Genomic DNA, 51,413 nt, shown 5'->3' on the forward strand with positions numbered 1-51,413 from the left:
ATATTTAAGAAAATGATGGTTGTTTGATTATTGATGTATGTTTTTGAGTAAGATAGTATAACTCCAAACTTGGAGTTAGTGATTCAAACTAGAATAATAAGTTTTCAAAAACAAGTAGAAAATGCTATAAAAGACGAGTTTGAGTCACTATGATTAAATTAAGAATTCTGCAAATCTGTGTAGATTATGGAGACTTGTTGGACAAAAATTATAAATTAGAAAACCTGAAAACCTTGGTTCTTGGACGAGCCATTCCTGGTTGGCGAATTAGTCCCAGTGGTTTGGTCACTGAGTGAACAATGTTCTTGTTGATCAAAATTCAAGGAATTAAAAATTCGAGAGCATTAACCGTTAGACCAGTCATACTCACTGGACAAATTTAGTTCCAGCTTGAGGGTTGGTCGTTTGGTCACTGAGTGAACAATGTTCTTGTTGATCAAAATTCAAGGAATTAAAAATCCGAGAGCATTAACCGTTAGACCGGTCATACTCACTGGACAAATTTAGTTCCAGCTTGAGGGTTGGTCGTTTGGTGAAAATATTTGTCATGAATGTAATTATGTGATTTTTATATTTTCTAATTATTTTAAAATCGAGATTTTTATGTGATTGAATGATATAGTAATGTGTGATATGAACTATGAGTTATGTGGAAGTGTGATTAAGACAATACTTTTAAGAAAGAAAATAATGTTGTGTAGATTGTTTAAGATAAGCATTCAATTAGAGATTTATTTAGAAGGAGATATACTGACTTCTGGTATATTGAAATCATATAAATAAAAATTATCAAGTGGTGAGACTCAATGGAAGTTTATATGACCGAGTACACAATTTCAGAAACAATTGATATGACATATCATATAAGTTTATATTGTCATATGAAAGAACTTAGTTCTTGTGTTCATGTAGCTATGTGAAGAGAGAACACATATAAGATCATATGACATGTGCATATCTTTGAGTCAAATTCAGCACACATGTCTTCTAAAAGCATAATTAAGTGTTTCTGTATGTATATTGAATTTCTCGCATGAATAGTTATTTATAGACACTTAATTATTTAATACATTAAAAAAAATAATAAAATTTGAGATGTTTGTAACTTGTTTGAAATAAAATTAAAATTTATATGGAAATCTTTTAAAAATGTTAGCTTGATTGTTTAAATATATGATAATTATATGTTAGATGAGAACATAAAAAGAAAATGTTATAGATGATAGAATTTTTTACATTTTATTTTCACATATGTATAGATATATTTATTATGTAATTAAGAATGCTAAAGTATGTATTTATTATTTAATTACAATTAAATAAATATTCATTATCAATTTAATTTCATTTAAGACTTCTGTGTTTTGACAACTCAGAATAATAATATTTCAATTATATTTTTTTATTTATTATTTAAAAATATAATATATATATATATATATATATATATATTATTAAAATTTATTGTAAGGGGTGTATTTTTTTTGACAATTGTGAAATTTGACCGTGTTCAATGGCTTGTTTGTTTTCAACAACGAAAACGTGAAAAAAAAAACTGTACAATGCTTTCTTCAGTTTCCTCTATCACCCAAAGTCTTATCCTAATATGTATCCCACATAATTTTTCATGCATTTTTTTGCTCTCCTTTGAAAAAAATAATAATAAATACAGTGAATTAATTAAACAATTAATGAATTAATTCCACAATTAATGAATTAGTTATTTTAATATAAAAAATTAGAAGATAAAATAAAAAGAGTGTAAAAATGAAAAAAAGGGAAAAAAAGTGATGAGAGAGAATTTGTTTGGCCACAAGAGATCCTTTTGTTGTTCATCTTCTAGAGACTGAGCACTGGGCACTCACACACAGAGGTACCCCCACCCCCTCGTGCGCTCCTCCTCTCTTCTATTAATACCCTCTCACTCTCTCTCTTTCTCTCTCTCTCTAACAATTCAAAACGGTTTCGTTGGGTTTATATCCACAACACTTTTTTTCTTTTCTCTACTTGTTCTGTTACGACAATGGTTTCTCTGCCAACACTCCTCTTATTAATCGCCGCCTTCGCCGCCGCGATGTTCCTCCGCCGCGCGTTGAACCGTCGGAAGTTTCGGCTGCCGCCGGGGAGCTACGGCCTTCCGTTCATCGGCGAGACTTTGCAGCTGATATCCGCGTACAAGAGTTCCAATCCGGAGCCGTTCATGGACGAGCGCGTGAGGCGCTACGGGTCGATCTTCACGACGCACGTTTTCGGCGAGCCGACGGTGTTCTCGGCGGACCCGGAGCTGAACCGGTTCATTCTGCAGAACGAAGGGAAGCTGTTGGATTGCAGTTATCCCGGTTCCATATCGAACCTGCTTGGAAAACACTCTCTTCTGTTGATGAAAGGCGCTCTCCACAAGAGAATGCACTCGCTCACCATGAGCTTCGCCAACTCCTCCATCATCAAGGATCACCTTCTCCACCATATCGACCGCCTCATCGGCCTCAACCTCGATACCTGGTCCGATCGTGTTACTCTCATGGACCAGGCAAAAAAGGTTAAATACTTATAACGAAACATAAGAATATAAAATAATATTATAAGTTTTTTACATAAACCAACTTGCATATTTTAAGTTTTGTACAAGTTTTGTCACTTGGGTATTTGGGTGGACTTTTTTAAGTTGTTGATGCTGTTAGTAACCCATGCTGTTTTAGTGTTTTGTGGTTTCCTTGTGAGAATTGAAGTTTTATTCGACTTTTGAAATTAGTTTTTTCACATTTGAATTATCGAGGTTTTAAATTTCTGTCGTGATCACAGTTATGTGGCGTTTATTCTACAGTATGGATTAGTCCAAGGTTTTAAATATGGTTGTGGTCGCGGTTTCTTTGCATTTATTGATTTTGCAGAAAATATGCGATCACAATAGTTGTAGTCGTGGATATTTCAAGAATATTATGTTTGTGTAGCGCTTTTTATGACTTTGTGGATTACGAAGGTGAAATTTTGAATTCTGATTAGACAAAGTGTTATTAATAGTGTTTTAACTTTCCCAAATCATTACGGGCAATGGCATACGTATGTGTGTTGCTGAATCAACTCAGCATGTCTCGGGCGAGTTTGGCTAGTTGACTCATCATCATAATGTATCATAAGGGGGCTGTGAGTGAGAGAAAAGTGGTGGACCAGGACTGGGTTTCTGCACCTCAATTTCTCTGATTTTATTATCTAAATCTAGTTTTGTTTGTTTACTTTTAGTTGAAAGCTAATTAGCGACTTTTGTGTATGTGTCTAACCAGCACTGGAAAGTTTTAAAGCTTTCTCTCTCATGTCTCTGTTTGAGTATTTTTTTTCTTTTTTTTTTGTTTTGCTTTATTTAATTTTGGTTTAATTGGAGAAAGTTGTCTCTAATTAATTGAGTAATAGGGGCGTGTTAGCATGTGATAGCGATGTGCGTGATGGAAATGGGGACGGTGACTCAGATTCCATGGTTCGGTACAATGTGTCCAATTTCCTTGCACATGAGCCTTTGCATCACACGTTAATTTAAACGAAAAAGGTTTTCTTCGGCTACAAAGGATAATAATCACGACTGCATATTAAACGTTTGGTCATCATCATGTAGGGTGAGCATGCACATGTATGAAGATGTTTGTATGTATGATATAAGACATGTGGAAAAGGAGGGGTTGTTTGCCTTTTAGTAATTCCTTTTCAACTACTCATGTTTTTATTCCCCAAATTGCTAACAATGTTTGTGCAATGATGATGCGAGTGATTATGGATAATTGTTTTGACAACAGTACTTCTGCAGATTACGTTTGAGCTAACAGTGAAGCAGTTGATGAGCTTTGACCCTGATGAATGGACTGAGAGTTTGAGGAAAGAGTATGTTCTTGTCATTGAAGGTTTCTTCACTCTCCCTTTACCTCTCTTCTCCACCACATACCGCAGAGCCATCAAGGTGCATGCAACTAAATTTCCCTCTCCTTCAATACGTTTCATGGGTTAATAACATTATTTAGTTATAATTATATAAATTATGTGGGGTGTGAATAACGTGGCACGTGATTAGTGAATATGAATTGATTTTGCAGGCAAGAACAAAGGTGGCAGAGGCACTAACGTTGGTAGTGAGGCAGAGGAGAGAAGAGTATAATGAAGGGAAAGAGAAAAAGAGTGACATGCTAGGGGCACTATTGGCCTCTGGTGACCACTTTTCCGACGAGCAAATAGTGGATTTTTTGTTGGCTTTGCTCGTCGCCGGTTACGAGACCACCTCTACCATAATGACTCTTGCAGTCAAGTTCCTCACTGAGACTCCTCTGGCCCTGGCACAGCTCAAGGTACGTAGCAAACCTAAGCAAGCACTATAGTACTGTGCCTTATTTATTTATATGATCATGAGAATATTCTTTATATGTGACAAATTAAAGTTTGTTTACGTAGAACATGATTCCCAAAATTAGTGGTCTACCTCACAAAAACCTATCACCTAGCTATCTTATTTACTTTGCTTAATTTTTAAGAATTTGTGTCTTTATTATAATTCTGGAATTTTTATGATATGATTTCATTTGGGCATTCTGGACCGAATGGTTGTAGCTGCAAGCAACCCCACCACCCTGTCTATGTCCATGACCACCACCACTCCACCGCCACTCCACCGTGTGGTGTGCTTCCGTTGGAACCTCGTTTTCGTTATCTGATCCTTTATACTCATTGTCTCCACCTCGACCCGACTTAATTCTGAAAAGGAATTATTTTTATACGTTGAATTTTAAATATATATATATATATATATATATAGTATTATACTATTATGTGTCTTCTAATTTTAAATAACTTGAACGTACATTTATTAAAAAAACGTTATTAGATGGAAAGATGAAAGTAAAAATAAGAAACTATATACTCATTTTATTGAAAAACGTTATTTTTATTTTATTTTATTCTGCACTAATCTTAAAAATATAAAAGAAAAAGAATGAAGTAGTAAAAAAATTCGTTCATCATACTTCTGACTATTATGACAATCATTAGGAAACCAAATTTTGTTAAGTTGTTTATAAAAAATGGTTAATTCTAGTAATCTAAATTTGGACAAGTATGACTATGAAGTGGTAATTAATGTAGGATTCCTTTTTTTGTTTTCCCTAGGACACTGCCAGACACAGGAAAAGATTTTATGTCTGGTTTTGTTGTTTTGTGCACGTTAAATTAATACTCAATTCAACTGAATTCAAACCCTGTAGTTAAAGCCTGACTCCTTAAAATTATCACCGTAGTTAATATGGTTGAAAACTTGAGACCAATCACGCTTGTCATGTCTGAGAGCAGACACAAAAGAGGGGGGAGGAATATGGGCAGGTTTTAGTGGTCAGATTGAGATGGTGATCTATCTAGGGTCATTTCACCATTGACTCCATATATTCATTTCACCAATCAATGATTCTTGCTCACCGCCCGTGTCCAAGTCTTTTGTCATTTTATGACATGATCCATATCATACTAACTTCACATCGCAACAAAATCCCAACACAAGTGCTTTCAAATAATTGGATCTTCTAAATATATTAAAAAGATTTTGATTCTTATATACGTACAGAGATAATGTTTCATTAGAAAAGAAAAATATTAATAGCCAGGATTTGATTTAATAGGGGAAATAAATGATGGTGTGAAAACGTAATAGAAAAGTAGACAAGAAAAAAAAGTCATAGGAGACACTGGTGGAACCAAGAGGCAAAATTATTACATTCAAAGCTCACGCTTGGTGTTGGTCTTTTTGACCTGATCACGGCTGTGTGGTGTGGAAAGACGGAAAGGCCCTTGCCACCGTGCGTCTGCATCATCTGCTGCACTCTGCAGAAAGTACTTTTTGTGTTTGCAGAACTTGTTTTGCCGCGGACTTATCTCCTTGGACCTCTCGGTCCCATGGCCGTGCATGGGAAGTCGTGTGGCTCTAATTTCAATGACTATTTATGATCACACGATCGCAATTAAGTGAAAGGTGACAGTGTCATATTAGTCCCAAACCCCACGTGGTGGATGAGTATAACTTTGAATCCTTCAACTATTTGTAATGGCAGTAAATCTTTTTAGATTTAAACTGGTATCAGCATGTTAATCAGGATAAATTGTTCCTTAATCTCAAATTAGTGTATGTTCATACTGTAGACCCATCTATAAACGACTTATAACAGTGATTTTTAATGTTGGCGTTAATAAAACTCAATTAACATATAATATAACTGTGACTGTGAATGACACTTTTTAGACTTTGATTGTGTTATTTACAGGAAGAACATGACCAAATCAGAGCAAGGAGTGACCCAGGGGCACCACTGGAATGGACGGATTACAAGTCAATGGTTTTTACCCAATGTGTAAGTATACAGTATACATGTGTAACTCAATGCTCAATGTTTCATAACATTAACAGTGAGGATGTGGAGCAACAGCTACTATTGATTTTGTCGGTGCTTTTAATCATGCCCTTTCCTTGTTTTTTAATCATTTGTGCAATACAGGTTGTGAATGAGACCTTGAGGGTGGCTAACATAATTGGTGGGATATTTAGAAGAGCAACAACAGACATCAACATAAAAGGTAACCCACAACAAAAAGGTTGTAAAATTTAGACTTATGAGAAAGTGCACATTGCAATTTACTCACAACAAATTTTGAATGCTTCACTTGTAATAGGTTACACTATTCCTAAGGGATGGAAGGTCTTTGCATCATTTCGTGCTGTACATCTGAATCCTGAATATTACAAAGATGCACGCACCTTCAATCCCTGGAGATGGCAGGTACTTCAGTCCTTATTACTAAGTTCAGTCTCCAATAAATTTTTATTCTTGTCACTTACCAGTGAGTGCTCAAAATTTATCAGAGTAACTCATCAGAAGCAGCAAACCCGGGGAATGTTTATACACCTTTTGGGGGAGGGCCACGGTTGTGCCCTGGTTATGAGCTAGCCAGAGTTGTACTTTCTGTCTTCCTTCACCGCATTGTCACCCGCTTTAGGTACAAACATTTTGTATAGTTACTATGCATATGTTAATTATGGTGCATAATTTTAATCTGTCACTAATCTCGTGCTTTCAATTCATGGCAGTTGGGTTCCTGCCGAGGAAGATAAGTTGGTGTTTTTCCCAACAACTAGGACGCAGAAGAGGTATCCCATTATTGTGAAGCATAGAAGTGCAAACCATGTATAGCAACATCAAAACTAAGAGCATAACAGATAGAGAAGGCACAGAGCAAGCTCAGCGTAGATCAATTTAATAAGTTCATGTTCATCATATATGAATAAATAATTAAAATTATATTTCACTTTAGCAATTCATGTATGATTTTAGTTAGTTCTTCTCTCAGAAAACTTTGCAAGAAATTTAGCACTATTCAACTTTATTTAAAAGGTATTGTTGGATAAAATAAAGACACAAATAGTTCGATTCAACTTAATTTAATCATATCCTGCAGAGGTTTCATCGATACCAGAGGTATCAAAATAAAAAGAAAAGTATCATGAAGATCACTCATCAATACATGTAAGAGAACTAAAAAAAATGGAACTATATTTGATTTATAATATAATGACAGCAGTTTATGATTTCTATCCCATGTGTCGAGCAATAATAAATGACATTTTTTGTAAAATTTTTACTACAATAATCTTACCCTTTTAATAAATATATTATTTTTTAAAACAATTTGAAAGATTATTTTGAGAATAAAATTGAAATACAAATGTTTATTGAAATTTATTCAAATGATAACAAAATTATATTTGAAATTTACACAGTTTTCATTCTTTCAATTGCTTTCTAACACGATAATACAACATTGCAAGAGCGCTCTTATACTGGGCCAAACAAAAAAGGCCTTAGCGTGCTAATTTATAGACAGGGACAAAACAGACAAAAGCGATTTATTCTTGTACCCTGTGATTTCTTTCTGCACAAAAGTATAATAAGAATCTATTTCGGATTATATAATTTTAGAATACAAATTTTTAAATTTATGATCAAGAATATACAATTGGAAATATAAAATTTTTATTTTCAGAAAAAAAAACACAAATTTTAAATCTTAATCCTAAAAATCTCCACATTCCAATTTTATTTTTTTAAAAAGTTTAATAAAAAATATTAAAGGTTAGTTTAAATATTTTTAAAATATGAGGGTGCAGCAAGGAATGCACGAGATGCAAGAAGAATTTCCACAAACAAATCTGTGAATTAAATAAATAAAACTTTGTGAATGGCCTGCTATGTTTTATGAATTGCAACGTTAATGGAAAGGTATTGGACCTGTACGTCTTTGAAGACTAATCCACTGAAAATAAACAGAAGGGCATCTTTATATAAATTTATCCATAAATACTTTTCTCAGAAAAAAAAACAAAATATTTTTTAAAGTTAAATCTAATTAATAACAATTAGTTTATGCACCAATTATTTAGTTTTAAGAAAATCCATTTAAACTTTTTTGGAAAGGATTAATTTATTCAGAAAGGTATAAAGGCAATGTTTCCAATTTTGGCATTATTTAGGAATCATTACATCCGTTGTTCTGACCAATCTGTTAGTCTGACATAATTTAAAAATCGAGATTAAAAATAATTTATATTTTTTTCCATAATTTTGTGAAACTTTATTTTAAAATCAAAGCACTTCAAATCTAGTAAGTTATCCTAACAAGTCTGTCTTGTAGACTTGATATTGAAGCAGTTATAATTTATTCTATACTGAACATTGAAAACTACTCTGCCTTATTTATTGAAAAGGACTCTTTTGCACTTAGAATTAGAATTGCCAGTGTGTTTTACTATTCGAGTTTGTGTCATCATTTTTCAAGAACTTATGAAAAGTTTGGAAGTTTTTTATTCAGAAATTTCTTATTACTTAATTTCTAAAAACAGAACGGGTGTATTCATCAGCAATTTCAGTTACAGCTAGACTGTAAAATAATAGAACTAAACAAAGACTGTCTAGAAGAATAAAACTAAACCAAACCAAAACAAAACTAAAGTGCATTAAAAAATTGAACTGGTTTAAAATATCCAAACCAAACTACTCCAGTCCAGATTTTAAAATTGAATTTTCATTAAATTAAACTGTTCAAACTTAATTGTACTTTGTGTAATTAAAAAATATATAAAAAAAAAACTGTTCTAAGATAAGATATATGTTTAAAATAGTTCGCCAATTTAGATTGTTCAACCAATTTTAATAATCCAGTTAAATTCAATTGGTCCGAATTACTTAATTCAGTTAGTTCTGTTTAATTCATCCATTTTACTCACTCCTTCCTAATGACAATGATGTTGATTATGCATGATATTTAACTTTTTTTTCTCTTGGTTTTACACTAATATATATAGCCAGGGATTTTCACCAAGGTATGTTATGGACCCCTTTGCAGCTCATACAGTAAACAAATTCAAGTACATGATTTTTTGGACAACTCTAATTTCAATGAAGGCAACTGAAAAGCCGGTCTCTTGCATGTTCCATTCAACTAAGAATGGAAATACCATGGTTTCTTGGCATTTCTTCTCTGACAATGACATGTTGATAAGGGGGGTTCGGTGAAGTGTACAACAAAGTTGGCTACCTTCTTTTTCCTATTGGTGTTGACATGAATGTATTTTCCAATGTAAATATGTTAACTTCACTCCCAAATTTTGGCGAGACAATTGGAGGTGACTATACTAGTGGAGTGCACACAACAGGATCATAATTCAAACCTCACAAGTCCGGATAAGAAAGCAAATACCATAGGAAGGTTTTAGACCAAAGGCAGACTTGATTCTCTGCCGCTGCTTCTTTCTTTGTTTCTCAATGTAGACTCCACGAGTTTAACTTTCTTTGAATTCTCAGTATTTACAAGTGAGAGTTTTTCAAGAGATGATTTGAGCATGGATATCTGATTGTCTCCAGCATGAGTTTTCTTCCCAGCTGTTTTCTGTTGCTGATTAGCTTTCGAAGCTTGCAAGTGCCTTCTCAGCCTTGCACTTAGTGCATCAACAGAAGAATGCAAAGCATCCAACTCAACTTCCTTAAAGCGGTCTGGAAAAAAAGGAGTGATTTAGTGCTTTTGAAAAAAATTCTCAGTAGATAGAAATGACCAAAGATGATGATGCAGAATGGGGAATGGTGTATCAGGAAAAGAAAAGAGACAGCTAGAGAATAAATATGTCTAGATTCAGGCAGAGCTCTTCTTAAAAGCATACTATTATTGCTTTTATATGTATACACTTCTATAACAACTTGTAAAAAATGAAAACAAGAAAGTAAAATGAATAGAACATCTATAAACTAAAATCAACTTGTGCAATTAACTTGTATCTAAACTGTTTTAGAACTTACAATACATAAGCTGATTTTAGTCTATGAGAAAAACTTCATTCATTTTATCTTTTTTTTTCTTCTAGAAGTATTAATAAAAATGTTTATTTGATCCGGATTTAAATATGAATCTTTGAGAAAAGGTATTCAAAAATTTCATTAACAGACAAATAGTATAAGTAAGGGATCGAACATCCATTACCAAGCTCTGATTTAAACTGCCGCTCTGCTCTGGACAGTGGTTTTTTGTGAGCACAAGGCATGTTCCTTAATTGTTGCAAGCGCTCTTCCAAAGAATTGTGCATTTGAATAGCACGATCTAACCTTTTCTTTAATATAGCCTCTTTCTCCTCACCGTTCAAAAGTTTCTGTTGTGCATCGCCTAAACGAGAATGTTGGTCATTAATGATTTTCTTCAACTGAGGTGCGTGATGCTTGAGCTCCAAGTACACCTATTATGACAAAATGCAATGGAAGAGATCCAACAGTTATTATAAAAATCATAGCTGATTTTAGAAACCCATTCATTTAGCGTACATAGCACATAGAATAAAGAACTAATGAATCAAATTTTAATGAACTGCGTCAATTCACAGAATAACATACAATGTCTAATTTTTTCTAAAGCGATCTTATCATGCAAATATATTGCACAAGTAGTCATAAAAAACTTTCATCTGATAACATTTATTAATGACTCTTGGCCTAAAATTATTACTTCAGTTTTGGCCAAAATTTGAGAATACTACTGAATGAGCAAATATGATTAATAAACAAGATCAGAATAAGGACTCGGATAAATCAGAATCAAGCATAAAAGGCTGGGACACTATGGTAGTCATACCTTATGTCCATACTCCACATAAGTTTCATGAAACAGCTTGAAATACTGATGTAATGTTGATCGACCTTCAATTGAATCAGCTGCAACAGAACGCAAACTTGGAGAGGCATGGGGAACAAGTACCTCCTTGGGTCCACTAAGTAGTTCTTTGCTAATTATTGTTGGTATATCTCTCTCCTTTGATTCCCCCTCTGATGAAATGGGTTTCTTCTCCAAATCAATGCTTACTGGAAGCAAGAGGTTCCAACTTTTCATCTCAAGCACAACACACTCAAGAGAAAGTGTAATAGCTACAATCCATGAATATCCAAATGAATCTGATAAAGACGCAAAGCCACAAATTGAGGGCTCTGAGGTGTATCGACTCTGGCAAGTATTTAACACAGGGTGCACAGACGGTGTTTTCATTGTATCATCCTTGCCATTTGACTGACTAGTAAATGGAAGAAAATGTAAAACTATTGAGTCAATCCCTCCATCATGAAGGGAATATATTCTTTCTGGCATAAGCATATCAATGAACAAAGAAATATTATAACCACTTTCTGCTCTTCGTGGCAGAGCCAAATCAACAATAGCCAGTCTCAGTAAAGGGGGTGGATTACCCAACCAGGCATTATGATCAACCTTCCCCAGACTACTGCAGGTAATTGACTCACAAATCATAGCAAGGCCAAGAATTTGGTCATGGGAATCAACACGAAGACGAGGCGGACTACCAACACACCAGACAGGTTGGATCTCATCGGCTAGAGCATCTATCTGCAATTGCCCACCACTCCAGGCAGTCACCAAAATAGAGTCTTTACTGACTAAATTGTACAGAAAACTAACTGCACGACCTTCACATTCTGCACTACAACCAAATGAATCTTCATTTCCATCCTGACCTACTCTTCGCAGAGGTCCCTACAAATTCAAAACATAACATAAAATCATATTGCATAACACTGCAACTGATGGAATGGAACAATCTGACAGGCACTTTTCCATCAATTGATAACACAGCCGACAAAAGTCTAGTTTAGACTATATGTATACCTGCAAGACAAGAGATGCATCAAATAAAGAATAAGCATGAGCTCTTAGCAAGGACAGACTGTCTCCTTCAGTGTCTTGGTTCTGTAACTCAGGAAATGTTGCTTCTAACCAGGAGATTGCCAACTTTGAATTACTTGCAGCAACAGAGTTGGCTGATATTATTCCAAATGTGTGAGCATCATTATATATTTCTACCAAGGACTCACATTTGAAGAGACTGTGGAGAAGCAGAGAAAAAATAAAAAAATATGAGTAGGGTACAAACATTATATATAAATAACTCTATCTAGATGATATCAAGATTTATTATGGGTAAACAGCTTATCAATAGTTGAAGAGGAAATAAGGTTAATTTTTTTCATATTATTTATACAAGTGCTTATGTCGTTATAAATGCCTTTTCCAAACATAACCATAATCCAGGAAGTACTGGTGACATTTCTGCAGTAAGAGAGACAGATGAAATAAGAGCAATAAAATACCTTCCAAATGGAACAATGGGGCAGAGTACATAGATAGCCCCATTACTGAACAAAATAAAAACCTGTTAAGTAGCACAATAAATAAAATGTTTAAAACTAATTAAAGAAATGCAGTAGTAGATAATGTAAAATGGGCAAAAAAGAATATTTAGAAACCGTTAAATAAAAATAACACCAGAACTTACACTAAACCTGTCCCATAAGTGGTCACCCCCAAAAGAAAAATCAACTGGGCACACTGATGAGGCATTTCTAGATCTACCCGGCTCAACAGGCTGTAAATAATATTCTTGCTCTGGTTGCAAAGGATCCACAGCCAGGTTGAAAAGTCTACAAAGATGAGTTTGCAATTAGAGGGAAACATGACAACATAACTCACAGTTAAATAATGTCTTATCCAACCAAGAAAGAACAGATATACACAAAATAAATAAATAAATAAATGGCATCAGTACGACATGTTGGTGTTAAAACAAGTACATGACTATTATATGACTACGGGACATATTATGCACACGAAAATAATTCAATCAAAATCCAAGAGAATGAAATTTCAAACGTAATTATAAAATTTAACTATTAGATATAAGGGTGAACAAAATTAGGACCCAGACTTAAAAACAAATGGCTCGATGGAATTTTTTATTTTCTGGTGAAAATGGGATGGGAGCCCATATCAGCAAGGCTTGTTAAGTTGTTATTCTCATACTAATGTAGATAATAACATTAGAAAGACTACAGGATTTGCCATAAAAAAAAATTAACCTATTACAATATCAAACTGATATATTTATTCCCTTGTAGAATTGTAGCCTTTCATTTTCTAAATCTCAGCATTGCATTTGAAGCCATTCCAAAAGCAATATCTTTTCAGTTCAGTCTAGCATAAACCAAGATGACCCATTGAATAACCAAAATCCATGTTTTATAAGTCACACCACACCACTGCAAATAATATTGATTATCCTACATCATTATAAAAAAAGCTTACCTGAAAACTGAGTCAGAAGAAAGAATTCCCAAATGAGTATCACTGTAAGGGTGCCATAATACTTGTAACACCCGAATATCATTGCCACCAGTGGAATGTGCATGAGAACCAACAGTAATAGTCCTGCAACAAGATGTCAAGAAAAAAAAAGGGTTAAAAATTCTATGATGGTAAGGAAAAGCTCATAACTCCAGCAACATAAAAAAAAAATGCACACACCCATTACAGAGTATTGATACGCTGAGAAACCTGAATAGTGTATATACCTAATAGACGCTCTTCCCTTCTCTCTATCTCCCTTTTCATCATATCATACCTACATTTCTTTCCCTTCTATCTCTATCCCTCTCTTGGTATCTAGCTCAAGCAGCACATACATGTCCCTCAATCATTTTTCCTATAATTTATAACCATAACCTTCTTCCTATGCAATGCAACTCGGGAATAAACTTGAAAATCCTATAAACATAACTCGAAAACAATTTATTTCAATAAAAAAACAATAAATATTTAAGAAACAACTGAGATTATCCAGTAGCAGAGAAAAAGCATATTATAGTAGTAAGTTCAACTTGCAATTGTACCTGCAAATCAAGTTCACATCCTTCTTAGATGCGCGTCCGTAGAGATACATGACAGAGAGCGTTTCGGAACCGAAAAGGAGTATTGCTGTTCCTTTCCTGTTGATGGAGATTTTGTGGACGTCGAAATCGAGCACCGCGTCCGCTTGCAACACCTGTTTCAAATTCAATAACGAATTAGCATATCATTGCATTCCGTTTGTACGAAAATCTAAATGCGAGAGAGAGAGAGAGACCTTCGAGGGCGAAGAGGCGAGGACGGAAGAGGGATCGGGGTCGCCAAGTCGGAGAGAGAGGCGGTGGAGGAAGCGGTTGTTGGCGTCCCAGAAGTAGAGGCGCGAGGCTCCGTCCCAGGCCAGGAGATTCCGGTAAGCGGCAATGTTGGCGCCGCCGTGTGCGGTGAAGAGAGGATGCTTGGGAAGCGGGACCCACTCGACTTCGTCTTTGGGAGTTTGGGAGTGGCTTGGGCTCGGCTCCGAGCTCGGCTCCAACGTGATTCTCATGGTTGTTGCTGCTTTGTGCTTTGTGCTTCGTTCTTTCTTCCTTCGAGTTTCACTTTCGCAGTTCGAACCCTTGCTGTTTTTCTTTCCGGCGGGGTGCTTCCTCGATGCGTAAGAACGACGTCGTACTCGCTCTTTGTTTTTTAAAATTTTGAACACTTTTTTTTTGTTTGCCCTCTTTTCTTACTGGACTGAAGAGGCCCAAAAGGCCGCATGAGCTTTGGATGATTTTCATGGTACTTCTTTTTGCAGTCCTACATTTTTTAAAATATCAAAATTAGTCTTATCATTTTTATTTGAAAAGACATCGTTGTGAGGTTTAGAAAAAATTGGGTTTTGTGGCATTTATGGATTGATAGATTTGAAATTCATTTGTTTTTATTTATGGATTAGTGAATCCAAAATACATTTTTCTTGACTTATGAATTGGTGAATTTATAATACATTTTTAAATTTTGATGTTTGATTTTGGTTTTTAATAATATGTTGGAATTTTATGTAGGAAATTACAATCAAACATGATCGTCATCACAATAGGAGCTTGCTTGCCTGGTAAATTATTTTCATTATTGTGTTATCATTGTTTTTTATTTAAAATATTCAAGTTCTTAACTTAATTTCAATGAATATATATTTAGGATGAAACTCATAATAATATATTGCAGTTAGCTTGTGACATCATGGATAAGAAGTCATTTCACATGCTCTAAGACATATGCGAAAGAGACATAATTATAGTTCTTAGACAATTTTCAATGTAGTTAGGTTTTGTAAAATTAGGTTTTGTATTTTTAAATTTGACTATGATTTTATACATAATTTTTTATCATTAATATATTATATATTATCAATATTTATTGTGTTTGTTTTAAGTGAGTATTGTTCTTATTAAAAAAAATATTTGCATTAAATAAATTATTTATATTTAAAATAAAAAATGACTCTTTAAAACAAATTAATTGCATTCATAATTAATTCAAAAATAATAAAAAATCCAAAAATGATATATTCGATAAGGTAACGAAACATATATTGTTATTTCGTATATTAAACTTTTTCAGATTGTATAATTTAAAAATATTTTAAAATTATGTAATTCATGAATATTTCGGATAATTTGATTTAGGATATAGTTTTATTTTTTAGTTGTTATAACAAACACACTTTGATATTATTATTTTTTTATGGTGTAGGAGTGGTAGATGAAAGTTGGGTGCAATGTATTAAAAATAATAATGGTGTTTGAGATTCAGATTCTAAAACATCTAATTTTGAGTTCAATTTAAAAATCATATACAAAAAAATAAAACGAGAGAGTTGTAACTTTAACGTATGACAATATTCCAATAAATAAGTTTCTCACTTACCGAATAATATACAATACATTGCTGAAATTCCTCTTTCATATTTATATGTACGAAAAATATTCCAATGTGTGAAGAGAACCTTTCAGACAAACTTTATTCCTCTCTAAAAACAAAAAATATTGAAAAGATTAACCCAGAGCAATATATTTAAACTCAAGTGACACAAGTATTATAAATAAATGTTTACTAAATGAGCTGAAAAGCCATTTTCACATTCCCTTAAAGTTATGTAGTAAAATACTAACAAGAACACTAATACAACACAAAACGAATATAGTATAATCTCTAAAATGCAGGATATGGAAACATTAAATTTATATAAATTGACAATAAAAAATTATGTGTATAAATATGTTTCAATTTTTTTTTAGCAGAAAGATATTTCTTATTGCTGGTTAAAAAAGATTTGTTCCTTATTTTTATAAAATAAGCTTTAGGTTTTAGAAAATTAATGTATTTCTCTTTTTTAAAATTGTATTAAAATTGTCAGAAATCCAACAATTTTTTTTAATTTAAACACTTTATCGATACATGTCTTACAACTGTCCGTGTCCGATATATGTTACACAAGTATCAGTTTTCAATACATGTGTGCATGAGCAGATTTTAAACTATATAAAGTTTATTCACCTCATTTTTCTTCGAATAAAAACTGTTATGATCATTTTAACATAAATTTTTATTAAAAAGTGTTTATATATATTCACAATAAGATATACAGGAAATAATTCCAAAGGAAGAATATAAATAAGAAAAGAAAATAGATACATATAAATGGCTAAAGATGAAGCTCTATTACATATACCGATTATAATTATACCTAAACACCATTCAACAACTTTATGTATCCTGGTAGCAGTAAACTGACAGTATCCGAGGTTAGAAAGTTAGGTGCCAAAGTTGCTAGCATCCTTTGGATAAACCTGACATAACAGAAAAAAAAAAAAAACATTTAGGATTTTTTTAATTTCGCTAATCACTGTTTAATTTTACCAAAAAAAGTAATTAAAAATAATTACCGTAGCAACTCTTGACCCTCGCAAAACATATATGATATTTACTTAGATCTTCGAGCGGCACAGTAGTTCATTTGATTCGTTCTTCCTGAAGAATCTTGAGATACCTGGGATACCCATTTTTGCAAGCTGAAATCTGTAGATATCAAAAGTGGAACACGATTAAATGTCTTCATCGTTTTGTTTCTGTTTCTTCAGATAAACATGTAAAAATATGAGAATAATTGTTTTTTTTTTTATTATTATTATTACATATGGTATGAGGTAAGCACGTGGGAATAACTTGTTTATGTCGTGTGACTAGGTGAGAGAAAGCTGTCTATCAGCAACAGTTGTTAGTAGTGGGGAACCCTCAACTTGCAGGGTGCCAACAGTGAAGGCCATGATCTTAGGTAAGAAAATAAATAATACTAATATTTTTTAACGATTAAACATATCTCTGCATACGCACATGATCAAATACATATCTAGATATTTCTAAACTATATTATATTATATTATCGACTTTGGTTATTTTAAGGCTCAAGGAGATTTCAAAAGAGGATTCATATCTGTGAGACCAAGTCTTATTTGAATCAAGTATAAGAAACAAAAAGTTTTTTGGTAAATTTTTGTTAGGATTCAAGCATTTGGAAGAATAATTTGCATAGACGATATATGAGGAGTCCAACATCCCCATATGACCCACTTTCTGCCCAATTTTTCCAACCAGCTCAATTTGGCTGTTTGGAGAAGTCAATGAACTATGTTGCCAAAGCTGAAAATAAAATAAAATGCATGACTTAATTTGAATTTTGCTTTTCTGCATTCAATAGGAGTTGTCAACAAACCAAACCATTGACCTTCCAGAGAGGCAGGGAAAATCAAAACCAACCCTTATATACTTTTCTGTGTAGGAAAAGTTTTAGAGCAGAAGATAATTCTAAACCATCAATTAATACACTAATAACATACCATAATTGTTCTTCTACTGTACTAAGGTCAATAATAAATAATGCACTCACTGAAGTTTCCTTGATCATAAAAAACGGTACTTAGTGGGTCCTTCCCACCACACAAAAATTCTCTCCGTGTAAACCCCGCGTCACCAAAAACGATTAAGAAAGAGGAATTAGCTTGAATTTTCACTAGCAAAAGGATACGAATTTCCAAAAGCACAGCGTTTTGCAAAACTATCTTGTTCCACTAACACACGCAATAATTTTAATTTTAAAGTTGAATTTAGCTTTGGTGGAAAGGAAAATAGCGTGTGCAAGGGGAGGAGACACTTACAGCTTCAATGTCAATTTTGTAGACCAAAAGCTTTCTTCTTTCCCTGCAACTTGTTCTGTAGGCCACGACAACATGCCCCACGGCCAACGCACAAGAGCACACGAACAGAGCTATTTCGGTTCCTCCAACATGCCCACTTCGATCTAACCCCCAAACACTGAAGATGTAAACAGCCTTCAACGACACAAACATCAGAGACAAAACAGAACACATGGTCGTAATCCCCAAATAAGGTCCGTGCGAAAGCCTTGGTCCATCACACAAACTATAAACACCTGAAAGAAAAGTTAACAACCCATTAAACAACCTTCAAAAGGGTCATCGAAAATCACTACAAAACTTCACCTTGATTAAAAAAAATTGGTCACTATGATCACTGGTAATGATATTTTTTTTCAAGAAAAAAATACATATAAAATGTTTGGTGGGTAATTATAGTTCTTGTAGTGTGTGTACTTACAGAAGATGATGAAGGATCGTATTATGGAGATAAGGGGAATATCAATGAGGGAGGATCGGAAATCGTAGTGGTGGAAATGGGAAGCGAGATTTTCCAAGGAGAAAGAGGAGGGGGAAATGGTTGAGAGAAGAGCCGAAGGGAGGAGTGCATCGGCAATAACAAGGAGAACCGGGGCAGAGAACAGAAGAAGCGATATAACCATAGTGATCAAGAAGAACAGAGTCTTGAAGCCCCTCATTATTCTCTTGGATTTGTCTTCTTTTGAGGAGAAACCCATGGTGGATCCTGTGATTTGGTAGTGTTTCCCACTCATGGTGGCTGAGAGCTTGTAATATGTGGTTTTGTTGCAGAAAGGAAGAGTCTGTGATGTGTGTTGTTGTTGTGTTGTGATGACAAGGGGAACGAGGGAGAAGGGTTTAATTAAGAGGGTGAAACGAAGGAAGGTGCAGGCCAAGGTTACAAAGTTGACCGGACTTGTCCACTATTTGAGTGATGACAAATGCTAGGTTGGGACTTTACACGAACATGTAGAGGGACCCTGATCATACTCTTTCTCTCTCCAAACCAACGGCAATACCTAAAACCTTAACGCACAATTAACTTTATATCTATGTTTTCATGTTTTGTTTTTTTATTTTATTTTATTTGGTGAGGCTTATTCCCTGTGTATGCACCACCTACGAAATTCACTTCTACTTCTTCGACACGTGTCCCGTGATTGTTGCTGGTGCTTGTTGATGGGTGATGTACCACGTCATCCCATATGTAATATGTTTGTGCTGGGATTTGGGATAAAACATGAATCTTGAATCTTTATCATGTGAATTTTCTAAAAAAAGTTTTTTCTGCTATTTTCCGTATTAAAAACTTATCATCAAAGGCTTCCATAATGAGAGAGTGAAGGGTAAAGTATACACCCCCATTCTATTCTTTTTCATAAAAGTTATTATATTAGATATTATTATAAATTTAATATTTCAATTAAATAACAACAATTATTTATTATCACATTAAAAATATATTATTAAAAGAAAAAAAAATACAAGAATACATCCCATTTCATTTTATACAAGATTTAAATGATAAGAAAAAAAGCCCAATAAAATAAAATTTGTACATCCGATAAAAAAAATATAGACAGAAAATGTACATGTTTTTCGAATAAAGATAAATATTTATGAAAAATTATATGATATAAATGTATAATTAAGAGAAAAATATATAAAAATACATCCCATTTCATTTTAAACGAGATTTAAATGACAAGAAAAAAATACAATAAAATAAAATTTGTACATCCGATAAAAAAAATATACAACCCAAAATGTACATGTTTTTCGAAATAAAATAGATATTTATGAAAATTATATGATATAAATGTATTATTAAAAGAAAAAAAAAATACAAGAATACATCCCGTTTCATTTTACACGAGATTTAAATGATAAGAAAAGAAACACGATAAAATAAAATTTTTACATCCCATAAAAAAAATAAAAATAAAAATATATACCGAGTTTGGAAGGATAGAAATAGAAAGAAAAAATATAAAATGTTTTTAAAATAGAAAGAAAGAAATATATATAAAACTATTTTGATATAATTAGAAATAATGTTTTAATGTAGTATTTTTGGTTACCAAAAATGACTGATTATTTAAAATAATATTAGAATGATTTGTAATGATTGAACAGAAAGAAGAAAAAACACTTTCTTTTGAAACAAATAAGAAGCATTTTTAATATTTAAGTCATGTGTATCCTTTCTTAATATTTGACTATTTTGTTATACTCTGAAAGAAAGAGGTTGAAGATGGGAGTCAGAAAGTTTGTGATTACAATATATTTCTGGTAATTGCGGGTATGGTGGAACCGAAAGATTGTAGGCATGTGATCACATGCTGCTGCATTTGTCTTTTCGAGTCATAAACCTTTTTGTTTTAAAAAACATGCATTATACAATGAATTTTGTTTTGTTCTGTATTCATCTAACATATTCAAAGTAGAAAACCTAAACAATTACGAACTCTGAGACGATGCTGAGATGGTGTTGTTCAAGCAGCCTTATTGCAGCTGTTGGAGCCATCACTCAATCATTTTACCATGTTCTTCGTTGCCATTGGATTCTCTTTATACACTTTTTTAAATGTTTTCTTTTTGTTGCAGTTATAGATTTAGATTCTGAATCCATTATTATGGCAACAGACACTAATATATATAGTCACCGAGAAAACACAGATTTATTAATGTGTATATTATAATTTGGATTTTTTATAATACATCTCAATTCTATTCTATAAAACATTCCTTCTAAATAGATAATAAGTAAATGATGAGAAATCTTATATACACATCTTTCTATTTTAATAGGTTTTATTTAGTAATACATTATATTTTTTTATTTTCTTATGTCCCCTGGACCAAATGAAAAGAGTTAGGTTTCAAAGAGTCAAGGCACTCTCAATCATCAATTCATTGTTTGAATTTATCTTGGAGTCAGATACCACTAATTATAATAATAATAAAAAATATTTTTAACATATTTTTTATTAAATGATTGTAATTACATAAAAAATTGTAGTTTTGATTTTTAATTGAATATATTGATTTGAATTGATTTTTTTTTTAATTAAGGGACATGGCTATTGAAGATTTCTTTTCGAACGGATAGTTACGATTTATGAGAATCGCAAATTTTAAATATAGTGTGATTTTGAGTTTTATTTATAGTTATATATATAAAAAAAATAGTATGCATAAATTTTTTCTGATTTTATTTTTATTTAATATATTTAATTATCTTAATTCTTTATTTTAAGGCAACAAAAAAATAAGTACTCTCACCCTCTAGACCAAATTTCACATATCAACGAAAATAACTTTCATTCCTAATCAGTGTCTCCACTCCACTCTATTTCAAAGCAACTTTATTCTTTGGTAAAACTATTATTCTTTTGTATTTACCATCAAGTCAATGCTAACTTTAACATGATCATCATACTCTTCGATTCCAAAACTATCACCAATAGAAGAAAAAAAACTTGAAGAAGAAGAAGAGAAACTCAAATCAGAAAAAAAAAAAAAAAAATTGATTAATCAATTCATCGGTTTTTTTACATGTTTTTTACTTTTCAATTTTGACTCAACTAAAACTATTTATATAGGTATGTTAAATTTGTATCATCGTGAAAGTTGAGTAAAATAAAAAAATACTGCATCTATTTTTGTACTAGTTATAAATAAATAAAAAACTTGTTGTTAATGAATTAAATTTATTATTTTGATTTACTTTATATTTAAATATTTAAAAAAAATGGAAAAAATTATTTTAAAAAACAAGATTCACTCTATTGTATAATATTCAGTCTAATTTTGACAATAAAGTAAATTGCTTACATGTGAAAGGTATATAACTAACAGAGATAGACAAAGCAATTTCGCCTAGACCCGTTGACCAGTTCTTTCCCAAATTAAATTTACACTGACGTTTTATATCTTTGAATAATTGAAGTTAAGAATAATTTATAAGAATTTCTATCATGACAAAATCGTGAAAGAATCCTTAAATACTAAAACAAACAATGTTTAAATATAATTAATTAATAAAATTAAGGATTTGAGGATATCAATCTATTAAAAATAAGAAATAAGTCAGATTGATCACTTAATTTTAACGTGTGTACAAAATAATGATATTTTTTTGTAATTGAAAAAAAAAAGTGATTTTTCATAAAAGATAATGAAGAGAGCAGTTAAGTCAAGCGCGCCAAATATGAAGTGTGAGGAACTCTAGCCGTCACAGCAGGACCATTAGCAGCAGCCTACGAGAGCGATTGTGTTTACACATGCTTCTAGATACATTGTTACACTGTCATTAATCATACAAAATCTGTTGAATAGAAACCTAATTTCAACTTTATTTTAAAAAAAATATATAAATTTTTGTTTTTTTATACTATCCCTACAAGAAAATTATGAGATTTGTAGAAACTAAAATAATTAGTTGCAATAGTAATTAAATTAGAGACCATTTTATAAACTAAAAAGAAATTTGATTTCTAAATTAGTTTCAATTATTTTATATTATTGTTAAATAGTTTCTAAATTGGTATCTAATTAGCAACCAAGGTTTTTGCTACCAAATTTAGAAACTAAATAATTGGTAGTTAAAACTTTAGTTGTTAATTAGATACCAATTTAGAAACTATTTAACAATAATAGAAAATAATAAAAACTAATTTAGAAACCAATTTTTTTTAGTTTCTAAAATGGTCTCTATTTTAGTTTCTATTGTAACTAATTATTTTGTTTTATAAAAAATGGTTTCTATTTCATGATTTTCTTGGAGTGTATACTTGCAATTCATTTGTTTAAGTTTTTTTTATTGAAAAAAAAAATAAGAATCATTTTAGGGATAGTGGGTGGTCTAACTCTTATACATCTTGAACATCTATATTTCAATTCAACAAAACAAAAACGACATATGCTCACAAACAGCAAAATACTCATGTATCACTTATTTTTAATTGAAAGCATACAAATTAGGGATCAAAATACCAATCTGAAAAGGAAAAACAAGTTGAAGAAAAACATTGAAAGTTACTCAAGACCAAACTTTCAATTGAAAAAAATTTCAAAATAATTAATCGTTTATCCTTTAAAAATATTCCGATATCCTCAAATCTCACTTACTATTTCTAAATTAACAGATGTAGAAATATCAAACAAATTAAACTAAAAAAACATGAAACAACAATAATTTAATCAATAAAATTCAATAGCAAAAATTTAAAAGAAACAAAGATTAATTTGTTTACGTAATATAAGTTATTTATAAGGAATGGCATCACTTTCTTTAGTGTTAGATTAATGTGAACAAATATTTAAAAATATATTATTTAACAAAAGTATGTATTTAATTTTCTAAATTGGCGGTATAATTTTTGTATTTTAATTTTTTAAAGTTAGTTGTCTCATTTTGAAAAGGGTTATTTATAGTTTATAAAATTATACAATATTAATAACATTAAAATATGATTAAAAAAATAGATTCGACATTTTTCATGTATATTTGACATATTTTATACAAAAATTATAAAAATTGAAATGTATTTTTAGTCTACCAATTTGAGAATAATGTTACGTTTAGTCACCCAATTAAAAAAAAACCCTTAATTTTTCTAAATGTTATTTTTAGTTTTTAGATCTAGACAACAATAGTAACTTTTTCGTAAATGTTAAAATCATGTGAAAAATTATTTAAAAATATATTATGTAATAAAACTATACTTTTAGTTTTTTAAAAATAGGTACATTTCATGTTTTTGTGTTCAAACTAACAAATTTTGATCCTTTAATTTGGCAAAATGTCATTTTCAATCTAAATTAGACACGTTAGTAACATTTAGTAATGTGGTAAATGATGTTCTACTTGTCATTTCAAAATCTTTCTGTCAATCAAAATATTTATATTAGATCAAATAAAAAATCTTATAACAAATATTGATTAATCATTCATTATCACATCAACAACAGCACTAACACCTTCTAACCCCAATAATTAAAAATAACATTACATCGTAATTAAAATTTGAATAAACTCTTAAAAATTCATAACACTCAAATAAATTTGAGTAACTCATTGCTTTTCACATCAAAACGTCACTATATCTTCTAACTGAAAATAAATTTTTAAAAAATCATTTGACTAAAAACAACTAATTAAAAAATAAAAGAAAATAATGTTTCTAATATAAAGGATTAAAATTATATCTAAACCTAAAATTTGAACAGGACAGATTATTTTACTCTTAGGTATATATAACTCGTGTCATTTACGTCAGCCATGAGACTTTAACCATTGCATAAAAGTAAAAGTAGTTTTTATTCTCATTGATTGTAATTTTTTAAGGAAAAACATTTTTATATTTATTTTAAATAACTTAAAATCACTTTTGAGAATAAATTATATTTAATGATTATAATTAAATATACGGAAACTTTTACCGACACGAAAGAATTTTATAAAATATTTTTTACGCAATCTTAATTTTTTGTAAATGTTATTATTTATATTTTAAAAATTTATTAATATCAGAACTTTCAAAATCTTAAGCAAACATTTGTATAGTGCATTATTTTAAATAGTTTGTGACCCAAAAGTTTGAATTAAAAGCTTGGATTAGGTGATACACGCAAGCGTCGTCACAAATAAAATACTTGTTGAAGTCATTGAGTTTCTCTTTAAAAAAAAATTAGCTTTTGGACTATACATAATTAAGATAATTCTGCAATGAAAAATTATATTATACAATTTTTGCAAAAGAAATTAACACAACAGAGAGATGAAACAAAACAATGAATTTGTGTGGTAAAAAGATACATAAAATAGTTTTATAAAAATATATTACGTAAATAATACAACGTTTATATAATTTAATTGTCAATATCATTCTTACTATGACTTCATTTTTTTTGACATGAATATTCAACTAGAAGGTTGATTTAATATGTTTGACTTTCACTCAAACTGAGAAAACACAGTTTAAATTCAAATTGACGACAACATATTAATAGTGAAATGTCAAATGTAAGAATTTCTAGAACAAATTCTTGTTTTTGAGGACGAAAAATTGGAAAATTTTGCGTGGAAAGTTTTGAATGACCGTGATCTATCTATTAGCGTCATGTTTAACTTTATACTTTTCGGAGTTTTTCTTAAAGAGATTTTTCTTGTTCTATACATCATCATATTGAGAAAATCTAATAAAAACGTGACAACTCAATGAAAGGAAAAAAAAAATCCTTTGAAACACCTTTTGGCTTGCTCAAACCTAACTTCTTCTTGTTCTTATTTTTTATATAAAAAAGTTATTGAATCCATGGTTGACCAAACAGATTGTTCCTCCTCTGATCCTTATCCAAAATCTATGTGTTACCAACTTAATTTGGTGCTTTCTACTTTCTTGCAACTCCCATGACCAAACGCACGTAATATATTGTGAAACATTAGCTTAAAGAGATGATAAACTTCAATCCCTCATTGTCTCTGTGATGGCCTTCTTTATAGCATATTTGCATTCCATGAAAATCCCTTTCTGAAAGTGATTACAAAAAGACGTTTTCATTAGTGTGTGAGAACTAAGAACAATAAATTGCAATCTCCAAACTTGTTTCCAATCACATAGTTTATGGGATACTCATGTTTTTGTACAGAAATTGAATATGAATTTTGTATTGTATTATATTTTTTTTTCAATGAATAATAAATAAAATAAAATGAGATAATTAAGAGATATTTCAACTCTTATGTAAATATTTTAAGAATGGATGTAGGTCTAAAAAAAAGGTGTATAAAATTAAAAATAAACATTAAAAATATTTTAAGATAAATAAATATAAAATATATTTCCAAACTAAACCTCTAAAGAAATGCATGATGTCAAAAAACAATCCTTTTATAAATAAATAAAAATTATATTATCCAGGACCTTAATATAATACAAATAGACGAGTTATATATATATATATACATATATATATACATACATATATATATATATATATATACATATATATATATAAATTAAAACCTTGCATTATTTATTGCTTAACTAATTTAAGAAAGAATTAGATTAACACTGTTTCATAGCATCGATAACTTTTATATATTACAAATGGAAATATTTTAAATATAAAAAAGTATGAAGTTGTTAATTCTGTTATCTGTACTATTTGTGTGGGCTAGTTTTTTTAATAAAGGTCAGGAATATATATATATATATAAATTTATAAAATTTCATTTTTTAGAAATTTGACATGTATGGTTCAAAATACTTTTAAACAACTTTTTATTGATGTATTGTTGTTAATATGAACATTCATTATTTAATGAAGTGTTAAACATAATGGTGAGAGGTCCAAAACAACACAAAATATAATAATAAAGAATGGCTTAAACCTTTCATATCTAACAATTACATACAATTAGTATATATTAAAAGCATCAAAACATCAATTTAAACATGTAAAAATAAACTAATTATGTAATATTAAAATTTAGCTTAAATATTGTTGTATCCAGTGATTCTATTTGGAATTTTTTATAGAGTAAAAGTAGACTATCATATAAGTTTGTTCTTGCTGAACTAAGAAAATTTAAAATCACTGCTTGAGTATCACTCTTTCCTTGAATAACTTGCAAGCACAATATTATCTCTTATTATTCGTAAATTCTGTCATCTAATATTCATAAAAGCATACATCTCTTTACAAACATCATATTATTTTTCATTCTTACTCAGATAAATGGTTTTGTTTCTAATAAAGACTCACAAGTGACCTAAGTAACACATTATTTATTTTAGCACATATATGTGAGTAACTTGTTTATTCTGATCATATTATTGCTAAATAAGTGTTTTTAATGGAATAACAATTACAATTTTCTCATTTCCGTTACTTTTTTTACTTTACTAAACATAGAGTTAACCACGAAGACATAAGCTTAAGTTGCAAAAACACCTTTTTGATACAAATTGAAACATGAAATTTACAAGAGTAAGCTGGAGTAGAAATATCAAGGAAATCAGATGAAAGGATTTTTTAATTGTTAATAAGTCTTATTTAAACAAGTGTTTTTTAATTAAGATAAATAATTGTTTAATCTTATAACCTTTTTTTATTTTTATTAAGGAAAAAAAACATAATATCTTTATATCATATTAATAATAAGTTTTATAAAAGAAGTTCTAATGATCGGGACCAAACGAGTTTCAAACGTCTTGGTATATCGACCAACCAATATGTTTAAAATTATATTAAGATCAAGAGATAATTAACAACATTAAGTTGTATGGAGAGCTAATTAATACGCTCCCAATCACTTTTCATATGCTAATATTGGCCCAGTAACATGATCCATCAGAACCAAGTAACATGATCCATCAGAACCAAGTAACATGATCCATCAGAACCATATAAATAAGCACAAATTTATATGTTTATTACACTGAATACTTATTTGAGTGTCAGAAATTTATACATTTATTACACTGAATACTTACTTGAGCGTCATAACACCTTTTGTAAGTGTTTTTCCAACCCAATCGATAACAAACGAAGGAAGCAAAGTCCGTCGAACCTAAGAAGTTAGAAGAAAAAAAGCGTAGAAAGTCAGTATCAATCGAATCGAAACGAAAAAGTTAATTGTTCAGTTGGTCGAGTTTTCTGAATCTCCTTTGTACATGAATAAAAACAATACATGATGACAATTACTTTTAATATTCGAATAATTTTTTAATTTTAAAATGTAATTAAAAATAAATTAAAAGTATTAAACGTTTACACTAAAAGAATTCCTTGATATATTTATAATAGATTAAGATAAATTATATAAAGGCGTCATTTCTCAATCTTTTTCAAGCATGGCCCAATGCTACATGTTGTTCTGCTAGGCAAGCCAACAAAGAAGAAAAATGGAGAAAGACCAGCAAAAAAACCAAACCAAATAACAGTGTTGTCACAAATCCAAATGAAGAAGGATCATAAAAAAACACAAAGTATACACATGGTTCCTGAAAATTGAAACTTGTGTACGTGGTCCCTTTAATATCGAATTTGCAAGGGATAACATGCACGTAATAGCGTGACTTACACACGTATTTAACACGGAGAAGTTAGGGATCTGATTAATTAGTATATTTATTTATTTATTTTATTAAGATAAAAATAAACAAGTTTCTTTTCAAGAAAGGGACGTGTTGGATACGACACAAGACTTAGTCGTTTTGAATTTCAGATGATTTTCCACAATAAAATATCTCCTTTGTGTTGTGATGCTTTTTACATGCTCACTATTTAAAAAAAAACTTCCAATAATACAAGTGTTGTGTGTGTTAAGCATTCAAAATTAAATTCAACAATGTACTCAAATACGCAATGTTCCATCATCGTTTCATCTCTTAAATTACAAAAAAACAATAAAATTTTTCTCTCAAACGTTTTGTACTATTTAGAAAATATCTGCTAAGAAAATGAGTAATAGTCTATTATATTTCTGGTATAATCAATTATTATATAAATAATAATAAAATATTTACAACATAATCGGTTATATTCAAATTATAATCGATTATGTTTTTAAATGTTGTACTAGTTTTACGTTTAACAACATTATAAATATAACGGATAGTTTTTTAATAATCATACTATTAATATTTTTTTAATACTTTAATAAAATAAATAATTAAATTATGAATACAAAAAATATTTTAATTTATTAACTTAATATTTATTAACATATGATTTTATATAAAAACAAATAAAATAACAAATAAATGAAAAAATTATGATTTTTTATTTGATCACATCAATAAAATCATTTACAAACTTCAATGCCATTTTTCTACTTGAATCTATTCATTTTCTCTACATCTAATCAACCCCACCTTCTCCTTCTTTTTCAACCTCACTCTCTTTCGAACAAAACCTTAAAATATAAATAAAAAAGATAAAAAAAACTCTATTAAAATTTTAAAACAAGTTAATGTTAATTGTCTCTAAATAACATATGTCGCGAATATCAAACATCAAATATGTGATTAATTACAAAATAATCAAAGCAATTGACTTAAAATTAATGGAAAAATATTTTTTTATTAAAATTAATTTTCTTTCATTATTACTAAAAAAATGAAATATATCAAAAAAATTTATACTGATTATTTATTTTGTAATTGTAATTGCATTATTTTATTTTATTTTGAATAAGTGGCTGCTTAACATTTAATTGAAATTTTTAGTATTTTTTCACTTTATCTTTTACAGTTTTTGTTAGTTATAGAAAAACTGGTTGAAGGATTAAAGATAGAAAAAAAAAATGAAGTCACCTATCATGTGAATAATGTTTTTGTTCGTCAAATTATTCTTCATTGATGAGTAAGTTAATTTAAATTATTCATCTATTAATATCATGCAAAGACACACTCAAATGAAAAGTCTATTTGTATTAATATAAGTATTGTATAAATCCAATCATTATATATCCATCTACTATAAAACTACTTATTATAATTTGAATATAATTTTAAAATTATTTATTTTACATCTCAAATGTTACTTGTAAATAAAGTTCTAAGTTTTCAACAAGGATATTTCAAAATACTAAAATAATTTTCTTCATTTTTTTTAATTTTTGGAAATAAAAAACCACTAGGTTATTTTTTAAAAAAAGAAAAAAATGTTTTTTCAAAGAGAATAAAACGTTATACAGGGCCCTTATTTATTTATTGAAAAGGATCGAACAAGACTAAGTGTGTACAGAGTGTTGACTTTTTAATTTACAAAAAAAATATAATTAATTAATTCAAATAAATAAATAAATAGAAAAGTATAAGCAGCATACTTTTAAAAAATAAAAATAAATCGAGAGTATACTTACCAAGATGGTTGAGTTTTATGATGAGATTAAAATAATTAATTTGAGAAAACAATTTGACAGAGAGATTCGAAAATAATAATAATCTAAGTATTTGAAAATAACTAATGAATTCATACTAAATCTATTTAGTACAATACTACACAAAAAAATAAAGAAAACGAACATAACCACCGCAAGTAAATTAATAGCTTGTAGACGAAATGTTGCTTAATTTTAAAGTTAATTCCATTCATTTTTTTTAATTATTTATTTAATAATTTAATGGTGATATAAAATGGACTTATATTGTTATCTAATCATTCGTATGATTTGTAAGATAATTATTCATAATATATAATGAGATTTTCAATTTTCTTGTATACAAAATATTTTTTAGTTTTTATTATATATATATATATATTAAAATAGCAACAATTTGACTCGGTAATATCTCTTTATTAAATATTTCACTATCTCTACTCTACTGTGCAAAATAAGAAAGTTACTCTAGAAATACTCTTATATATCAACATATAAAACCTACAAAATAATTTTTTTTAATGTAAAAAAAAATGAAAAACGAAAAGAAGCTAACATGGTATCTGAAAAGTAATGAAGATAAATTTTCATGTTTACCAAATTACACATTATATGTATATATGTTTTATTTAAAAATTTAAAAATTAAAATTAATGTAAACATTAAACTTTCACTTATTAAAATAAAATATCTTTATGCTATTTATTATAAAATCAGTAAACGTATGACGTGTTTGTGATAGAAGAATAATATAAAATATATTTTACTCTTTTACTACACTATTCGTTTTATTTATTTTCTTTATTTCTTGATCTTTTTGACAATATCTCAATTGTGCAAAAAATACATGTTTATTTATTTTCTATATAAAAATAAGATCATGAATAACTTGTAGGAAACAACATCCATATTAAAAAAGAATTAAGATATTAGTCACATCATAATATAACACATATGTCATTCGAGAAGGGACCACACTGTTTTCAAACTTACAAACCACTTTACACATTAGATCCAATTGTCTATAACCTAATACAACTGCCAAAAGAACATTCACGACTCCAACACAAACATTGGCCTTCACTACGATGGGACTGGTTCAATTTTAAATTAATGGTTCAATTTTTTTTTCTGTTTTTCTTCTTGTTTTTTTTTTTCAATTTTACACCCACCATTTTCTTGTTATGGTTGTTTACAGACTACACTGTTCTTTTACCTTTCATCTTCTTCCTAACACTGTTAACCCTCATATTCTTAAGTGAAGTCATCAAATTCAGAATACCTATCACACATAAGCAACACATCATGTAAGCAAGAACAAAAAATTCTTAAACATATTTCATATTAAACCAACCCTACACACACTCTTTGAAAGTATTTGAGTTTTATATAGACATTTGGATATGAAAGTCAGAAACAGTTTTATATATCATCAGACAAAAAATCACTCTACCTTACCTCTTATGTCGAATTCCTATTTATACAATTTCTCAAATGTGCTTTTCACTTTACCTTTTGGATTTTATTTCTACACCATTTTATTATTTTCACACCCCTTTCACAGGTTTCTTATGTAAATTCCGACCTTGCTATATATATATATATATATATATATATTGTGACAACCGAGAGGTCATTTTGCCATTAGCTTTCGGCCTGACCTCTCGGTTTTGACCTATCAGTACAATAACATATTTTTTTTATCAAGCTCAACATGTTCCACTTTTCTTAGATTCACATGACCATGACCCTAGTAATGAGTCATGTGCTTGTGACTTTACCATAAATGGTTGTTTAATTGATATGACGTTAATTATGTCTTTAAGTGAAAATGGTTTAACGAATGAGGTTTAACAAGTATTCTTAAAAGGAAAATGTGCTATGATCCTCTTATATGTTAGTTGAAGGTGATGAAAACAAAGTATCAGGTGAAGAATTACACTAAAGTGGTGTTAATTTCTTCCAAAAAAAAAAAAAAACATTTGAAGGATTTATACTTAATGAGTCATAAACAAATCTATATAAGAGTTTAATAATCACCTTCAATTTAAAAATTTGAAATTTCAATGTTTGTGGATTTTTTTTCTATTTATATATTATTCATATTATTAATCAATAATCTCTCTACTCGAAACTTCAAACTTATATTAAACTTACGTGAATTCCTAACAAGTTTATGAGTTGCTTACGGATAATTGGATAGTTGAAAAACAATTAAAAAAAAATTAGATCGTAAATATCTACCAAATATTACAAGTAAAATATTATAAGTGAAAAATAAAAAATATATATTTTTATAAAGAATAAACAATTTAAAGTTTCTTAATAACATGTGTTGTGTGGTCATGTAGTTTATAATTTTCTTTTATTGTGAAATTATGGTCACCTTATTGTTATTTTAACATGTTTAAAGAAAATGTTATTTTTAATTTTAAATATTCTATTAAATAACATCTACTTCAATTAAGAACACTGGCTAAATATAACAAACATCTCATTGATTCCATTCAACATTACATTACAAGAAACATCTCATTGAATCTAGTTTAGTTATCAACTCATTTAAAAAAAAGTTTTTGTGTATAAGAATAAAATATACGTATGTACTTCGACCTTTTTTTATCAAATATAAACTTCAAATAATTAATTAACTTTTTATGTAATTAAAAATTTATCTGAACTAGATTTTAGATTATCTTTATTTACGCAAAGAACAATTAATTTGTTAGAATATTTCAGACTACTAGTATTATGAAGTGCATGTTTATGAATTTGGACCATGACTTTAGTTATTTTGACTTCGGCTTTTCTAGATTTGGAACGAACAATCTTTACTAAAAAAAAGAAGCTTCATTTCTAAAGTTCAAATTATGTTTATAATAGTCTCGGTTGCTTCAAATTTTATTTATTTAAAAATTTGTAATATATGCGATATCTATATCAGGTTATCTGAAAATAATAATTATTCTATTATTTTATAAATTGGAAATTTAAAGAAAAATAAAATAATAATAAGTATCTTTAAGTTGATGTTTAATTCCAAAATATTTTTTTGAAAAAAATTATAATTAATATACATATTTATCATAACCTTTATTATATTTCTTTATTATTTTTATTTTAAGATATGTATTGAGATTATAATTAATTTTAATTTTTTTATTATTTTTAATTTCATTAAAATTTGGACAATTGATTTTGTATTAAAAAATCATGATATTTTATATTCTTTATAACACATATTTTCGTTTTCAAAGAATTAAATCCTAAGACCATTAAAAAATATACAGTTGCAAAGGATATTAAATAAATTTTAAAATGATTAGAATTATAGAACATTGTAATTTTATTTTATTTCACAAATATCAAATTGAGCAAATTTTTTAAAATATATTGAAACTAAACAAAGTAGAACACATAGATTAAATCGTATTTTGACTTATTACGGTAATACCCATGCGTATTCTCGTTACACTTTGATACATTAGGGATGGCATTGGCATGTAAATCCATCGAATACTCTTTGTCACTCCCAATCACATGGCCTGGTTATGGCGCGCAGGTGCCAAATTTTCTCTTGTTGCCTCCGCCGTTGGCGGCGGCGTCACTACGGCGCTCATTGCTACTTCCGACGACCCCGAGACGGCTCTCAAGCTTTGCACCACCGTCCCCCATCGCCTCTTCAGCGACGCGGTCACGGCTGCTAGCATTGCTTTCGGTACTTTCGATCTGCTTTAACCTCCTTTGTTCTCGAACTTTCTATGAACGCTCATTCAATATTCCGCGTGTTCTTTTGTTGCTTTTTCAATTCTATTTACCGCCTCATGGAATCGATTACTGAAGCGTGATTACTGATCAGTTGTTAAGACAATTGAACTTGTTGGAAATGTATGTACGTTTACACTTTAGGCTAAATGGTTCAATAGTTAAATTTATGTACGATTATTTTCTGAATTATGGATTGTTGAGTAAACTACCCTTCTAGCTTCTCAAATTTTACCGCGCTTTCAAAGCAGTCCCCAAAACTAACGAAATTAAAATCCTACAATCACATTGATCCAAAATTAAAAAAAGGTATCCCTTAAGAGATGATGTTATTATATATGTTTAGAGGCTAAGTAATAATAAGCGGTTAAATTTAGGGACTTAGATGAAACAATTGATCAATTTTTGCACTAGTTTGATTTTTCTTAAATTTTGTAAATTAATGTAACAGTGCGTTACACTTTCAAGGACCAAGTGGTGATTTACTCAATTATGATTTGTGTGATTGTGTCTGTAGGGTAGAAAACATATTTTTAACTTGTTAGTTATGTGAAAATGAAGCTTGTATTAGTAAAGCTGGTTATGATTTTGTGTTATTTGTAGATTATGAATATTCACTGTGGGGACTTCCGGATGGGAGTATTGATAGGGAGAGAATCAAGCATGAAGTTCACCTCCGGTCAGCACAAAAACTTCAACACCTTTGTTTTAAGAATGGAGGGGTTTATATAAAGCTTGGACAACATCTTGGGCAATTGGTATGCTTTAATTTCCCCTCCTATTGATTTTAAAGGGAAAAATAGATACGGAGACCACCAACTTCATTACTTGCTGGTGTTGTCCATCTCTTGCAAAATAGGCAATGATGAGTTGTTTGATTATTCAATTATTTACAGGAATATTTAGTTCCTGAGGAATATGTTCAGACAATGAGGGAATCTATGCTAAATAAGTGTCCAGTTTCTTCGTATGAGCAAGTATGCAACGTATTCAAGAGAGAGCTTGGTGATACTCCAGATAAAGTATATACTATGTGTTTCATTCCTAATAGACAAAGATATTGTTTTTGTGTAATTAGTTCCGTTGGTCATTGATTTTGTCTATAGCGGTGAATGAGTTTTTCCTTTTAATGTAGATATTTTCTGAGTTTGATCCAGTTCCAATAGCAAGTGCTTCCCTTGCACAAGTTCATGTAGCTCGCATGCATGATGGCCAAAAAGTTGCTGTCAAGGTTCTGCTTGTTGCTAATATTTTGTTATATATGTGCAAATTTGGATCAGTTTGATTCTATGTCAGTATTAATGCTTTATTATTAATATTTGTTTCATATTTGTATCTGTCAATGTTTGTTCAGGTTCAGCATACTCACATGACGGATACTGCAGCTGCTGATCATGCCACTGTGGAATTGGTTGTAAACACATTGCACAGATTTTTTCCCAGTTTTGATTATAGGTACAGCTTTGATGCCATCGGCAGTGAAATTTACCATCATCATTATTGTGGGAAGTTTTAAAAGCCATTTGATGGATGTGTGCATTTAATTATTGGAAAAAAATAATGGTCTAAGTTGTCTCTATAGCTATAGTTTTAATGTCCTCAGTTTCCATCGGTTGCTATGCACTGATCGTTTATTGATGTTCTGTTTACTTCTGTCTACAGGTGGTTGATTGATGAGATTAGTGAAAGTTTGCCCAAGGCAAGTTGCTATTTAACTTTGAAGAAATATCTATGCCTAAAAATATATGCATGCTTATTAGTGGATTATGTTTAGTGGACTGGTTTAACTTTCAAGATTGATTTCATTGTATATTATGACTATGTACATCTTTAATTTTGGAATAAAGTTGGTGTATAGTTAAAACCATTTCATCAAAATTTGATGGGAACCTTAAATACATGTTAAATTCAGTTATATCATGATCATATAAATAAAAAAAGCCATCATTTTCCTCTTTACAAGCCAATGTGTAAATTGTTTAACCAATAAATCATATGGGTCAAAGAAAATTCTAATTTTTTATGCTTACCCCCCTCCCCTAAGAAAAGAAGTCATGTAGGGTAAAATATTACTTCTTTAGTTGGTTTGGAAAATGTTTAAAATTTGTGGATTTAAGTTTGATAATATACCTAATATGAGTTCACTTTTTGTTATAGTCAGGTTTCGTGTTAGGATGGTATTTTATCTTCAGTGTCTGTTTGTTTCTATTGACTTTCTATATTGTCTTTTGAGGCTGGAGGTGGGATCTGCATTAAAGCCTTGATCTGTTTTTCTATAGATGTTATCTAAAATTTATTTACTTTTCTTGCTAACCTTATTATTTTTCATTCATTCATGACATGACATTTACGATATTTTACTTGCGTAAGAATTTTTTGAGAAACATGTATAACCATGCCCTAATTGTTTTGGCTACGAGATATGATGTGCTAGCATGATTAATATTTTTTACTCGTAAAAATTGCTTGAGATGTATTGGATTTTGGAATTTTATGTTTTTCATTCATCATTATTAAATTCTGTTTTATTTTCTGCTTCATGTTTTCCCTGTTTGCTATTTAGTTTCTTAATATTATTATTGCAGGAATTAGATTTTTTAACTGAGGCAAAGAACAGTGAGAGGTGTTTGGATAACTTCCACAAGTTGTCTCCTCATATTGCGAATTATGTATATGCACCAAAAGTTTATTGGAATCTGAGTACCTCGAAGCTGCTGACAATGGAATTCATGGATGGTGCTTATGTAAATGATGTAAAAACCATTCAGAAACTTGGGATCGACTTGCATGAACTTTCAACACTGGTAAGTTCATGTTTATGGGTTTCACTATGGACACTTGTACAGTGGTCAACAATAGGTTTTGATAGTGTGTTGGTTTTTCGTGACATTATTGTCTGCGTTCAGATATCTTTGATACGGCTACATGTGTCCATGAAGTTAGGAGAGTTAATGATGAGCATTTTGATTGCCTCATGCAATTAGTTCCATTCCATATATGATTTATAAGCAAAATAAAGGGCACCATGGTACCATAAACTCATAAAGCTCCTACACACAGAATTGTGCGATCTCTGTGTGGGTTTAAACTGTATATGTGGCCGCCTTTTCTTTGTATCTTCAAGATTCTCGAGTCAAATCTGTGATTTCTTGGTCATATGGTGATAACTTCAACTTTTACGCCAAGGTTCCCTTTCATTTATTAATTTAGTATGTGATCAACATTTTTGCAGGTTAGTCAAACTTTTGCTGAAATGATGTTCAAGCATGGTTTTGTACATTGTGATCCGCATTCTGCTAACTTGTTGGTTCGCCCATTGCCTTCCAGTAAAACTAGCATTTGGGGTAATTATTCCTTCCCTTCGTGCCTCCCTTGCCGAACTATAACTATTTTCTATCAGTCATTATGGCCCTGAAATAGATTAGTTGTTTCTTTTCGACTCATTTAGACTATTGTTTTGTTTTGTTAATTTATCTACCACAAGAAAGAAAAAAATAATCTATAAATTCCTCCCCTTACGTATGAGATGGTGTCACCTTTAACATTTGGATACTAATGGCCAAATCTTGGACCAGATAAATTTGGCTTTTCTAAGAGAAAGTTTCAAGCCCTAATTTAATATGGGATGAGCAATTCATATCTGTTTTCTAGAATTATGGTGGCATTGGCAAAAATCCAAGGAAAAATTAATAGCTATGGTTGGCATTAACAAATGTCATATGAAGACTAATAAACTATTCTATTGAAGACTAGACTCTAGACTAATAAAATTTTATCATCACTGATGCACCAAAATGGGGGAGCTTGATAAGGGGGTGCAATAAATGGCCCACAACAGGCTGCACCAATGGTTCTCCACTGTTATTTGCAGAGACATTTGGGAAGATAAGATGACTGCAGAAGGATGAAGACCATCCCATGCTGTCTGTTTAGATTAAAATTGAAAATTGAGATGCATGTATAAATATGTGATTATGAATTTGAAAATATTATACAGCAAAATGGTTGTTTATTTCAACTGTTAACGAAAATATTTAAGTACCATTTCTGATTTCGAAATTAATAAAATTGCAATTTCAATTTGAATATACCATAATGTTTTGCACGCTTTACATTATCAACCATCCAAATGCAGATATTTACTCTCTCCATAAATATCCATGCTCTTGTTCTATTAAAGGTTTTGGTTTGTTTGTTCACCTCTGTCTCCAACTTTTTGTTTGATTTTTTACAATAACTGCATTGTTGGTTACTAGGATGTCAGTGCTTTTTTTTTAATTCGGCCATTTATTTCTCATATAGGCAGGAAAAAACCACAGTTGATTCTTTTAGACCACGGACTCTATAAAGAGCTTGACTTCCAAACAAGAACTAATTATGCTTCATTATGGAAGGGGTTGGTATTTGCTGATGCTAATGCAATCAAAGAATACAGTGCAAAGTTGGGAGCTGGGGAGGATTTATATGCACTCTTTGCTGGAGTTCTAACTATGAGGCCATGGAATAGGGTTGTTGACCCATCTATGGATCATTTGGTTATACAGGGAGATGAGAATGAACGATTAGAACTGCAGGTAATATATAGCTTAAGGGAAAAATTTCGTAAGAGTTGTATTTCAGTCCCAGGTTCATGTTTTTTTGGATTACAATGCTTGCACTTTACATTTCCTAATACCACTGTAAGTAATACTCATGTTCCTGCTGGTTTTGTTACAGAAATAGGTAAAATTCTTGATTCTTCTCTTTTTTGTCTCCTGAATCCTGTGATCTGCAGTTTAACCACTTGTTTTAAGAAATTGGTCGACTACAGCTTGGTTCACTTTTTACTGAATATTTAAATAAAAAGTCAGTCTGTTTTTACGGTTTAGGGTTTTGCATGGTCAAACTTCCTTGCTTAGCATGCCCTTGAAGGAAAAGAAGCTCTAAAATGACTCTCCTAATTGTTTTGCAGATGTACGCATCTCAATATTTCCATCAGATCTCAGAGCTTTTAAGGAGATTACCACGCGTGATTCTTCTAATGCTGAAGACAAATGATTGTTTACGAGCGGTCAATAATTCTCTGGTAAATACAACTATGTTTTCCGTTTGCTACATTGCATGGCATGTGATTTGATTGATGAATACTCTTCAAACCAATGTATCTTGTGTTTAATTGTAAAATATCCAGTCCGGCGAATAGAAGTAAAAATAGCAATGGAAACTTGAGATTGTCCTACTTGCTGTGTCTGTTTATAATAGATTTCCTTTTCTTTTTGGGTATCATGATCAGTCACAGGGATCATCTTTGGAGACCTTTTTTATCATTGGAAAAGTTTCCTCGGAGGCTGTCATTGAAGCAAAGATGTTGCAAAGCAAATCACTTTTAACATGGTTAAACGTTAAATTGGATAAGATTTTGCTAGAAGTACGACTCTGGGGAATGCAGATGGCCTTGTGGGTTTTGCAACTAAGAAAGGCTTTGTCTTGGTCTAACCAACCATTATAGAAGAATTGATCTGCCTCATTATTTGCTACATTTTATTCTTTTGGGAAATAAACTCTTGTATTTTTTGTGTCCGTGGTCACAAATATGTAACTTTTGTTTGAGCTTGTGGAATCTCTAAAACATAGAACATGCACTTTGAAGGTTGAAGAGGGTGAAAGTAAAGGAGCAAGTCATACTTGTGTTAGCATGTAGGTTTTACTGTATTTGGTGACGCAGAATATTGTTGTAAACTCCCATTAATTTATGGGGAAACTGTGAAATATAGAGATTACTTTTTGACAATAGTTTCAATGGTTGTCTTCGAGTCCATTCAAATGGCTATTTTACATGCTTTCGTTCCTTGTGTATGTATTTGTGACAAAGAAATTCAGTTCTCTACTAGATATTTGAAGTTAATAATTTATTATTATGACTAATATTTTTGTAATACTTTTTTAAAGCATTAATTATAGCTAATAAATATTTTTTATGATAAAATATAGTAATTATAATAATAAAATTAATATTAAAAATATACTTATATTATAAAAATATTATAATTAATAATATCGATTATTATTATATAATAATAATTAAAACTAATATTATTATAGTGAATCTAAAATAATATAAAGAATTATGATTTCAATAATATTGTTATTATTATAAAAAATAATAATATCATTGATCATATTTTATTATTAAAATAACATGTTAATACTATTTTATTATTATAATTACTATTACTATTAAGATCTGAATTTTTTTTAAGAATAAAATTGATACAAGTGAAAATGGAGCATGGATATTTTGTTATAGCTAATATATAACTAATTTTCTTAAATAGTGTATTTAAAATATTTTAATGTTTTGACTTACAAAAAATCTAAGAAATAAAAAATAAAGCTAAAATAAACAAAAATAGAAGAATATATTTTTTTTCCTCAATGAATATCATCATAAAATTAAGTATTAATAGTAGTCTCAAAAGAATATTTTCCTGTCCTAAGCAACAATCATTATTCTAAACGTATCGGCCTAATAGAAAGAATACTTTTGCAACCCTAAAACAAATACACTACTTATTACTTAACATCCAACTTTAATAATATATTAAGATTTTAAATTAAAAAGTAAAATAAAAATATATTAAAATAATATTATTTTAAGTTATCAAGGGAATATAGTAGAAACTATCTTCTTTAGTTGAACTACTTAGTGAGATGGTAAACTTTTAACCTTTTAAAACTTTATTTAACATGATTATTTATATTAATTTTATTAATGAGTAGAATTTTGATACATTAACTATTTTTTTCACTTACTTTTCATCCAATAGAGAACATCAAAGTAAATTAAAAGTGGTTTTTATGTTTTTCTTCCAGAGAAAATTTCTATGCATTTTCTATCCCCAATAATCCTTTTATATATATATATATATTCTTTTTTCTTCACATTTTCTTAACTATTCAAATATATTATCTCTTAAATAATATTATAAACTACACTTATCTTATGATTGGAATATAAAGTTAAATTTCAAAATAATTATACTTATATTTTTTTAGGAAAATATTACTTTAACAATTGCACAACGAAAGACATCCTATTTATAATTTTGTTTTATCTCTTATTTATTTGTTCAGTTGTAATCTAATTCGAGTTGTCAATATATTATCATTCTTCTTTTAATCCTAACAAAACCATATATATTATATCATTCTTCTTTTAATCCTAACAAAACCATATATATTATATAGAGTGTTGATATGTTGAATTGCTCTAAATTAAAAAAAGAAATAATCTTTTTAGTAAAATGTAGGTGATGAAATTTTGAAAGATTAAAATGGTCTAGTTAACTAAGTTGCCAAAATAATATTTTTCTACTATAAGTTATTATATGAATAAAAATATTTGTATATTACTAGAACCGTTACCCTTATCTCTTATATCTTGTCGGAGAAAAAAGGTTGACAAGTAGAAAGAATGATCTGAAGGTAACATCTCTTGAAAATTAAATTTACGTTCCTTATCAACAATCCTCTAATTCTTCACCTACTCAAACAAACAATTACAAAATAGTTGTTTATCGCCTAAGCCATAACCAAGCAAAAGTCAAGTCCCAAGAAACAACCATCACTGATGCTATTCTATAGCTCCCCAAAAACTGTCCCAGAATCATGTTCCTTAGGATGGTGTGTGATATTAGTGTTCTCAAACGCCATTCCCCCAAACCCATATTGCTGTATAATAAGCAGAGAAGAGCTTGAACCAAAACTATTGGATGCCAAAATGTCCCCTACCACACCAAGTTCAGGACAATCAGTCCATTTCATCAACTCTGACAATATCAAACAGTTTCTACCTGCTCCTTCACCTACAATATACAAATCATAACCAATTTGGTCAATCTGATTAAGCACTTCAGGAATATCTTCACGACACCGAACTTCTTTCTCTGAATACTTTATAGAATCCTCATTGCTCACTGCTTTCAGTCTGAATGCACTCACGTACTCATCATCCAACTCCTTCTGCTTCTCACTGTCTACCACCACAGATAACAGTCTATGAGACTCAACCTGCGACATAACATCAACCTCTGCAGCCTCACCAAACATGAGAATCCTCACCACAGACAGTTGCACCCCTTGATGCTTTGACATCCTCCATGCAACAGCCAAGGCTTCACGGTCATCAGGGCCTCCGATGAAAACCATAACCACTCGCAAGTTCACCTTGAACAACGATGCAAGTCCACGGTCAACAAAGATTCCAACGGTGCATGGTGCATCTCTCATCACATTGCGGTTTATTTCTTGGAAAACAGTGTTGGCTGTCTCTAGAATGCCCTCTATGTTTGATTGCTTGTGGAAAGGAAGGAAAATCAGGTTTGCTTGTTTCTCCTGTGAGACGTTGTATATGTCCTCGTGAATGGTTGAATAGGAGGATACTGCTGCAATGATCTCCACGTTGCTGTGCTCATTTATGGCTGCGAATGTTTTGAAAATGTTGGTGATGCTCTCCAAGTCTTCCTGTGGTTTGGTGAGGGCTTGTCCACCACTCTGCTGTTGGTTGTACTTGTTGATGTGGGAAGCCAAAAGGGATGCGGTGTGTCCACTTAGTTCAACAAGCTGAAGTGCAAACACACGCAGAGAGGAGAGCTTTGTGGTGTGATATGCTTCAAGCATGTTGATCATTCCTGTGGCTTGTCGAGGGTTGTGGACACATGCTAAAATTCGCAGCTCTACTTCGGCCTTTAAGTTTTGTATGGTCTTGAGTTTGTTTTGTTTGTATAGCTTTCTTGGTTTGTATATAGCGTTTATGATAAGAGGCGCCATCATGGTCATTATCAGAACAGCTATTGTCAAAATTGAGAAGGACTCCACACTCAAAATCTGAGACCAAACAAAAATAATGGTCATTTAGCAACTGTAATTGAGTAAGAAAGGAACTATGACTGAGTAAAAACGGAGTATGATACAAAAATTTAAAAAGTAAGGGTGTAGTTGGGGGTATAAGTGGTGTAAGTTCCTAAGATTCGGCATGTATGGTTTTTTGTTGTTGCATATCTCTTATGTTTTCAGGCTGAATGCTAATAACGTTGGCCTTTAGCCAACAAAGAGATTTGGTGTTTGTTGCAGGTTCTTGAGATGGTTATCCGGGTAATGAAGAAGGAATGAAGTTTATTGTTTTCTTTCCTTTGCATTGTTTTTACATTGGCCCATTTGGGTGGAAGGATTTTATGTTTTCTATTAGGTGTGTCTGCGGTTCTGTTGGAATGCTCAGTTTGGTGTTTTGAGACTTGTATTTTCTGACCATTGTGTAGTTTTTGTGCGATGTTAGGATTGGAGATTGAAAAGTATTGCGTTGCAGTATTCGTCCATTGCTTTTAAATTGGTCGAGTTAGTAACATTGATTAATGAGTGTTTTTGTCAATCTTATAACCTCGTTGCTAATATACATTTATCTACTTCAATATTTGTTTTGAATCTTCATTAGGCTTACTCTATGTTCATTCATGAAAGCAAAAACAATTTATGTAATGAAATTACTGGATACCTGTTTGTCCCAGGCACTGTTGAGCATTAATATTGGTAGGATGCCCTTGGTGTTCATGAGCAGTCCAATAGACAAACCATCAAGAACAGACATGCCATAAAACTGAGTGGCTATTACTGTGCTTAAAATCTTTGGGAGGAATGAGAGGAGCAAAATGAAGAGCACCAGGCCCAAACCTTGAGTTTTTATGACATATATTGCTCTCAGCCTTATGCCACAACTACCAAAGAACAATGGAGCCAGATAAACAACCCCAAAATCCTCTGACCTCTCTATGAGCAAGTGAGTAAATTTGCCACGAGGTATCATTATTCCATAAACCAGAGCCCCAACAACAGGGTGTGTCCCTAGCAGATCCGTGACTGCTGCAGAAGCATATGCTCCCATCACCACAATGAACAACCCGTTATTGTCCCACTCATTTTGATTGGTTTTTCGCACTATTATATCCACCAAATAAGGACGTATCAGAACGAAGCAGAAAAGCACATAAATTATAGTGCTCAGCACCGAGTAGATGGCACTTCCACCGTTTATGGCAAACGGAACCAACATTGCAAACATGACCCAATTATAAAAGTCACTGATCATGGCTGTTGTTAAGGTCACTCTGCCAAGTCCTGTGTAGAGGAGCTTCAGATCTGCAAGAATGTGACTAACCATAGGAAAACCTGTGACACTCAAAATTAAGGTCCAAAACATATAAGCCTTTGGGGTGTCGAAATTTGCCCAATACTCTGAGGGTCCCTTGTACATTTTTAGAGCCAGAGCATATATGAAACCCCCACAAAACATTGGAATCACAACGCCAGCAATGGCAATGCTTGTGGCCTTCTTTCTTCCTCGTAGGAATATTGTGTCGAAATTCATGTCCAGACCAGCCAGGAAGACCATGTAAATGAGTCCCACGTATGATATGGTTTCAGTTGTTAGGATTGACTTCAAAGGGGTCAGAACCTCAGATAAAGCTGATGATCCAAATAGTTCTGGACTTATCATAATACCCATCTGCAACAATAATTACCCACAAATTAATCACAATGCACAACCTCAATTTCTGTAAAGTTTCATCGTGATAATTATAACATAATCCGTTAATCCAAACTTTTACATGATTATCAAAACAAAACTATAATTCTGATTGAAAAAATATTGTTAGATACGATATTTTATTCTTTATAAATGGGTGCAAAACTCATATTATAAGTCAGTTTTATGAGATTCACTTAGGTTTAAAGTTCCTTCTTTCTTTAACCTGTTATCAGAGTCATTTAAAGTCTATCTTATCAAAGATTTGTTGAATCTATCGTACCACAGGATGCTGTCGGGCCATTATCGAGTAAATGAATGATAAAAGCATCTAAATAATCATCTAAATTTGGTTTTGCATGTAATTATGTATATATATAGTATGGATGCATGGTTCATATGCAAGTTGGGAGCATTGAAAGAAGCAAAGAGAGGGATAGAAGATGATGCACTTGCCAAAATCTCAGAAACAAGACGTGGTTGGTTTAAGGGTCTGAGGAGATAGTACAAAATACGAGTGGATAACAACATGAAAGCAACTTGGGCTGCCAAGGTAGGAAGGTAAAAGAATAAAACGGTTTCACTTTTCCATATTTCATTCGCATTTGACACATCCACGTCGTAACATCCTGTAGTTACGCGTCGTTTCAAGTATTGATCTTCCGTTCCTTTATCAGCCATAGCTGCTTTCTTTGAGTTTTCCTTTCAAGTCTCAACACTGGTTTTGTTTGCAGAGAAAGTTAGACACCTTTGATCAATCACCGAATGATAAGGGGATGAGTTGAAACAGAAACAACAATGCCATGTTTCATGTTAGGGTTTACGTTGTGTTGGGAAATCGATGTCTTACAAAATCTTAACTGTTTCCCTATTTCTGTCACATTTCCTATGAAGAAAGTAAACGACCTTCAACGATTGTTTTAGCTGTTATACCTATGGATTTTCTAATCCCTACCTTTCAAAAAGCTTTATAAAAAACCTAAATTTAACTGCCAACTAAGAACAACTATACTTATATAGAAAATAATCCATAATTACATCACTTCGGTTTAAATTAGCAAGTGTTTACTAATTAATATGACTAATTTCAGAGAGATAATAATAATCATTATCAATAATAATAATAGTAATAACAATAATAATAATAATAACTTTTCTTCGTATCACTAATTGAATATTGAAACAGATTATCATTATTGTGTAATAGAATATAAAATGAGAATTTTCAGCAAAACAATCCAAAAGTTAAGTCTATTTTCAAACATTCCAAATCATAATCCAATCCTCGGATTAAAATATCTTTTTTAATCTTTTTTAATTAATTAAAAGTGTATAATTGAATATGAAAATACTCGATTACTGGAATTTTTTATATTTAATTAAAACGTACTAATAATATAACTTTATATGAAAAAATAGACAACGCATTGACAATATATGTTGTTTTAAAATAAATTATGATAACTTTGTTTATTTTGTAATAATTATTCTAAAAATTAAGTTAAATTGCTTATTAAGTCCCTATATATATATACTTAATTTAATTTAGTTTATATATTACTTAGAGTTTTAATTAAGTATCTTAATTTTAAAATTATCATCAATTTAGTTTTTCAATTATGTTATTAAACAATATGACAAAAGTATCAAATTAGATTTTTTAATAATTTAGGAATCAAATTAAATATATATATATATATAAATTCAATTTGAATAAATTATATAAATAAATGGATAGGAACTTAATAATTATATAATTAATGGTTTATTAAAATGTCTTCATTACATTTATATGATGGAGATAATATTTCCAGGATCTAAATTAATCCTTAAAAAAATTAGAACGAAACAAGTTAGATTTAAAGTCTTATTAATGGAAATATTAACCATACACCTAACTTTTTGTTTTTTTAATCACAAAAAAAAATGAGTTTTACTTCATCTTCAAATTTTTATTTTTATTTCTCTTCAAAATTTAATTTTTATTTCTCTTCAAAACAATTCAGTTGACTGCAGCTTCCAATATCTTCAAAGTCAAGTTTATTTTAGACCACTTCAACATTTCTCAAATCCAAATATATAATATATAACGTATGTTTTAATGTAACTTACTACATAATTCTCCCTATAATTTGGATCTATTCAAATAACTAACTAAATTAATTTCTCTTATTAATGGTTTTTATTACTTTTGTTTACCTTCCTAATAATATTCCGATATATAATTTTTACTAAAATTGTATTAATTTATTTATTTTGAATGGAATGAGTAATATTTACAAAAATCCGACTCTAACAAAATTCTTGAAATGTTCCAAAATAAGTTATTGTTTATTAAAATCACAAAAATATTTACACAATCAACTAATACTAAACTATTTTTTTACATTTTAGAATAATTAAAAAAAATGGTTAGAGTTTTTAATAGTTTTATTATATGTAATATATTTTAATTTTTAATACTTATTTTCAAAAAATAAATTTTAATTTATTTAGGATACTTGTTAAAAGACCTTATTGGTGGTTTAGGCATCCCCTGTTGATTGAAGACGTGACAGAGATAATTATGTTGTTCCATAAATACCTCACCAACCTTTTCGGTAATAATTCAATTTCCACCCTATTTATATTTAAATTAAATTTAAAATATATAATGTTTATAAATAATTGTGGGACACAAGAGTAATTTTATAATAAGCAATATGAAAATATATAATGATGAAAAATAACAAATTATTTGAAATAATTAATTCCAATGAAAAATAATAGTTTAAGCCACATTCATTATCTAAAAATACTTTTTTTATTTCTAAAATAAAATTATAATTTGTATGAATTATCATATAAACACGTTTATTTATGTCTATGTGTAATAAATTAATTTAACACTAGTTTTTTGAATACTTAAAATTTAACAGGTTAGGTGATAAACTTTCTTGTTTTCATCAATAACTTTCAATTATTAATTAGTTTTCTATCTTTAACTTGTAGTTATCTTAATACTTTTTTGGTATATACATCATGTAGCTTTATAATATACCATCTATATTTATAATTAATTTCCAGTTATTGAAAATAGAACTTACAGAAAGTGACAAGAAAAGCACAAGAGAGTTAACAAAGCACTATATTTTATAAGGATTGGTGTGAATAGCAATTGGTGACAGATATTCAGTTTTTCTAAGAATATAAAAATATAATGAGAAATGAGTAGGTAGGTGGGAAGGTGGAAATGAATGAATGTCAGTGCTATAAAAGACATGAAAGTGATGGAAGTAGGTTATCCTCTCATTAAAAAAAATTGTGTACATCACACTTAAATAATCAATAAAAAAGAATGTTATGAAAAAATGTTACCCTCTAATATTTTAATGTTCTTAATTAGGATTTTTTTAATTAAAATAGAATAATTTTGTAACTTTTTTTTATCGATAATAAAAAATAAATAAATAGGAACCACTTCAGGATAGTTCAGCCCTTATCATAAAGAGCAAAACACCTTATCATACTCCTACCACAAAACACTTATCTGATTATCTAAGGAACAACCAAACTAACCACAGAAAAATATTAAACAACAATCCTCATACAATCCACTAGGTTCAAAACCCAATTATAGTACCAAAGGAAGCACAATGAAATTTTGTGTTAAAATAGATTATTAAAAATTCAATTTTGTATCCGAAGGAAGGACAACCCAATTTTGTAGGTTGATTATTAAAATAAATAAAATTTTAAAAAATTATTAAAATAGGTAAGTAGTATCAGATAGCGTATTATTAAATTTCAGCTTTACTTTAATATTAAATATTAAGGTGATATGATTTTAGTGTATGAGTAATAAATAATTTTTAAGATGATTATGATTATGATTAAATTAAAAAATTATCATATACAATTATAATTAAATGAAAATATAAAATTATTTTAAGTTGTTACATATAATTTATTATTATAAGATCATGTGGAGTTGTTTGTCTAATAGCCTACAAAATTCTAAGAATAATAAATGTAGTATTTTGGGTTTGATTTATAATATCTAGCGACACGTTCTTTAGCCTCCTTAATTACTAAGTTTTTTTTTATAATTGTATATTCACAACCCATCAAAGATATAGACCTATAGTCCCTTAACATTTTTGGGTTTCTTATTGAAAAAATTTCACCAATAAACAACTCATTTGGGAAGGTCACAATTCCACCTTCTAAAATAGGCCAAAACTCTTTCATAAGTTAAGTATTACACTAAAAAGCATATTTGGTGTTTTCCTTTTTTTTGGAAACTATTAAAAAGTACTATGAGAAGTCTTATCAAAATTTAAAAGTAATTACATGAAAGGAAAATTTGGTGCTTTTGGACTTGAGAAAAAAGTATGTAATTTTTTATGCATAACTATTGAATTACTATGTTTCTTACCCTTTCAAGTACCTAGTCATACCTATAGAGCAAACCCTAAAGGGTTGTTATTTACTCATTGGTGACATCTATTTTTCTTTATATTACATGTATTTTTTTAGAATATTAAAGTAAGTGTCAAGGAAGCTAACACATGCAAAAACAACTTTATTTGGGAAGGAAAAAGAATGATCCTTTGGGAAAAAAATAAATATGTTGGTCAATGGAACATGTATGAAGGTGAAAAATATATGAAAGAATAGAAAAATAAAGATATAAAACATTTTTTTATCAGTAAAAAATAATAAATAAATATGGATCACTTAAGGGATGACCTAACCCTTATACAAGAATTAAGAAGAGAGATAAGATAGTACCTCTCATCCCAACCTATTCTAAACTCCCAACAAAAAACTACGAACTATTCCTTACCAAAAACCAACCAAAGAAGTTCATCCTGACCCGTCAGGAAAAACCAACATATCAAACATCGAAACACATATAGACATAAACAAACCACCAAACACTATCCTTCAATATTATTATTTTTTTTTAGAAGAATTTTATAAGATTGGAGGTTTCATAATGACATATTGAAATTTTGGATTCACATGTCATAAGCATTACCAACAAAATATCAAACAAACATTAGCAGATTGTTTGCTATTTTCAAACAAAAATAAAATGAATTTAACATGATGGAGATATGGATAGGTGAAAGGCTCAAATGGAGTTTTAGATGAAGGAGAAATTGGGAGAAAGAATTACTATGAGATCTTATGTCAAATTTGGATATAGAGAAGGTGCAGAGAGGACACATGGATTCATAGATTTGGAAGGAGAAAAATAATGGTGCATATTCTCTGCTAAATTCATATATAATTGTATCAAAAAGTTAAAAATATAGATCAAACCAACCACTAAGCTATATGTTGTTAGAGTTTTAAAACAAATATACACCTAAATAAAATAGTGTATATTATATTCTCTTGTATGAAAAGTACACCAACTACACTTTTACAGGGAGTTTTACGATAAAAAAAAAAAAAAATTAGTTCTAAAACATTCTAAATTAATTTAAAAGTTCTTCCAGTTTACAACAACCAATGTTTCTTTCAAAATTACAAACTTATCAATCTTCAAATTCTTAGTTAATATATTAGCTATTTATAAATCAATCTTATAGAAAACAACTTCAATTTTTTCCATCATTTTCTTCTCTTTAAGAAAGTGAATTTTTATCTTAATATGTTTCATTCTTTCATGAAAAATGAGTTCTTATATAGATTAACTGCATCTTTTTTTATTCACAAGTAACTACAAGTTTTTTCACTTAAGTTAATCCACATTTTGGGTAAGCAACAAACTACAAGTTTTTTCACTTAAGTTAATCCACATTGTTTGGGTAAGCAACAAAGCATATATATATATATATATATATATATATATATATATATATATATATATATATATATATATATATATATATATATATATATATATATATAAAACTGTTGTTATGCAAAAGAAATATTTTCCAATCAAACTATGGATGTTCAAACCACAACAAACATTAGCTTTGACAAAATGGGTTTAACTTTCCATTGTCATAAAGAGGCTGAAAAGAAAAGATGAACAATGGAAGAAGATACGAAAGAGAGAAAAAAATGATAACTGAAAGAAAACCCTAACAAAGCTTCAAAGGTCTTTAAAATTGTGGTTTTTTTTTTCTCTAGAAAACCAACAACCCTTCTTCCTCTTGAAGAAACAAAGAGAAGGTCCAAGTTTGATTCAAGTAAAATCCAACGCATGTAATCTTGTGAAAATTTCAAATTTATCATTTTATTTACACTTTCCTTGATTCCAATCTTGCTTCACTTGATCCAAGTGTCTCTAGTTCAATTGTTATAAAAAAATAATGGGAATTAGTAGTATATTTAGATGACAATAATCAATATCCAAATACTTATAATAAGGGATTAAAAAAGGAACTAAGTAAGTTAAAAGTTAAAGAATTGATGATTTGTTAATATAAGATGACTAAATATAATGGTAAAAATTAACATTCACCTTTGGGTTCTTTTTGAGTCTTCTGCACCAACATTGCTTTGTGTCTTATTATTGATCACAGTTATTCACTTTTAGTTTGAAAACTCATATGACATTGTGAGGCAATAAATTTGTCAACTCCGAAGCATGTTTCTTCTCAATTCTTCAAGCATGACCTTCTTCCATTCATCTTTATACAAAGTTTATTCGTAATTAATTAGTTTCACATCATTTATTAAGGTAAAATAGATATATCTCATATTCAGATTACAAATGCTTGTAATGAAATCG

The 51,413-nt window shown here is 30.0% G+C and overlaps 5 protein-coding genes across 7 annotated transcripts; 2 read left to right on the top strand and 3 right to left on the bottom strand.

Annotated features, from left to right (window-relative positions):
- Positions 1 to 1,718: 1,718 nt before the first annotated feature.
- Positions 1,719 to 7,369, top strand: LOC137815043 (3beta,22alpha-dihydroxysteroid 3-dehydrogenase). Of its 3 annotated transcripts, none has more exons than XM_068618064.2 (8): positions 1,719 to 2,539; positions 3,797 to 3,946; positions 4,080 to 4,328; positions 6,285 to 6,371; positions 6,516 to 6,594; positions 6,691 to 6,797; positions 6,881 to 7,014; positions 7,106 to 7,369. In XM_068618064.2, the coding sequence occupies exons 1-8, from the start codon at positions 2,024 to 2,026 to the stop codon at positions 7,206 to 7,208; spliced, it is 1,425 nt and encodes a 474-aa protein (XP_068474165.1). In that variant the 5' UTR covers positions 1,719 to 2,023; the 3' UTR covers positions 7,209 to 7,369. The 3 variants fall into 3 exon arrangements, with proteins under 3 accessions (XP_068474165.1, XP_090150563.1, XP_090150565.1); XM_090294437.1 differs by having other exon boundaries at positions 1,857 to 2,539; positions 3,786 to 3,946; XM_090294439.1 differs by lacking the exon at positions 1,719 to 2,539 and adding an exon at positions 3,266 to 3,608.
- Positions 7,370 to 9,305: 1,936 nt separating this feature from the next.
- On the bottom strand, positions 9,306 to 14,934 carry MOS7 (nuclear pore complex protein-like protein). Its single transcript, XM_068618065.2, has 9 exons — positions 14,519 to 14,934; positions 14,286 to 14,437; positions 13,702 to 13,824; positions 12,896 to 13,040; positions 12,711 to 12,772; positions 12,229 to 12,445; positions 11,188 to 12,096; positions 10,546 to 10,795; positions 9,306 to 10,064 (listed from the first exon to the last, which is right to left on the bottom strand). The coding sequence occupies exons 1-9, from the start codon at positions 14,783 to 14,785 to the stop codon at positions 9,784 to 9,786; spliced, it is 2,406 nt and encodes an 801-aa protein (XP_068474166.2). The 5' UTR covers positions 14,786 to 14,934; the 3' UTR covers positions 9,306 to 9,783.
- A 1,873-nt stretch (positions 14,935 to 16,807) lies between these two features.
- Positions 16,808 to 19,507, bottom strand: LOC137815045 (uncharacterized). Its single transcript, XM_068618066.2, has 4 exons — positions 18,898 to 19,507; positions 18,438 to 18,712; positions 17,169 to 17,301; positions 16,808 to 17,072 (listed from the first exon to the last, which is right to left on the bottom strand). The coding sequence occupies exons 1-3, from the start codon at positions 19,208 to 19,210 to the stop codon at positions 17,236 to 17,238; spliced, it is 654 nt and encodes a 217-aa protein (XP_068474167.1). The 5' UTR covers positions 19,211 to 19,507; the 3' UTR covers positions 16,808 to 17,072; positions 17,169 to 17,235.
- Positions 19,508 to 33,825: 14,318 nt separating this feature from the next.
- On the top strand, positions 33,826 to 39,898 carry ATH9 (ABC2 homolog 9). The gene is made up of 11 exons (XM_068618100.2): positions 33,826 to 34,072; positions 34,723 to 34,877; positions 35,016 to 35,141; positions 35,255 to 35,350; positions 35,474 to 35,574; positions 35,782 to 35,818; positions 36,705 to 36,923; positions 37,352 to 37,463; positions 38,422 to 38,693; positions 39,071 to 39,184; positions 39,392 to 39,898. Exons 1-11 carry the CDS (start codon positions 33,895 to 33,897, stop codon positions 39,605 to 39,607), a joined length of 1,626 nt encoding a protein of 541 aa, XP_068474201.1. The 5' UTR covers positions 33,826 to 33,894; the 3' UTR covers positions 39,608 to 39,898.
- A 1,721-nt stretch (positions 39,899 to 41,619) lies between these two features.
- On the bottom strand, positions 41,620 to 44,656 carry LOC137816259 (cation/H(+) antiporter 15). Its single transcript, XM_068619337.2, has 2 exons — positions 43,649 to 44,656; positions 41,620 to 42,984 (listed from the first exon to the last, which is right to left on the bottom strand). The coding sequence occupies exons 1-2, from the start codon at positions 44,654 to 44,656 to the stop codon at positions 41,737 to 41,739; spliced, it is 2,256 nt and encodes a 751-aa protein (XP_068475438.2). The 3' UTR covers positions 41,620 to 41,736.
- Positions 44,657 to 51,413: the final 6,757 nt, after the last annotated feature.

This window comes from Phaseolus vulgaris, chromosome 1 (genome assembly GCF_051622355.1).
Source record: "Phaseolus vulgaris cultivar YP4 chromosome 1, ASM5162235v1, whole genome shotgun sequence".
Taxonomy (NCBI): domain Eukaryota; kingdom Viridiplantae; phylum Streptophyta; class Magnoliopsida; order Fabales; family Fabaceae; genus Phaseolus; species Phaseolus vulgaris.

What these genes read in the sequence shown, in the direction of transcription:
- ATH9 (XM_068618100.2), top strand. Translation starts at nt 33,895, where the DNA reads ATGGCCTGGTTATGGCGCGCAGGTGCCAAATTTTCTCTTGTTGCCTCC. An exon ending in GGCTGCTAGCATTGCTTTCG is followed by an intron (nt 34,073 to 34,722) that starts GTACTTTCGATC and finishes TGTTATTTGTAG; the next exon opens with ATTATGAATATTCACTGTGG. An exon ending in GCCAAAAAGTTGCTGTCAAG is followed by an intron (nt 35,351 to 35,473) that starts GTTCTGCTTGTT and finishes ATGTTTGTTCAG; the next exon opens with GTTCAGCATACTCACATGAC.
- LOC137816259 (XM_068619337.2), bottom strand. Translation starts at nt 44,656, where the DNA reads ATGGGTATTATGATAAGTCCAGAACTATTTGGATCATCAGCTTTATCT. An exon ending in ACAGTGCCTGGGACAAACAG is followed by an intron (nt 42,985 to 43,648) that starts GTATCCAGTAAT and finishes GTTTGGTCTCAG; the next exon opens with ATTTTGAGTGTGGAGTCCTT.
- MOS7 (XM_068618065.2), bottom strand. Translation starts at nt 14,785, where the DNA reads ATGAGAATCACGTTGGAGCCGAGCTCGGAGCCGAGCCCAAGCCACTCC. An exon ending in ATGCATCTCTTGTCTTGCAG is followed by an intron (nt 12,097 to 12,228) that starts GTATACATATAG and finishes TTGAATTTGTAG; the next exon opens with GGACCTCTGCGAAGAGTAGG. An exon ending in GCAGTTTAAATCAGAGCTTG is followed by an intron (nt 10,065 to 10,545) that starts GTAATGGATGTT and finishes CTTTTTTTCCAG; the next exon opens with ACCGCTTTAAGGAAGTTGAG.
- LOC137815043 (XM_068618064.2), top strand. Translation starts at nt 2,024, where the DNA reads ATGGTTTCTCTGCCAACACTCCTCTTATTAATCGCCGCCTTCGCCGCC. An exon ending in TGGCCCTGGCACAGCTCAAG is followed by an intron (nt 4,329 to 6,284) that starts GTACGTAGCAAA and finishes TGTTATTTACAG; the next exon opens with GAAGAACATGACCAAATCAG. An exon ending in CAATGGTTTTTACCCAATGT is followed by an intron (nt 6,372 to 6,515) that starts GTAAGTATACAG and finishes TGTGCAATACAG; the next exon opens with GTTGTGAATGAGACCTTGAG.
- LOC137815045 (XM_068618066.2), bottom strand. Translation starts at nt 19,210, where the DNA reads ATGAGTGGGAAACACTACCAAATCACAGGATCCACCATGGGTTTCTCC. An exon ending in ACGATCCTTCATCATCTTCT is followed by an intron (nt 18,713 to 18,897) that starts GTAAGTACACAC and finishes CTTTTCTTTCAG; the next exon opens with GTGTTTATAGTTTGTGTGAT. An exon ending in ACAAAATTGACATTGAAGCT is followed by an intron (nt 17,302 to 18,437) that starts GTAAGTGTCTCC and finishes TGATATCTACAG; the next exon opens with ATTTCAGCTTGCAAAAATGG.